Source organism: Papio anubis, chromosome 1 (genome assembly GCF_008728515.1).
Source record: "Papio anubis isolate 15944 chromosome 1, Panubis1.0, whole genome shotgun sequence".
NCBI lineage: Eukaryota > Metazoa > Chordata > Mammalia > Primates > Cercopithecidae > Papio > Papio anubis.
Window position 1 is genome coordinate 78,427,361 of NC_044976.1, and position 72,089 is coordinate 78,499,449.

General features: G+C 34.3%; 1 long non-coding RNA gene and 1 pseudogene across 3 annotated transcripts; both read right to left on the reverse strand.

Annotated features, from left to right (window-relative positions):
• Nucleotides 1-949: 949 nt before the first annotated feature.
• On the reverse strand, nucleotides 950-27,747 carry LOC103886252. Of its 3 annotated transcripts, XR_002524318.2 has the most exons (7): nucleotides 27,704-27,747; nucleotides 21,655-21,709; nucleotides 16,551-16,652; nucleotides 10,243-10,409; nucleotides 2,931-3,017; nucleotides 2,492-2,597; nucleotides 950-2,073 (listed from the first exon to the last, which is right to left on the reverse strand). It is a non-coding gene; the product is annotated as an uncharacterized LOC103886252 (long non-coding RNA). The 3 variants fall into 3 exon arrangements; XR_002524317.2 differs by lacking the exon at nucleotides 10,243-10,409 and having other exon boundaries at nucleotides 953-2,073; nucleotides 27,704-27,742; XR_002524320.2 differs by lacking the exons at nucleotides 2,492-2,597; nucleotides 10,243-10,409 and having other exon boundaries at nucleotides 952-2,073; nucleotides 27,704-27,741.
• A 38,335-nt stretch (nucleotides 27,748-66,082) lies between these two features.
• Nucleotides 66,083-70,387, reverse strand: LOC110744126 (annotated as a pseudogene).
• Between the last annotated feature and the right edge of the window lie 1,702 nt (nucleotides 70,388-72,089).

Sequence of the window (72,089 nt, forward strand, 5' to 3'; positions counted from 1 at the left end):
AGCTGTGTAAGTGTATGACAGGTACATGAAATGCAAAGTTTTGAAAAGAAAATGTGTAAGTCCCCCAAAACAGATTGTTCTCTAGATAGGAAGCAAAGCTGTCCATTAGGGGAGCAATGCTGCTTTATGATGTTAAGTACAGTGTTAGGTTTCAAAGAAGTTAACATTTTCATGATTTAAAAAACGATAGATCTAATAATATAACCCATATTTAATTTTTATGTTTTTCAAGGGTTACTTGACATAAGTAAAATTATTATGTGTTGGCAACTAAATTAGTTTAAGTTTACATTGATGAAACATGCCTTTCTCATTCATATGAAATTACCTTTATCATAAAAAGCAATATTTCAGTATTTATGTCTGTAGTAATAGGTCAACCTATTTATCATTGTTTTATTTGATTTGGCAAAGAAGTCAATGTCAGCAAAATAAGTTTAGAGTCTCAACAGGAGAAGGGATTATTGTGAACTTTTTGCTTTTACTTTTCATTTCAAATATCAACTCCAACCCTAATAAGTACCACATTCATTTCGAAGCAACCTGTGGAGAACTGGTAGACTGAAAAAGAGAAAAAAGTAAAGGGATCATATGTTTTCTTTAACAACTACCAGAATATCATAAAATTACACAAAGTAGAAGAACAGATACTACTGTTTGTTTCCACAAGTTTGCTTTTGACATTAAAGATGAATTCAAAAAAAAAAAGAAGATAAAATGCTTGTAAACATCATTTTTTAAAAAATGGCTCATGGAGATAAACTAATCACCCAATTAACTAATTGAAAATAAGGCTATAATTCTAGATATTGACAGTCTGGAGGCAAGAAAACTTCCTGGTCACTTATGCTCACTTTCAAATATTCTTTCCTTTAAATTTGAAATTTTTATTTTTGTATTTTGATTATATATATAGATATAAATCTGATGATAAACTGAGATACATTATGTATTATCTGGTCAAAATAAATAAATAAATGCTTTGTGATTGTATTTAAATTTAAAAATTGAGTTATAAATATTAAAGCATATTTAGCTATAAATTTATAAATACCATTCTAATCTATATTTGAGCTACAGGAAATTGGCAATTCATATGATTACCAGGTACTTTCCACTGAATTGTCACAAACTTGGGTCTATGTCTTGTCCATATTTTCATTTTAGCTAACAAAGTATCTAGGAAAAAATCAACATAGAATTTGATTTAAATATTATTCATTTACTGAGAACTAGGTTGTACTTTACTTGAAAATTTTACCTTCATATGCCTGCCATTCTTTCACTTTGCTGAAAATCTAGTTCATATCTGAATTGAAGGTTCTAATAAGCATTACAAATTCATCAGTATAACAATATTTTAAAGTATATATATAGAGAGAGTTTTGTGAGAAAATTTAACAAATTAATAATTGAGTAATATTTATAAGGAGTTTCTATACATTTTAATATATGCAATAAGTAACACTAACTGTTGTTAGAACTCAAGATATTGTTACTTTTGTTTTGACTATTTTAACAACAGAAAAAGGGAAAATTCAAAAGATAGTTCAGATGTAAAAAAATTAAATCCATGCACTTTGATGAATGTAGTATGAATTGTTTCTCTGTAAAATAACATAGTAATTATTTAAACTCTGAAACTGTACATACAGAAGCTCCTAGACTAAAAGATAAATTGTACTGCAGGACGACATAAGCAGATGATTATCAATATCTGTTATATTAAAGGTCTGTACCTCTTGAAACAGGCAAAAAAAGGATTGAAATGGAGAGGTTGACATGTAATTGAGTATGAAGAAAATGTAGTGAGCATATGCTTTTATTTTGAAGGTATGGTTCATCAGATTCCTTTGGTTTATTGGAAGACAGTCCTCCATAGTGATTCATGCAGAACAGGAGAGGAAGGCAGCCTGTAGAGCCTGCTCATGTAGGGTTCCCTTCTATCCCAGTTCACAAACTAAGCAGAGTATCACTCCCCAGAAGAACCAAGTTTTGATGGTAAAACCAGCCTTTGCTTTTCTGGTAAGGGTGCTGACAGTCAATTAATCTTTTCTTGCTCTGTTTCTTAATCTGTATTATGAGAGAAATAAACAGAATTTGCCTTCTTTCCTGAGGTTCTCCATAGAAATAATAACTAAAAACTACACAATATAGTAGAAATATACCTGGTAATGTAAAGACTGACTTTCTGGTGTTGAATTTGATCACTTTTTCTCTAATTATTATCTCTCTGCTCCACCTTTTTAATTTTTACTTTGTTAAACATACTTCAGTGCATATTACTTTAAGAAATTTTGTAGGTGAATGTTACATCAGGAATATTTCTTATAAATAATCAAATTCAAATCATTACCTTTACAATTGAAAGCCAAGATGTCAAATAATTGATATAAGGACACATATTGATTTAGAAGCAGCCTAAAAGAACAGAAATGTGGTATTTCCAACTTCTAATCTAATTTGTTTTCACTTATTTGTAGATACATACTTTAAAGACGAATGAATCTTTACTATATGGCATGTACTGTGTTCCAAGAATAAAGTAGCAAGCAATGTAGAGAGGTTTCTTTCTCTCATTGAGCACTCAGCCTACCCTAGATAAGGCAAAATACCATGTCAAATATTTGAAACTTATAAAGCATTGTACAATAAAATATGTTTTATCCTTTTACTCTGCCAAATATTTCTTCATAACAAGAGGTAAGCCCGATTTGAATTTAGAATTGTTACACTTCGGAGTTTCACCCCACAACACAGTGGGGCAAATTCTGTCAACTCCTGCCTCTAGCCCTCAGCAATCTGCCATACACGGTTTCCCACACCCCATCTCCTCACGATAACTCTTCTCTGTATCACACTCCAGTGTTTCTTGACTTCATATATATGGACATCCCAACCCACATTTCTGAACTCCAGTTACCCCTCACCTTGGCCATCCTTTGGCCTTCATGGTCCAGCTTCAGGAAAAGAAGACTTGTGGCCCTAGGAGCAGGGAATCCCAGATGAGCAGGTACCTGAAATGTGGACAGAAGATTAAAAAAAAAAAAAAAAAAAAGCCAACGATAGGCATTGCCCTTGACCCCACAGAATCCTCAACCTGTGAGAAGAAAACACATAAGAAGACCAAAGAGGAACCCTCTAACTCATGGGCCACTGCAGAGACCCTCTTACCTGATACTAGTGGTGTCACTGGGCACAGAAGACAGACACCAAATAAACCATTACCTAAAAGCAAAAACACACAAAACAAAACAAAAAACCTCCTTCACAGTGTGATTAACTAAGAAGTACGTGGTAGTATGAGGGTATAAAATGGTGACATTGAGAGTCAGAGTCTGACTTCAAATGGATGGTCTGGGAAGGCTTCCAGGGCAAAGTAGTATTTGAGAGACAAGTGAGAAGTTAACTAAGACAAGACACGGAAAAAAAGAAAAATTCTTCCAGACAGAAAAAGCAGCCTATCAAAAAGGAAATAAACACACAGTCTACGGAAAGGACTGGAGGGGAAATGAGCATGTCTATTTGAAGGAAGAAATTTGAAACTAAGCAAATTTGCTTTGATATACAAATAATTTCTGTGACCAAATACAAGTGGGATGAAAAGCAAAGAGACTCCGAAGTAAAATCCCCTTAAAAATAGGGGTAAATCTATTTAAAATCCCCTTAAAAATAGCTGGTAAATCCAAGTCAATATGATAGACCCAGTGCCTTAGGAGAAAACTAGTTGTGGCAATTCATGTGAAGAGAAGTGTAAATGGACCCTGACACTCTAGCATTCTGGTCAACTTCGAGAAAAGAATTGTTAAGAACTGTGATGTTGGAGCTCTAATAAAAGGCATAAACCCCATATAGCTGGCAGGGATCATGAACCAGCTATGTCTTCACTAAAACACCCATGGTTGCTGCTGCATTGTAAAGGACCAATTTCAAAATTATTCAGTACGTGTGATGCTTAAATTGTATGTGTCTACTTGGTCAACCTATAATTTCCACTTGTTTGGTGAAATACTAGTCTATATGTTGCTGTGAAGGTGTTTTGTAGATGTGATTGACATGCACAAACAGTTGACTTTAAGTAAAGGACCTTACTCTTGATAACATGAGTAAGCCCCATCTAATCAATGGAAGATGTTAACAGCAAAAACTTTGGTTTCCCAGAGAAGAAATGCTGCCTCAAAACTGTAACATCAGTTCTTGAATGAGCTTTCAACCTGCCAGCCTGCCTTACAAATTTTGAATTCAATGTTATATCAACTCTTGGTTTGAGTTTCTAGCCAGCCAGCCTTCCCTACTACTTCAGACATGCCAGCCCCAAAATTGTATGAACCAGTTCTCAGGAGAACCCTCACTGATAAAATCAGTGGAACCAATATGATTTTCAGGTGTCTCCTTTTCTAGTACAGTCATGCATCACTTAATAACAGGAATACACTCTGATAAATGCATCATTTGATGATTTCTTCATTGTGTGAACATTGTACAGTATACTTATACAAATCTAGGTAGTATAGCCTACTACATACCTAGGCTATATGATATAGTCTATTGCTCCTAAACTACAAATCTGTACAGCATGCCACTGTACTGAATAGAGTAAGAAAATAGTAATACAGTAATAAGTATTCGTGTGATAAAAATTTTTCAGCTCCATCAAAATCTTATGGGACTACCCTCATTTTTGTGGTCTACTATCGACTAAAACATTTTTATGCAGTGCATGATTGTACTTAGACTAAGATCCATGACCACTGTCATACTTCGTATGCCTCCAATCACCTTAAAAAATTCATAACGGAGATTCAAAAAGGAGGTGCTGGTCTTCTACTATTACTATTAGTTTGGTACAAAAGTAATTGTGGTTTTTGCCATAATTTCAATGGCAAATCCTGCAATGATTTTGAACCAACCTAATATAATGCGTTATCAACAAATTCCTCATCAAGCTAGAGATATGGCAATATTTGCTTTCAAAATTTGTATATCCGTTCATGGAGAAACACAGGGAAAAATCATCCTTTGTAACACCCATATTCAAAGTTAGAGTCAAAAGAAATTTTCTAGCCAATGAAACTTTATCTTCGGTTTTAAGACCTAGGCTTATTGAGTTTTTGTTGAGTTTTGAAATCTCAGATAGCTTTCACAGCAGTCTTTCAGAAATACAACTGAAATTTCTATAACTAAAAATTGTAGAACCAATGTAGAGGAAAATTATTGTTTATAAGAATAGGTATTATAGTATTTATTGTGTTCTATGAATCTATGAGAAAAAAAGGACATTTACAAATTATGTGAAATTTTAATGAAAATCTATTACTGCATGTAGCAATTTTATTATGTTTTAGTATGTAGGCTAGTACAGATACTTGTGTATACACACACGTACCTACACGCATACATACATACACATACATATAGATATGTTTTTAATCCAAATTCATTAAAATAATACATTTTACTTACTCAAAGACAGTTACAACCTTTATTGCTAGTAGAATACAATTAAGTAAACAGGAACTTTGAAAAGAGGAAAAAATTCAAATAAGCTAACTATTAGAATTAACATAGATATCGTAATTAGACTTGTGATAATCAAAATTTGACCCATATACCTGGGAGGCGGAGTTTGCAGTGAGCCGAGATCACACCACTGCACTCTAGCCTGGGCGACAGAGTCAGACACTGTCTCCAAAAAAAAAAAAAAAAAAAAAAAAAAAAAAAAAATTGGCCATAGAACTGATACGGAAGTGCTGGGAAGGGAAGAGTGTGATCCCTTTAAATGACACAGAATGGGGAAAGGGAAGTGCTGGGTAGAGGAGGGCGTAGTCCCTGGCTAGGGCTCCACCCCCATGGACATAGGTAAGGACAGGCATTTCCGGCCCGAATGTTGTATTTCCCAAGACCAGCCTGGCCTGCCATGCCCCCATCCTGTGTCTTGAGACCCTAACAGGCAGGCACAGACGGCTGGACTTCGAGAGGAGCACATCAGCAGGCACCCGCACGCCAGCAAGCCACCCACCTGCAGAAGCGGAATGATGCGGAGTTTGGCTGGGGCAGTCGGAGGAGAGCCCCGGCTGCCAAGCTGCCGGACTCCAGCGGAAAACCATCTCCCTTCTGGCTCCCCCATCTGTTGAGAGCTACTTCCATTCAACAAAACTCTGCACTCATTCTCGAAGCCCACGTGTGATCTGATTCTTCCACTACACCAAGGCAAGAACCCCGGGATGCAGAAAGCCCTCTGTCCTTGAGATAAGGCAGGGGTCTAATTGAGCTGACTAAAGCTAAACTAAAAGCACACTGTAACACACGCCCACTGAGGCTTCGGCTGGAAACATTCAGCCCTGGACACTGCTGTGGGGTCGGAGCCCCACAGCCTGCCCTTCTGTGTGCTCCCCTAGAGATCTGAGCAGAAGAACACTGAAGAAGTGAGTCACACCCCCCTTATATGCCCTGCGAGGGGAACAAGGGAACTGTTCCCATTTCAGTATCTCAGCATTAAAGACAAAATGTAGTATACAATGTCTTCGAGTTTTGGCTAAGCTTTGATGGAAGACTCCTTCTAAATATTCAGATTCAATAAAGGTTAATCTTAAATATACTTATTTTAATATGAAAACAATGCATATTGACTTAAAGAATATTAAGAAAATTTAAATAATTTACAATGACTTAAAAGAAGTACATAAATAATTTCGATGATCACCAAAATCACCATTAATAACTGTGGCAGTCTCTCTATGATGGCCCCAAATGATCTCCACATCTTGGGGTTCACTCTCTTGTATTACTTCCACCCTTCAGCGTGGGAAGGACGTATGACTTTCTTTTAACCCAACAGTATATGGCAAAGGTGATAAGATGTCATTTTGGTTATCAGGTTACCTAAGATTATAACATCCATCTTGCTAGGGACTCGCTCTACTGCCCTGTCAGAGTGCACAATTTGAAGAAGCAAGTTGTCATGTTGGAGAGACCCACATTGTAAGGAGTTGAGGGTAGCCTATGGAAACAACTGACAAGGAATTAAGGACCTCAATAAAATGGCTCGAGAAAAATTGATTACTATTTGATGGAGAATAAAATAAAATACAAAAGTTTGTCTTGCTTGAACAGTGCTTTAAATATATATATATGCATAGCATAATACAAGAACATTGAAAAAATAGAGTCACACAACACCAGCTCTTGTTACAACACTATATGATAGAAATCAAACATCTAGATACTTCATATTTTAAAGATCGGGTAATAGAAAGAAATAGCAATAAGAAATTAACAGATACCTAGGATGAGTATACTATGAGACTGTAGAAGCAGCTCTGGTGAATCAAGAGAGGAAACTTATGGAGAATCAAGGGATAAGGGAATGTTCATTTCATAAAAACATGTAAAAACACGCCAAGAGTTTCTTAAACATTGGACATATAACTTTTCCCTTTGGCAAGCCTACGAACAGCATAAATAAGTTATGGTAAGAAAATGTAATATCTCTTTATATATTCTGCCTGTTAGGTGTGCTGAACTAATCTACACTGACAAATCCCTGGGGGATAGATAACACAACTTATTCCCTTGGTATTCTCTCCATGTCAATTACCTAGCTGGAGATTTTAAGCTTTGTAAGAGTCTGATGCCTCAACTGATCTTTGAGCTTTAATATTGGCAAGATGAGTTTAGATGAAACTAAATAGGTGTAGAGAAAGGCTATGAATCTGAATTTATAGAATAAAACAACAGTTCTCAAAGTATGGTCCTCAGGTCTCTGGGGATTCCTAAGACTCAGGGCATCTGTAAGATCAGAAAGGCATTATTGACTTACTGCACTGTGTTGACATTTGCATGATGGTGCAAAAGCAATCATGGATTAAACTTTTGGTACCTTAGGACAAATTAAGTCAGGAGCAACAAATTTTACTAAAAGTAGATGTATTATTTACTGCTATGCCTTTACAATAAAGGTTTCAATTGACAATATCTTGATAAAACAGTAAAAAATATTAATTTTATTACATTTTGGTCCTTGGACACATCTTTCTAATATCATGTATGATGAAATATGATGTATCTAAAAAATCACTTTGTGGCATTCCAAAAAAATGATAATTTTTCACTTTGAAAAGCAGTTGTGTTGTTTTGTGATTGGTGAGCTGAAGTAGCCGCTTTTTTTATGTACCACCATTTTTTTCTTCCAACAATGACTAACACACAAACTATGGATAATCAAAATTTTGCACTTATCAAAAAATAAGTATCCTGTCAGTTTGAAGAGAAGAATAGATACCATTGATGTCATTAATAAGAGTCAAGTTTTCAAGCAAAAATTTGAATTTTGGAAGAGCTGTATCCACCACTGTGAGCTTGACAGCTTCCTGATATTCAAGTAAATATATCAGGCAAATATACTGTTATATTCTTCGCTTCTCATCATCCTTATTCCTAATAATCAAACTCAGATTTTGGTATGGGTATCTCAATATCTTTTTAGCAGGCTAAACTTACTTTGTGCCAGACACAGCCTCTGGAACTGAATATAACCTTGAAGAATTAAAATATATGTAAAAAAACAGAAATGTACAAGATATATTACATTAATATTTATAATGTCCAAAGTATTTCATAGTAGGAAGTTAGTTAATATTTGAATGCAGTAAATTCTTAATTTAATTCTCCTGCATGTCTTCATATTGTTAACATCAATACATATTTTAAATACTTGACCGCCCTTATGAAAACAAGATATTAGAAGAGGAAGCTACTTTAGCTCACACATGGGACAGAAAAGAGCCATTTCATAATTAATATTTACATATTTTGGTTATTAAAATTAGTTATATGACTTGAGAATCATCAGAAATAAAAGGACAATGGCTTTTAAATAGATTAAACAGTAAACTAATGCAAAGACACTTAGCATTAAATAGTGTGTAAAACTAGGTTGACAATGTCCACAACAGACAATATCCAATTGAAAAAGGTTGGTTTCTCAAAGCAAAAGTACAGTTCTTGAACAAGAAGGGGAAATAAATGCTGCACACCAAAAGTGACAAAAATCTTTTATAAATATTAGTCTGTCTATCTATTAAATTGTCTTGTTCCTTTGCTTTAATAGACTAATTGTGAAAGAGGAATAGTGATTCCCAGGTGGTGACTATGGTTTGGGATAAGATGAGGAGAAAATGTCATCTTACGTGAAGAAATCAGAGATAACATCATTCAGAAAATGTTATTTAAGGGAAATCAATGTTTTTCCCTGGGGAAAACCATTATTTTAAAGTGATCATGCTATGCAGAGGCTCTGAGGTAGGAATAAACTTTATCTATTGCAACTATAATAAAGAGGACCATGTTACAAAAGAGTGAGCAAAGGGAAGAATGATAGGAAGTGAAGAAACAAGGAGTGGGATCCTGTATTGCTGCAAAAACTTTGGCCTCTTTCCCTAAGATGAAAAACTAATGATTTTTTAGATATGTCATATTTCATCATGCATAATATTAAAAAGAAGTGCCCAAGGACCAAATGTAATAAATTAATATTTTTAAAATATTTAATTTTTTAAATGTAGCTTCTATTTCTTCCTGAGCTTCCTTCCATGGTTACTCGTTGTATCCATCATTTCCTTTAAATCATTGACCAGCTTTATAATGGCTCTTATGAAGCCCTTATTGATGTCAACATCTTAGGTCATCTCAAATTCTATCTTCAGTGTTATTTTAAAACTTATAATGGATCATATTTTCTTGATTCTTCACATGTAAAGTATCTCATGCTGTGGGTTATACTTTGTAGAATATCTACATTATGTTTTCTTATTTCAGAGTTTTGATTTTGTTCTGTTAAAAATCTTTTTGAGTGAGTCCTGTTTGGTTTTATTCTTTGCTTAAGTATGTCTATTTCTTTTCTTCCTTTTCATTTCTGAGTTACGTCTTTAATCAAGGTCAGGGTACTCACTTCAATGATACTGCTTTTTGGAATTTCACATGAATGCTGAGGCACCTAGCCGGGCCTAATTCTCATTAGCAAGGAAAGAGTTACATAATCCTTCAATATGTCTTGATCTCTTGCATTTCTGTTGCCATATTAGCCCCTAGCAGCTGCTGTCTAGTAGACCTCAGTGGAGACTTGGCCTATACTTGTACATCCCATTCTTCAGACCAAGAACCCCAGGGAGCCCCTCTGCATCCTTCTGTGGCTGCCTTCTACACTCCATCTTGTTCTCCAGTAACCTGTTTTACAAACTTTACCCAGCTCAGCAGCCCCCAACTCTGCCTTCTCAGCTTGCGAAGACTGTCGTGTCATTCGTCGATAATTCAGAAAATATCCTCAGGCAGAGAGTTTAGGTGAACGTAGGGCTCACAGTAGCTATCCTTTTCTTATGGATCACAGATCTGTGATGTCTTTTTTCCAATGCCTGAAAATAGATTCCACATGTTGTGTTCATTGGTGTAGAGTTTGTATCAGAAGAACAAGTCTTATAATAATTACTCTGCTTTCAAAAGCCAAAGTCTGTTCCTCCCATACATCTTGACATATAATGGGCATTTCAAATAATCCGAATTACTAATCATAACTAACAAATGTCGCCATGCTTTTTACAGTTAATAACAATATTTTTCTTCTAGTTGCTCAGAACAGAATCTTGGAGTCATTCTTGATTCTTCCCTTTCTTTCATATCCTGCATCAAATCCATCAGCAAATTCTGCTAGTTTTACCTTCAAAATATATTCATAATATTTTCTCCTTTGTGGCATGAAATTACTGCAATAGCTTCCAAACTGGGACTTTTTTCCCTCAAACTTTGACCTTCTAGAGGCTGCCGTTATCCTATGTAGCATTTTTTGGCATATTAGAAAAGGATGCCACCTGTAACCAAAACCTATATATATATATATATATATATATATATATATATATATATATATATATATAGTTCAGTAATGGACAGTATAGTGTGTGTGTATGTGTGTGCGTGTATGTGTGTGTGTATATGTGTATGTATATATGTATGTATAGACATACACACACACACACATAAACATGAAAGAATGAGCAGTTTAATGGAACTATACTGTCACTAGCTTCTTACATTTTATGTGAGGTTACAATACTAAATATAAGTAGGACAGGATAAATTAAGAATGCATTGTGAGATATCTAAAGAAACAAAATTAATATTTATATACAAAATATATACATATAAGCAAAAATATACATGTATATATTTATTTTTATATATATACACATTTATACACATATACACATATATGAAAGTATGACTAAAGTCCACAGAAAATCAAAAGGAATATTAAAAAAAAATTAATTGACCTAAACAAAGGCAAAAAAGAAAAGGTTCAGCCATATAAGTATTTTGTAAATTTGTAAACAGGTTAACTACTCCAATAAAATGATAGGGAATTAAATCCTCAGGTAATATAACTTGAGATATTAGATGATGAGGGAGAAGCTGGAAAAGTGGCCAAGAAAGAGAGATTGGTGAGATAGTAATAGTGTGGGCACCACTGCCAAATGAAGTACATGTTTTCAGAAGGAAGTTATCTATTTTGTCAAATCCTGCAAGATAAGTCAAGTCATATTAAGACTGAGAAATTACCAGTGCATTAATTAAACGGGAATTTACTGGCAACTTTAACAAAAGCAGTTTGAATAAAATGATGGGAGTGGAAGCTTGATTATAATAGTTTGAAGATATAATCATAAGAAAGGAATTGGGAAAATGATTACAGTTCACTAATTCAGAGCATTTTAAAGCATTTTAAGGGAGAATACTTTATCTTAAAATTCAAAAGTAACAGAATTAAGGAGGATGAAGTTGATAAAAAATATTCCATATCTGTCTCAAGCTCAGATTTCTTTTTTTTCCATTTTTTAAATTGTGTACACATAATACAAAATTTACCATCTTGACCATTTTTAAGTATACAGTTCAGTGATAATGAATACATTCATAATTTAGCCATAACCATTATTAATCTCCAAAATTTTTTCATCTTTCAAAACCTAAATCTGTACCCATTAAACAATAACTCCTGTTTACTCCCATCCAAAGCCTCTGGCAACCACCATTTTATGTTCTTTCTATCTGTCTGATTTTGGCTAACCTAAGTACCATATATTAGGGAAATGATACAGTATTTGTCTTTTGTGACTGGCTTATTTCACTTAGCATAATGTCTTTAAGGTTCATTCATGACACAACATATATCAGAGTTTTCTTCTTTTTTAAGGCTGAATAATATTCCATTGCATGTGTATACCCTACTTGTTTATCCATTCATCTCTTGATGGACATTTGGGTTGCTTCTACATTTTAGCTACTGTGACTATTGATGATATGGACATGGGTGTACAAATATATCTTTCAGATTTGGCTTTCAATTATTTGGGGTATATAACTAGAAGAGAAATTTTAAATTTTTGGAAGAACCACCATATTGTTTTCCACAGTGACTGTACTGTTTTACATTCCCACCAATAGCACTCAAGGGTTTTAATTTCTCCACATTCTAATTGCTAGTGATGCTGGGCATCTTTTCATATGCTTATTATTATATATCTTCTTTGGATAAATATCTATTCAAATTGTTTGCCTCTTTGTTTTTGTTGTTGTTGAGTTTTAGGAATACTCCATATATTTTGCATATTAATCCATTATCAGATATACAGTTTGCAAGTATCTCCTCTTATTCTGTACATTACTTCTTCACTCTGTTGATACTGTCTTTTGATGCAACATATTTTTTAATCTTCATGAAGTTCAATTCATCTATTTTTTTCTTTGTTTCTTTGGTGTCATATTCAAGAAATCATGGTTAAATGCAATGTTGTGAAGCTTTTGTCTTGTATTTTCTTCTAAGAGTTTTATAGTTACAGGTCTTACATTTAGTTCTTTGATCCATTTGAGTTAATTTTTGTACATGATATAAGGTGGGAGCCCAATTTCATTCTTTTACATGTGTATACAGTTTTCACAGCACCACTCATTGAAAAGACGGTCTTTTCTCCATTGAATGGTCTTGTCATCCTTGTTCAAAAATCATTAGACCATATTTTAAAGGGTTTATTTCTGGACCATTTTATTCCATTGGTCTGTATGTATGTCTTTATGCCAGTAGCACACTGTTTTGATTACTGCAGCATGGCAGTAAGTTTTGAAATCAGAAAGTGTGAGTGTTCTGGCTTTGTTGCTTTTCAATATTGTTTAGCCATTCAAGGTAACTTAAAATCCCATATGAATTTTTAAATAAGTTTCTCTATTTCTGCAAAAAGTATCCTTGGAAGTTTGATAGGTATTGCACTGAATTTTTAGATCTCTTTGGGTAGTATTGACATTAGCAGTATTAAGTCTTCCAATATATGAAAATAAGATGTTTTCCCATTTATTTATGTCTTCTTTAATTTCTTGCAGTCATATTTTGTAGTTTTCCTTGAACAAGTCTTTCACCTTCTTGGTTAATTCCTAAGCATTTTATTTTGGGGGTGCTTATTGTAAATGAAATTATTTTAATAATTTCTTTTGCAGATTGTTCATTGTTTGTGTGTAAGTGTGTTAATTTTCATAAATTTTTAGTTTATGAATTTCATTTTGTTATTGATTTTTGATTTCATTCTGTTGTGGGCAGAGAAGATAAATTGTATCCTATTTGTCTTTTAAAATCTAGTGATACTCAATTTGTGGTCAGGATGTTCTATGTGCACTTGTGAAAAATGTGTGTGCTAATGCTGTGGAGTAGTGTTTTGTATAAAATCTGTTAGATCAAGTTATTTTATTGTGTTGCGTAAGTCCTCTATTTCCTTACTTACCTTTTGTCTGGTAGTTATATTCGTTATTGAGAATATGGTGTTTAAGCCTTTAAGTATTATTGTAGAGCTATTTCTTACTCCAATCCTGCCAGTTTTTGCTTCATATATTTAATGGTTTGTTAGTAGGTGTGTAGATGTTTACAATTCTCATATCTTCTTCCCATGTTGAAACTTTTATTAATATGTAATGCTCTTTGCCACTTGTAAAGCTTTTTTGATTTAAAGTCTATTTTGTCTGACATTTTTGTAGCCACTACTCGCTTTTGGATACTATTTGCATAAAATATCTTTATTTTGAATAGAAAGGGTGTAAAATCTAGAAAATATGTTAAAATTTAAGCCAACCAAAGTTACTAAAGTAAAAAAAAAATAAGAAAAAATATCAAAAGCTCATGGCTTATTTGGCAAAATCATACTCTAAATATATATACACATATATGTGCCAGTTATATCTTAAAATCACATGCTATTTTAATGCAAATATGTTTAAAAAATGCCATGTGTACTTTGAAGTACCATTGACCTTTTTTAACATGTCATTTGTTATTTATCTATGTATAGTTGTAACACTTCTGTTTTTGTAAAATCTTTTTATGCTCAGAACAATTTGATACATAATGAATGCTGCCCCAGTTGCTCCTGTCAATATGAGGCTTGTGGCCTTAGAAGTAAGAAAGAAGCTGGGCAATGTGGATGTTACTGTTTTTCAATTGGCTAAGCTGCTAAACTGAACTTATCTCCCTGGGATTCAGTTATTTGCACCCATATAGATTGGGTAAGAGAATGTGGTTTTTTTTGGAATTTATCCACTGGAAATTATTTACTAAATCAAAGTGAAACTAAAATGAACAAGATATATTTTTTCAAATCTAGTGAGTCAGCCCCCTATTTCAATCCCCCCAATTCCATGACTATAATTTAAAGAATAAAAGTGTTGTCTACTGACTGTGCTTCTCTCACATGACTACTCTGTACGAGAAAGTACTACAGCCTGGGCTATTTATCACACATTGATGAATTTGATTCCTCTGCTCTGCTCCTGCTAAAGATTACAAACAGTTAGCTAGACAGTTTTTCTGCTTACAAAAGTTTATTTTTAACCTAGCTAGTTTCTTAAAGGATGACTTCTTGGAAAATGTTATATACTAAATCTTATTTGAACCTACACTGCAATAAAGCAATAATGCTTAAATAGATAAAATGTGCAATTTCCCTATAGTAGCATTTAACTAGACTGTTTTGCAATCTGTTCCTCCATCACTGATGAATTTCTTATCTGTAGAAAGTCCCCCACGGTGAAAAATTTGCTAAAGAACACCCAATAATCAAGTAAATGATTGCCAGCTAAACGGAAGAGCTGGTTTTCTCACAGCTTTGGAAAGGATTGGGCAAAGTTCACTGACTTAGGTGCTTTACCTATAAAACATAAATCTCACATTTCCGTTCTGTCCAGAAATCTCAGTGTGTATGTTTCTGCATGCTAATACAAGAGAAATTATCAGGCGTTCAGATGAAACACTCTAGAATAAAATACAACTGTATGACTTTTCATGAACAGTGAGGTAAATCTTATCATAATTAACACTATATAATTAGTAGTCTGCTTGATTGGACGTCTTACGTTATACTACTAATAAAATGTTTATTTACAATTTTTGTCTATTTCATGGTAACATTTTTCTATGAAGTTTTTCTTTTTAATCTATTGACAAGATTTACTCTGTTCTCTTGATTATTTTAATCTTTGTTTGAAGACTGTGCCATTTGCAATGTTTTCCTGTAGTGGATGGGAGATACTGGTAGCTTTCAAGAATTTAAAATTCAAAATCCATCCTGTGCTGCCACAGAGGCAGACTGCTTCCTTCACATATGGCACTCTATGTTTCCTTGTTTCTACCTCTAAACCAAATCAGGTCCAGGGGACATTTTTTCTTACAAATCTGCCCCCTCGACTGTTTTCTCAACGTTTAGGTTAACTATGGACACTGTTCCTGCCTTCCAAGTATTTTAGCTAGCATTTCCTGAAATTGGCCACTTACTTCAAGAGTGAATTTTGCTTAATTTTGGTTTTGGAAATATGCATTTTAATTATGTAGCTTTTCTCAGTCCCTTAGTTTTATTATGGCAGATTTTAAAATTCAGTTTATTTCCTTTAGTGGTTTGTTACAGGAAAGGAAGGGTAATTGTACTATAGCTCTGTTATATTTATCCAGTAGATCAGGATTTTTTTTTTTTTTAATTAAAACTTTAGGAAGACTATAAAAGAATGAGTGAGAAATGACTAAGCTACAGTTTTGGAAAATAACTTTACCTATTTAAGTGAATAGTCAATATAGCATAATTGCATGGTAAATTCATTTATATTTTCATTTCTCTTTCAAGTGATTTCTACCTACTTTTTACTGGGATATGGCTTCTTTTTCCAAAATGAAAGGCATACAAAATTTATAGTTGGAGAAAATGAAATTAAAATTTCAAACCACCCACATTCTACTTGGTTCAGTTTACACAAATTCATTTGTTGTTTTGTAACTCAAGTGAGAAAAATAATTCAGGACTCTCGGGGCTATTATGACATCTCTCTGTGGATTACCCAAATGTAAAAAAAAAGTGTATATATTATTATGATTAAAATTTCTGAAAAAATAACATTGGCAACTTTATTCATGTATTATGCTTTATGTCTTTGAATGTTGAATTAGGGAAAATTATTTTATTTAAGAATAATACCTTGTATTTAGAGATAGCTTAATCTTTCATGGAATGTTTCTATACACTTTATTTCATTTGTTCTTCACAACTGAGATGACAGTTATTTCCCCCATTTGTTTTCTAAAAGAAGAAAGGGAATAATCGAGAAATTAGTAGTTGCATATCTTTTCATCTCTGAATCTAATTATTTAAAAAATATTTATGGAACACTTAATGTTCTCCCTGGAGCACTAACAGTTCTCAATGCTACAATAATCTTTTGAAAAGCAGACTCAAATCTTTAACCTTTGGAGTTTGCAATATAGTGAGGAGACACAAAAAATAAATTAATAAATACAAGTTAATTATATATTACATAAGATGGATATATGAATAATGACATCGTGAGATATAATGCCTATTTTTGTATATTAAGTATTTTTACCTTTATTATCTTCATTTGGGGAAATATGATTTTGAACATAACCTTAAGCAGAATGCCAGCACATGTAACAGATAAGAGCAGGATTGCCTCGGCTAAAGTGAGAGCCAAGAATTGTAATGTCCAGTTTGCCCTTCATCAACCTGCAGCATTCTGTATATGTCTCTTTAGATTGCTAGAGACCTTTGTAATAATTTCTATACTGTATCAATAGCTTAAGTACAAAGGAGATTTAATAAACTTTATAAAAGTTAAAGTAATTTTAAATTTATTAAACTTGCACAGAAGTCTTTTATTGTTTCTTATGAAAGACCTTGGGAATAAATAGCTACTACATTTCAACTTTTCTCCTAGATGATTCTATGTTCTATGTAAATATGCATATCTTGGTAAAATATGTAAAAATTCTAGAATACTATTTGAGCAAGTGTATTTAGAAGGATACTATAATCAGATAAGATAACTAAATTTACCAATTTAATTATTTTACAAAAATTCATGAAACTAAGCCTCTAAAACCAAATATGTGCTAAGGAAAGAAATCTAAATATTTTAAGGGCATTTTAAAGTTATTTGCCATTGTTGTGGTCAGATTAGAGTGACAAGCCATATGTCTTAAATATTTATGTAATTTATGTCTTGTCTTGGTAATCTTCCTCTTCCACAGGAAAAGTTAATTAAGTACTATTTTAATTTAAAAATATATTTTTAATATTTCTGAGTAATCCTTGCTCAATGCACATTCACATAAACTTGTATAGACTTGAATGTTACATTGAGCTGAAATTAAATTTCCCTTATAAACATAATCAAAAAAAATCTTAAGCCTAATATACCATAACTATTTCACTTATAAAAATTTCACTTTGGAATGTCAAATGACCACATTAGGGAAGAAATAGAGGCTAGATAGTGTTGCTTCTCATTCTACCATTACAAAATACAAAATTATATGTGTACCTAGAGACTTACTTTTTATGTTTACTTGAAATTTTAAAAAAATTGTATTTCATATTTCTTAGTTACTGTTTCTCTCAGACTCTACTTTTTTCATAACTCTTGATGATTTAAAATTTACATGGGTAATTTTTTCCCTCAAAATTCTATTTTCTAAGTTTTCTTTTTAACTTCCTCCGCTCTTAGAGTCTCATCTTTCTTGCTTCCTTACTCCCATGGTATAACACTAGAACTTATCATTCCAATGTTAAATGCCAATGGTTTATATTTTATATTTTAAATTTTCTAACCATAAGCTCCTATTCTTTAATCTCACTGCCTGTCATACCTCAAATCTTGAGAGCATCCAATGCCATCAGAACTCAAAACCATGTTTTTAGTACCTTTTCACTGTTGATTACTTTGTTCATGTCCTCACATCTCACTTTACATAGATTAAATTCTATGTTCAATCATTACATTTATTCACCTGTGTATGTGCTAATTTCTCTTGCCCTGCTCTCATTTGATCTTATCCACTGGGCTAAACAATAATCCTAGTTAAACCCACCTTTCTAGCTTACATACCAATGTAGTTGAATATGGTTGAAAAACACAGATGAATACAGCCTCCCACACTGACACACACACACACACACGCGCGTACACACACACACATGCTGTCTGGTTCACTTTAATTTCTTGAACACTGAAATCAAATAAGCCAACATTCTTGCAATATTCTCCTGGTAAATTATTTTCTTATTCTCCTAAATGATTACTTTCTTATCTACTCTCTCCTTAAACCTCCAACACTTTTCTTGCCATCCTTCCTCTCTTCTCATTTAGTTGTGATTCTGATTTCACCTGGAAGATGAAAACAATCACTACAGAAATGTGAAAACTCACCACAGCAAGTATTCACTCTTTTGCATGTATCTGTGTCCATGTACTCTGATACGTTTTCCAGACACTATCAATGGCCTCCCCACGTTCCTACCAATGGCAAAACCCTCTTCATGTGTATTATTTCCCATCTTTTCTCATCTATTCAAGGAAATTGTTCTAGTAATATTTTTCTTTCAAATGCTATATCAATTTATTCTTCTCTAATGTGTCTTCTCCAACATCAGTAGGTGGAGGAAGAAATGGGGTCAATAAAGATAGTTTTAAGTAAACATTTTATTAAAATACAACATGTATACAGAATGGTACACTAATCAAAAGCATACAGTTTGATGATTTTTCACAAAATGAGCATAACAATATGACCAGCATTGAGTTCAAAGAACAGGACCAGCTTCTCAGAAGTCCTCCTCGTGTCCCTTTCAAGTCACTACCCAACAATGTGATAATCACCATTTTGATTTCTCAAACTTTTCTTTCCAATCTATATAAATGGAAAAGTACAATACATACTTTCCGTGTCTGCCTTCTTTTGCTCAACATTATGTATGTGATTCATCTACATTACTGAGGGTAGTTGTAGCTCATTGGTTCTCATTGCTCTATGATATTATATGGTATAAATATACCAGAATGTATTTACCTCTCAACTTGTGATGAACATGGAAGTTGCTTACAGTCCGGGATATTATAAGTGGTGTTGTTATGAACCATCCAGATTGTGTCTTTTTTGTCAAAAAGATGTAAAAGATATGTTTCAGCTGGTATATAATGAGGAGTGAAATGATACATAATGAAATATCAGCATGCTGGGGTGCAAGAGCAAAGATTTTAATTGTATGAGATGGTATGAAATATAGTGTACAAAATTAATGGATTCAAATACCATCAATATGCTTCAGTCTCACAAATATATTGATGTATTTCCTTTGCAGCTGGGACTTTCTAAAGGACTCCAGACTCCCATGTCTAAAACCCAATTTGACTTCTCCATTTCACAGTCTGATGAATATCTTCAAATGTTTCACACTTTAGTCCTTTGCCTAAACTTGTTCCTCCTCCAGTCTATTTTATCTAATATAATAGCAATTCTGTACTTCAATTTGCTTTATTCAGAGACCTGGGAATCATCTTCAACTCTTTCATATTCTGCTTCTACCATTTAGCAGATCCCTTTTAGCTCTACCTTTGCATAGCCAGAATTTGAGTAGTTCTCAACAGCTTCATTGCTAATTAGACAAACTAATGTAAGTCTGTCAGTTATTCTGATCCAAGCTACTATCATCTCTCTGCTCAATCTGGCCATTGTCTTCTGGCTTACTCCCTGATCCTGCTCTTCTCTTTCCATTTGACTCTTATCATAAGTGTCAGTGCAAATCCATGAACTCATAAAATCTCTAAACACTCTCCATTGTCTTCCAATCTCACTTCAAGTAAAAGCCAAAAATGTAATGACCTACAAGGCTCATCAGGATTTTTCTCTACCAAACTTTCATTATGCTTTTTTTTTCCTGACGATTCTCTCCTTCTTTTATTCTGTTTTCTCACTCAATGGACACTAGTCCTGCTTCAATGTAGACTATTTGCATTTATTATTTCAATTTTTGAAAGATCCTTTCTCTCAAATGTTTGCATGTCTTTCTCTATCACTTCCTACAGGTCTTTATTAAAATGTTCTGTTTACTGAAAGGCTTTTCCTGGCTACCCCTTTAACATTGCATCCATGAGCTAAATCCCCCTTTCCCATGTTTTGTTTCTTTTTAGCTATTTTGTGTTTTTTTAATGATTTTTTTTTTTAGTAGAAAGTGAACTCCACACATGCCAATAATTTTGCCTGCTTAGTTCACTTTATACTAAACTAGGACAGTTTACTTTTGTACTAAACTAGAAATTAGGAAAGTGTTTGCCACATACTATTTACCTAACATATGTATTTTTTGATTGATTGATTGTTTTTTTAGAGACGTAGTCTTGCTCTGTCACCCATGCTTCAGTGCAGTGGTGTGATAATAGCTCACTGCAATCTCGAACTCCTGGGCTCAAGAGATTCTCCTTCCTCATCTTCCGAAGTAGCTGGGATTACAGGCACACACTACCACATCTAGCTCATTTTTTCGTATATTTTTTGGAAAGACGGGGGTCTCACTTTTTTCCCCAGGCTGTTCATGAACTCCTCGCCTCAAGAGAGCCTCCTGCCTTGGTTTCCTAAAGTGCAGAGACTACAGGTATGAGCCACCATGTCCAGCCCTAACATATATTATTAAATGAAGCAAATAATTAAGTAGATTTATTACTCAAGATGTATTACTTATTAGTTGAACGTATTCCTATTTTTTGTAGCCCCGAATCTTACCCTTTCTTTTCTGTCAAGTCAAAAACTCAGCAAGAAACATTTGATAACTGCACACAAGTTAATTGAACAGGATCAGTATGAAGCCGTTTTGATTTTCTTTGAAAAACTTATGAAGAAACCATACATAAACATTCTATTAAGGCAAGTCCCCTAAGCAGTATTAACCATGTGATACTAATGGATATTGTAAGTAAATGAATCAAAGTTAATCACACACTTTGGTTTCTTATTACATTCTGTTCAAAAAACTAAATAAAAACTAAATAAGTTGCTTACAAGGGCTGTATCACAGCCTTACTTTATTCCAAACATTTGTAAATTTAGTGGGTAAATGAATCTATATTTTTCCACTTCAAAAACCTAGGAAGTAACTCACTGGATATCTAAAGGTGTATAATTTTTAATGAGTTTGCAAATATACTGGTGATAGGGGTCAGTCATTTACTCCAACAGAATGGACTTTAGGATTTGATTGTGAGAAAAATCAGCCTAAAAACAACATTTACCAGATTTGTGAAATTGGGTCATCAATTTGATGTTTACGATCAGCAATTTCCTCACCTAGAAAATCATGATAAGACATATTTATTTCATTTAATAAGTTTTAAATGAGCATCTACTACACAGCAAGCACTGTGCTTACTGAGGATGTGGAATCTACACCTACGATATGAATAGTATAATTAAACAGTTTATATAAATTAAATAACAAGTAAAAGAGAATTGCAAATTCTAAAACAAAATAAATGTGGTAGCTACTTTTTTGATTTTTATTTAGAAGTTGGAATATTTTCCTTACTGAAGGAGAACATTTCCAAATCATATTAAAAACTGAAGTTAAAGTCAAATGTTTACATCATTAACTGGATATACCCAAAGGAGCTTTAATATTAATAGCAGGAATAGCCTGTAAAAACAGAAGAAGAAAACTAGATAAGACTTTTGACCATATATTAACACTAGGTTACCATTTATTCATTTATGTACTCATTCATTCAATTAATGCTTATTACAAGCTATGGAAAGCCAACACGCTAGTAACTGTGGAACACTGAAACAAGAGTAAGATTAAATTATATAGTGGTGGCTACATTTTACTAGTAAGTTACTAGTAGTTTACATCAGACAAGTGATAAGTGCTTTAAACGTGTTGTCTCATGTAATCCTCTGAACCAGCCAGTAAGATTGACTTTAATTGTATCACAGTGGGTATGGATTTTGGAATGAGAAATTCCTAGAATCCCAGCCCTAGTTATTTATGTAAGTTTTTAGCTATGCAACCTTAGGCATGCTAATTAACATCTGTAAGCCTCATCAGTAAATGGGGGAAAATGCATCCCATCTCATACAAATGAGATAAAAGATGTATGATTTGTATACTTACTTTCTTTTACACAGTGATAAATGTTATGAGAATTAAGACTCAACATATGATATCTATTTCGATAAGGCTTTATTATCCCCATTTTACAGATGAATAACTGTGTCCCAGAGAATGTAAATAATATAGCAAATGTCCTCCAGCTGGCAAATAACAGAACTGGAATTTGAACCATAGCACAGCTGGCCCCAATGTCTGTACTTCAAACTACCATTCCGTATTGCCTTAGTTTCGGACTTTAAGAAGTTTTTCGTGTATTTGGTGAAAAATACGTATGTTTGTAATCAGATATTAAAATGAGAGTATTTCTCTCGTGAACTTTGAAGAAACATCAAGAAGGTTACCACAAACAAGGCAAGGAGACGGACTACTTGTACAGTATATGCCGAGACACTATAAAAATAATTCAGCCAACATCAACGCTTCACCTACCTTGAAGTTTTAAAATAATTGAAATTGAAACAACTGGTGTCATTTGGAGAGTGTTGCCAACAGGCTACATGTTATCTCATAAAGAATGGGAGGGACACGCCTTCCACAATGAAAGTTAAGTTTGGGGGGCCTCCCACAGGAACACTTAGATAACTTGGCATGAGTCTGAAGTTTGAGGGTCACAAAGGTAATGCCTAACTTCATGGAGAAAATTCTAAGGGTAAAAGCCCAGACTAGATGGATTTGGGATGGCATAGGTATAGAGGGCTTTGTTGAGAGGGCTGACTATGTTAGAACCAAATGGCCTGATATCTTTCAAAGAGTAATCCCACGTAGGACCACCTAGAAGGGCAAAAATACCACCCAGAGGCTTTGCAGATGGTGAGGAATCAGCAATGGGTACAGCCAAAGAAGTGATGCTATCCACACCAAATGATTTCTGTTGATATTTCCCAGTGGAAGCTTCTGTGAGGAATGTAGATAAATACCCTATAAGATAATGAGCCTGAAATTGCACATCTATCATCAGAAGACACCTGAGTCACATTACAATTATACCAGTCAAGTAAAATCTCTTCTATCCCTTTCGTCATATTTCCTAGATCCAACATGGAGAGGCCAGAAATTACAGCTAGTTTAGTGAATTGAGAAGGGCATGGATTGGAACTAGTGAACATTTTGACCCTGTGGCCCCCTAGCCACCACATCACCACTTGAGGTATCCGCCATGGCAGGAGAACTTTCCAAATGCTAAAAGCTTGAAGTTGTGATATTCACATTAGAACTTAATTACTAAAATGGGTCTGTAATCAAAATACAACATATGGGACCTGTCACAAATACCATCACCTAAAAAACAATTTACAACACATCAGAGAAGATATCGAAATGCATAAATGCAGATAGTGGCTTGGGAAAGGGAAGGTAATCAAAGCCTTTCAGAGCCATATGAGTTAGAATTTATAAGAACAATTAACTAATGATACAGAAGATAAGAAGAAGAAAGTGTCTAGAAAATGTTCAAATTTTGAGTCAAGTGATATCAATTATATAATGATCCATATTAATGAAGAAAAAAATAACAGGAAAAATCCTAAATCATGACTCCATTCAATATTAGATAATTCATTATACAGTTCAGATATTGCACATGAATTGTCTCTCCTGGTCAAGAGAATACGGGTTAAAAAACTCTTCTGTACCCAGTTATATGGAAGAACAGTTCTAGCCCATCAAGCTAGGATAGTAATTTTTCTCCATCCTGAATTTTAGAACAGAGAGGATTTTATTTATATCTACAAATTGGTGTTTAATTTCTTCTCACGAGAACTCTGTCAGAATTTCCTTGGTGTCTTATATCCTCATCTCACTGTACCCAAAGCAGGTAGTATGCCATTCCTTATGTATTGTGTCACACTCATTTCAGACTTAGGGGCTACTTTTAAACTCAGGAGGATTAAGGAACTTTATCCTGACATTTTAAAATTCACAGAAGTTACTAATCTAGCAAGATGTTGTATATCCTATTCCTATTAAAGAAGCTTTTGCCTCAGTCTGAACCTAGCGCTTTGCTCTGAAGTTTGGGAAATAGTGCCTGCTTCTCTCCCCTTGGAGCTGAGGCATAGTGCTGCCTCTCCCTCTTCCACCTCACTGGAGTTGTCAGTTTTGCTGTTATCACTTCTTTTGTGTGCTATGACAATAACGTCCTAACACATGTGTGTAGTAGTTTCCCACATCGAGTACCATGTTGCCAGAATGACTCATACAACCTGGAGTGATAGTAAAAATCTTCAACATTGTGGAGGGCATAGATATTAATTACTCAGTTCTTTTGCTGTATGGAGCTCTGGAACAAATTTGTGGGGTTTTCCTTCTTGCTAAGCATGATGTTAACGTTTTGGTCATTGACTTATGGCCAAGTAGGAAGTCCCAGGGGAGAAAATGGCAGAGGAATTATAATATGATACTCAAAGGCTTAAGGTGGTGACAATTTATATTTCATTGTGTTTGTCAATTGGTCCAGCCATTTTTATACCTATGAGCTGCATTCATGATCAAACCGATAATTACATGCATTTTATGGAATGCATTCCATAAAATCAGTGTTAGACAAATGTTCTTATTTCACTCTCACATCTAATTGCAAGAGTAATATTTCAGATCCATGAAATTGATGTATAACTTAAATCCATAGTACTGACATTTAATACTATAAACAGAAATTCAAAATATATGTACTTTTTCACTGCAATTCCCTACCTTTTCTATTTTCTAAAAATACTTTTATGAGTGCCTGTGTTGTTAATATTGCATTATGACCGAAAAAAGATTAATAAAGGTTTTTGTCTCACATTTTACAGAGTTAGACATGTGATTCAATAATTACAGGACTATATGATGAGTGTTGATAGTATTATGTACCAAGTTCCCTGGGACTAGATTTAAGAGTGATTCACCAAGCCTAGCAGACCAGCAGAAACAATGGAGTCAGGAAAAACCTTTCTAAGGTGATGACATCTGAGGTTAGTCTGTATGAATGAGTAGGAGTTGAGCTTCACTGATTTTTGCAGAAAAGGAGAAAGTAGCAGGGCAGGTCAGACAGTATGCATAAAGATACTGCAACAGGAAAAGTAATGTCTTTTTTTGGCAAAGAACACACAGCAGGGGAAATGTGAATAGAAGATGAGGGAACTGATCATAAATGACAATTACAATATGCTATGGAGTTTTAAATTTATCTAGAAAGAGTTGAGTGGTCATGTTCCACGATTATATTTACACCATTATAAACATCCTCAACTGCTCCCACTGTCTTTAAAACTAAGTAGAATACTAAAATTTGAATTGAAGAAAGTGTATTTTAAAACTGATATGGGTTGAGGCTTTGTCATTACTGGATTATCTGTCTCTGTCTCCCATATACATGTATATATTTTTTTAAAAGAAGGGAGTGTGGCATGTGTATATTATAGGTCCTAGAATCTAGTCATTGCTCAATAAATATTTTGAAAAAGTGAATGATGTCTTTAAACCAAACAAAGGAGCCACCAAAACAGGAATCTTTGTCTCTTGTTTTTCTATTCTATGGCCTTACGCATTTTATGAGAAATGTAAATATCATGTTATAATAAATTATTCCTGGATTCAATGACACATGTAATTTAAATATTTTAGGAAATAGAATGACTTCAAAGTGTTAACCTTGCCATAAGTTCCTGTACTTGACCAATTTTATTAACTATTTTAGGAGAAGAGTTATTGTAGCAACATCTTACTACTTGAATGAAATCCAATCACACTTAATCCAAGAAAGCATTTTCTCTAGACACTTATTCTACACTTGTAGTGACTATTTTTTGTACTATTTGTCAAGTCCTGACTCTAGGACGAGATGTATGTGTCACTATGAAAGTCTATAGCATCTGTGTAAATCCCGCCTGAGTTTCAAAACATATTTGTGGGGTGATACAAAAAGATAGCTCTATGGGACAAACCCAAAGAGATTTATTATAATTCCTCTCCCTGGCAAGGTAGAGTCACTGGTGACGAAGCTGGGAATTAATTGGTCATTTGTGGACCACATCACTGATTGGGAGTGTCTGCCCTGCCTCCCAACTCTCCTGCCCTACCCTGGACTCTGCTTCAAAATTATTTGACCCTACCCTGGCAGGTCTTCTAGCAAGTCTGTTAGCTTATAATTTATCAAGCATAGCATGTAGGACCTGAGGGACTCTCAGGAAATCCAAGTAAATCATTTCCTTTTCTGATCATGCCACTGTAACCTTTTAACTAGGTTTGCATATATTGCATGGGAAATGTTATTTTTCACAGTAGAATCTTTCCCGTAGTCCAAATAGGGGTGCAGATAAAATATCCCAGTAATTATCTAAAATTATTTAACAATCTCTGCCAGGGTGAAAGCCCAGAAAGGAGAAATCATAACAAAGTTCTGGTTACTTGTCTCTACTCTTCCCTTTTCCTCCTACATTGTATCCCCTTGCTACCATAGGCATCATTTAGTAAAAGATGGGCATACGTATTATCTTTCCTATATTACAGAAAAAGCTGTGCACAGATTACTCCAGGATTGACCCTTGACATACTCAAAGAGGATTTTTTAAAAATTATGCTTCCTTTCTTGTTACAATAGCCTGACTTTCAGGGTTATTTTCTTGCTGTAAAAATAATATGATTTTCAGGCTCCACAAGCTGAATGTTTTCTTGATAATGCTCTTTGATTTATATATAAATTATATTATATAGTATTACCACATACTGTCATTACCACCACCATCCCCATCCCCCTAGTGAGATACATGTCTTGGTTGGAGAAGAGAAAATGTCTTGGGCCCAGAAAAACAAAAGGGAAAATAACATTAATATTTAAAAGGTAACATTACATGAATATGAAACTAAAAACTGTTCCATGAGTAAATGCATATGTGAAAAGCTCAAAGAAGCAAACTTAAACACATTCTTAACTTAGGACTTCATAGAACATTCAAAATAATAATGTAAAATGTGTATTATAATATATATAAAGGCAATATAAAAAATATCATTTTTTGGAGTGTGTTTTACCAGAAGTGGAACTACTGTTCTAAGTTAATAGAATGAATGTAAAATTAAATGGTTTATGAGATTTCTTCTAGGCCTTAATGCTAATTATTCTATCACTAAACATAAATTTAGCTTAGGTTGTCTGAAAAACAACTACATTATTGTAAGAAAAATGGAGGTACCGTGGTCAAGAATAGGCCAAGGCAGACATCCAGTCCAGCATGACTCAGCGAGTTTAGAGCAAGGGCGCACAACTCCGCTTATTACGTAACCACACCATGTGAGGCTCATTAGATGATCACCCACGTGAGTTCGTGTTTGGCTCAGAGCTACTATTGTCTGTAAAGGTATAATTACCCTGCTAACGCTCTACATACCGCTCGCGCCCAGGCTCGCGTGTGCCCAAAGAGAGTAAAGCCATATTGAAGCCGTCTACGATTTCTTCAGTGTTTTTCCAGCTACCCACCTCCCACCTCAGGTAGAACCTGACAACTGGCATCACGAATAGGATCCCGGAGTGGGTGAGTCTTCGGTCCCCCCTGATTCCGGGTTGGCCATGTGGCTCTAACATGGGTTGTGGTACCCAGTGGCAGCTGTGCTGCTTGGATAGGCTCTGGTGGAAACTTAGGTGGCAGTAGATGGGTGCCGCGCGAGCATGGAGAAGGCGTTGAAACAGCTGGAAGCAGAGAGCACTGAGAAGGAACAAGCCTTTACTGGCAGAGTTGGATGGGCATTTTGACTGCGCTGCGAGAAGTACACACGTGGTCCCTGAGGGGTGCAGCAGAAGTAAGGACCCTCAGGCACAGGTGGGGTGCCCCGAGACCCGTACAGCTCAGAAAAAAAGTTAGAAGTTGCCGTGAATGGGGACCTCCAGGTGTTGGTAGGGCCGGCTACCAAGCTTGGAAAAGGAATTAGAGGCAGGCTTGGAGGTCGTTGGCTGGACTGAGTGGGACTGAGTGGGACTGAGGGGTTCATGCCATAAAGAAGGTGAATATGCCCCGCTTGCAGGGTGTCCCCCCGCCGTGGGAGAAAAGGGGACCCCAACGAGTGACATGTTCACAGTTGTGCATAGATTTGATTTTGGTCTGGATTGACTGGGAGAAAATAGCCTTCTTTATGGGAACCCAGATAAGTTTTCTGGCAAACCTGCTTACATAGATTATGAAGACCGGTCAGTGAAAGTGAAACCTGTATCTTTAACTTCAGCATCAGCTACTTGGCTCCCCGCTTATGCACTGTGTATGTCTCTCCCACACTTGAATACCTTCTGAGGGTGGACGTTTTACATGGCTTGACAGCTATGCCATCTGTCACGGACTTGACGGACCACTTGACTACAGAATTAGGACAGTACCGCGATGTGGTGGACTTGACCAATGCATTCTCAATTAACATTGCTCTAGAGAGCCAGGAATAGTTTGGCTTTATGGGAAGGCAACAGTGGACTTTCACAGTGTTGTCGCAGGGCTATATGCATAGTTCCTCCATATGTCATGACCTTGCTGATGATATCATGTTTACCTTTGATTCTGTGGCAGATTTAGAAGGGGCAATGCTCTTATGGCCTAGAATTTAAATAGTAAGGCTGAGACCACCTTCCTGGCAGTCAAACAGGCTTTTCAGCAGGCACAAGCCCTACGGGTAGTTGACCAGGGACAACCATTTGAGCTAGATGTGCATATGACCACAGATGGCTTTGGCTGGGGCCTGTGGCAGCGCATGGAGCGCTTGAGAACGCCAGTGGGCTTTTAGTCCCACCTATGAAAGGGAGCTGAGCTCCACTATTCCTTGATAGGGAAATAGCTAGCAGCTGTATATACTGCCCTGCAGGCTTGTGAGAGTGTGACAGGACCGGCTGTAGTGGTTGTGCGGACAACTTACCCTATAGCAGGATGAATGCATTCATGGGTAATGACCCCCCGCACTGGGACGGAACAGACATCCACTTAGCAATGGAGTAGGCTGAATACAAAGCCCTTAGCAGCAGAGTTGCAAGAGGTCTTGGGACCTGTAGTCCTAATGCAAGATAAGGCCATGGGCCCTGAGGCACCCCTAGACCCTAAGCCTTCCCCGTTTAAGGAAGGGCATGCCACCATTTCCAATGAGGCATGGTACACAGTTGGGTCTATACGAGGTGCTGCTGCTGCCTGGACTGTTGTCACAGTCCAGCCTAGTACTCACACCATATGGTTTGAAACCGGGTGTGAACAAAGTAGTCAATGGGCTGAAACCAGAGCAATGTGGATGGTGATCACCAAGGAGGGACACCTATGGTGATCTGCACCAGTAGCTGGGCACTTTTTTGAGGCTTAACCTTGTGGTTAACTACCTGGAAGTTACAGAAGTGGCTAGTCGCCAGCCCATGTGGGGCCAAGCCATGTGGCAAGACCTATAGGAAAAAGGATGACCTTCTCTGACCATGTATTCAGACAAATGGTAACCTGTTGTTGCCTGCCCCAATGCCCCTAAAGGTAGGGGAATAAAAACCTGGCTTAATGTATAAAGCAACATTGGGGTAACCTCACCATGGGGTGGTTACCTGCCATAACCTGGAGTTGTTGCTCCCTGCATTATTGCTGTGGCTTGTGTGTCCAAAGTCTATTTATAAAGCTTGTGTATCGGGCCTATCTGCCCAAAGCCTATGTGCCAGGCTCATATGTCAGACCTGTGCATCCAAAGCCTATGTTCCCCCTCCACCTAGGGAGTGGAGTGTAAGGAAAATGGATGTGCTGCAGTGGAGAATGGGAGGAGGCAGACATCTGGTCCAGTGTGACTCACAGAGTTTGGAGTGCAGAGACCCAACTCCACTCATTATGTAACCACGCCACCTGAGGAGCATTGGGTGATCACACACATGAGCTCATTCTTGGCTCGGAGCCAATATTATCTGTAAAAGATATAATTACACTGCTCAAAAGTTGTACATATGGTTCACACCCAGGCTCACTCACACCCGGAGAGAGTAAAACCATGTCGAAATTGTCTATGATTCCTCAAGTGCTTTTCCAGCTACCGGCCACTCGCCCATTGACTCCCCTTGGACCTCAGTTAGAGCCTGACAATTATTCTTGATTATTTTTATTGGTTTTAGTAAACATTTTTAACATAAATTAAAAAACTAAACCAGTATTACAATGAAAACTGCCTAATTTCTAAGATAGTTATATGAATACATTAATATTTTATTTTTGGCCATATTTGTTTGGCTCAGCCACAAGTTTGAAAATAATATCTTCAAAATATTTTAATTTTCTTTTTAAATTTTTGTGTAACCTGGTAATCTCCACTTGGTTCATAATATTTTTTAAAAGACAAAAACATATAAGTTATCTTTGGGTAAATTAAAATGCCAACAATGTCACAATTTAATTGCTGGTTTTTTAGCATAAAGCCATAAGTTATTTGTTACACATTAAATAAGCATGACTATCATATTTCAGCATTCTAAAGCAAAGTAACCTCTCAGTGTTGTACGTGAACACAGAATGGAAATTATCATAATCATTATTAAAAATTTGTGTAATCATTGACTAAGTCTGGCAGTGATTTTTAAATTCCTTATTGGATATTATGTGCTTTGAAGAGCCTTAGTATGCGAGGTAAACAAATACCATTTTAGAGAGGTAATTTTGAAGAATTATGGACTGAACGCCAAAGCCATTGATGAGCTAAGATAAAATATAATTATTTTAGTACATTTTATAAAATAAAATCCATATTTAATAAACACAGCTATTATATGATTGGCATGTACTTGAAAAGTAAATAAAAATTGATTACTTATGGGTAAGATATTAAGAAGTGCCATCAGCTGTTTCTAATTTGGAAAATGTTTTCAAATAATCTCTTGAGTTTACTTAAAATTTTTTACTGTAGAGAGTAAGAAGTTTTCCTGAAATAAGGCTATTAGCTACAATGAAAAGAGTATGTATTTATAGTATTTGTTTGATAATTTGATAAGGTGTAAAAAGCCTTTGAAATGCATTTATTTAGTGACAAAGATAAATTTAAAATAGTGTATAGTGAATGATTTAATAATGTGATCAAACAACATTTCATTAATGTTCAAATGTGTCTGAATCTGCATCCTTGGGCCATTAAAAATATTATACCTTCATTAGTTACAAAATATCCTATGATGGTGTTTTGCAGGAATAAACCATTTTCTCCCTTTACAAAAATGACAGTTTATATTGTTTTCACAACTTTCTTATTAACTTAGCCTTACTGAGTAGTTAGCAGAGAAAAGAAGATAGATTATCTAAAAAGGATATTCCTTTTGCAAACCAAACTAGATTTTTAAAAAATCACCAATAAAAAAGCATAAAATCAAAATTTGTTTAGAGGAATATTTAAAGAGTCCAATAAACACAGATAAAGTTAAGCAAGAATGGAACTTATTCTATATGTCACATTTATAAAATTATATAATAGCATCCGATTATTTTAAAATATTTCCAATTTTTATAAAAATACAACTGATGTAATTTTACAATTTTATGTTTTCAGTCAAAACAAATGTTTTGTTACACATTAAATAAGTATGACTATCATATTTCAGCATTCTAAAGCAAATTAACCTCAAAAATGACCATAAGTAATAGAAATGCGGTTCTTATATTGAATAAAAATAGTAAGTGTAACTTTATTTAATTTTCTGATGCCAAAATTGGTGTTAGCACTGACTTACAGTAATGAAATTCTTAAAAAAAGCAAAGTTTGACTAGGTATTGCAAAACACATGTGAGCCAAATTAAATTCATGTTTTTAAGTATCTAGGTAAATTAAAATTGTGTGTGTGTGTGTGCTTGTGATTTTTCAAATGATAACGTAGAAACTCAACAAACAAGCAACCTGTGGCTTCAGTCAGTAGGCAAAAGGTTGGGTGATACTCAGACACAAGTCTAAACATGAAGACAATAATAAAAGCTTCATTGACTCCTGGGGGTCAGAGACTTGGAACAAAGACATTCCAAGCTGGCCAGGCGCGGTGGCTCAAGCCTGTAATCCCAGCACTTTGGGAGGCAGAGGCGGGCGGATCACGAGGTCAGAAGATCGAGACCATTCCGGCTAACACGGTGAAACACCGTCTCTACTAAAAATACAAAAAATTAGCCAGACGTGGTGGCAGGTGACTGTAGTCCCAGCTACTCAGGAGGCTGAGGCAGGAGAATGGCATGAACCCGGGAGGCGGAGCTTGCAATGAGCTGAGATCTGGCCACTGCACTCCAGCCTGGGCGACAGAGCGAGACTCCGGCTCAAAAAAAAAAAAAAAAAAAAAAAAAGACATTCCAAGCTATCTTTTCTAGTATTGACCATTAAATATTTAATATGACTTTTCACAAGTGAGTAAATAGTTGTTATATATCAAGTGTGTTTTACAGGTATAATCTAAACATATTTAAACATATTGCTAATTTATGTATTCTTGCCCCAGTGAGATCTATAATTGATTTTCCAAGAATATTTTTATTTGAATTGAGTTCGTATCTTTGCAAAATTTTAAATGGAAAGATAAATTGAGTTAGTGAAAATTATTTTTTCAATGATTTTTCTTTATGGGTAAAAAAAAAGTTTCACATTTTTCCAGTAAAATAAATTTCAAAATGGATGATCTTAAATTATAATCTACCAGCAAAATATAAAAATAGAAACAATATTTTAATCCCATCTATTGATTAATATGTATTTGGTAATTAATTGTATTACTGAGTAAAATTTCCTAATGAAAGTAATTTTATAATATATCATTATCATATTCTTAATAATGAAGCAATTAAAATTTAAAATTTCTGGAGCATACTTCTTTTTCTCTGTCTCCTGTAAAATAGAAGAGACAAAAATGTTTCAAAACCACTGGAATATTAAATGACACGATCCAAATACTTCAATGAGAGTCACCTTAATTCTTATACACTTAACATACACATTCTGCAAATATCATGAAGATAGCAAAACCAGGATTACAGTATGGATAGAAATATTTTCTTTGTCAGGTTTGCCGACATTCCTATGTGAGAGCTACTCACACCCAAGTAAAAATTTATGTACTGGAAGTAAGAAATTCTCTTATACCAAAGTTACATTACCTTTTCTTTTCTAGAAAGTAGCTTGTTTCTTTCTTTCTTTCTTTCTTTCTTTCTTTCTTTTTTTTTAATGATACCAGGTAATAATAAAAGTGTGAAGAAGAAATTTAAAAATTTCCCAATCTTCCCACCCAGAAATAACTATTGTTTACTTTGTAATAGATAGCTCTGTAGATATATCCCCAAAATGTCATCATACTAAATATATTTTTATTTTCCTGTGAAACATAATATAGACGTAAAAAGTACATAAACACATATTTTACAAGTAATTATAAGGGAAATAATTGCGTAACCACTGTCTGGGTAAATAAAAAGAACATTGACAGTCACATAAGGGTGTCTCTCTGTACATCTCATTGATCACAAAATCATCCTTCTCCCTGGAAGGTATCTTTCCTGATGTTTTTCATAATTATTCTCTTACTTTTCTTTTTGGTTTAAACATTAGAGTTTAAGGCTTTTTTGAACTTTGTGTGTACGTATGTATATTGTTTCTTTGGTTCAACATTATATTTGTGAAATTCAGCCATGATATTGTATGGAGTTCATGTTCACGACTGTAAAATGCTCCATCATACAACTCTACCAAGAAGTACAAATTCCTTCTGCAGTATTTGGATTGACTGTTACATAAATTATTTGGGAGCCTTTTTATATGTGGACACTGATGCACGTGCGGATGAGTTCCTCTTTAAAGTAGGAATTTCTGTCATAGGTAAATTTATCTTCAACTTTACTAGATAAGGTTAACCTAGTTTTCACTGAATCTATTAATTTACTCTCCTAATGGTAGTGAGATTTTCTGTTTCCCCAATTGTCACCTATAATATTTTTAGATTTTACCATTTGATTGGTTTATAAGAGTGTGTCATTGTGGTTTAAATTTATACTTCCCTGATTAATAAATAATAAGATAGATGACTTTTTGACTTTTTGTTTTATTGATTGGTCATCTGGATTTTTCCTTTTGTCATATACTTGTATAGGCCTTTTGACCCATTCATCTGTTGGACTGTGTTGTTTTGCAGGAGTTTTTTTTTATAATGTATATGTTCCAAACCATTTCTCTTAATATTCAAAAGTTCTAAATTTTAATAAAGCAGACATGCAATATTTCCTTCAATGATTAGAGATTTTCTTGTCAGATTTCAGAAGTGTTTCCGTATGTAGTATTTATGAATTAATTTTTCTTTTACATCTAGACTTTTAACCCACTCAAGATTGATTTTGCTATACCTGGGATGTTAAAGATCAATTGCACCTTTTTTTTTTTTTTTTTTTTTTTTAACCTGATAGCTGATTTTTCAAAAGTCAATTATAAAAACATTTCTTTGTCTCCCACCTACCTAGGACACCCTTTGTCATATATCAAGTTTCTGCATACACACATATTTGTTTTACGATTCTGTATGATATAATGTTAGTTTATATATGTCTATATCATTCTGTTCCAAGGCAGCATTGTTTTATTACTTAGAGCTAAAAGAAGCGAGTCTTTCAAGCTTTTCTTTCTTGAAGGATTTTCTAACTATTCTTGGCATTTTGTATTTTTATTTAAATGTTATAATCTGTTTGTCAAGTGGCACCACACACACACACACACACACACACACACATATATACACATACAGTACTCTGCTCCCCACCCTGATATTTTAAAATCAGAATTGCAGATAATCTATACATCTATGAACACAGTATAATCTTTTAGTTTACTTAAACTTTCCTTAGGGTTGGAACATGGGATTTTATACTTTTGTTCATAGACAACTTGGACATAGTTTATTATATTCCTGTGTATCTTGCACTTGCACACTCATTCTATATCCAAACCAGAAGGAAGGGTTTGAATGATATCTTAAATTACATTTTATTTTCTTATTGGTTGTGCAAATATCCATTAATACAACAAATTTTTCTGTATTGACCTCTGTCTAGTGACCTTATCGAAGTCATTTCTTAATTCTATAAATTTCCCTATAGAAATATTGAAGTTTCTATATGTACAAAGTTATCTGTAATACAAATTTTGCTTTTTTCTTTCTAACTGCAAACTCTGATTTTTTTTTTTTTTTTTTTTTTTTTTTTATTGCCCTGAAAAGAGATCCAATCCAAGTCAAAAAAAAGTGGTGAAAGTGACCATTCTCATTCTTTACCCAAACCCAGAAAGAAGGTTAAAATATTTGGCCATTAAATATATAATTGCTTTAGGCATTTGTAGTCACTTTTAAATCATAACATTAAAGAAATCACTATTTCTAATTTGATTTTATTATTATAAACGGGTGACAAATTTAACAAACACCTTTTTTGCATCTGTTCTTATGATCATATAGGTTTTTTCCTTTATTTGGTTATATTTATATTCCCATATATAGTTGACCCTTGAACAAAGCAGGAGTTAGGGACACATTTCTGCCACCGCTCACAGGTGAAAACTTGCATATACCTTATGACTCCCCAAAACTTTACTACTAATAGCCTGCTGTTGACCAGATGACTTATGATAACATAATCAATTAGCATACATTTTGTATGTTATATGTACTATTTACTGTATTATATACTGTATATACAAGTTAGAGATAAGAAAATGTTACTAAGAAAACCATAAGGAAGATGTATTAGTTCATTCTCACACTGATATAAAGAACTGCCCTAGACTGGGTAATTTATAAAGGAAAGAGATTTGATTGATTAACAGTTCAGCATAGGTGGGGCAGCCTCAGGAAATTTACAATTGTGGCCAGAAGGGGAAGGAAACACATCCTTCTTCACGTGGTGGCAGCAAGGAGAAGTACAGAGTGAAGCAGGTGGGTGGGGAAAGCCCCTTATAAAATCATCATATCTCGTGAGAATTCACTCACTATCATGAGAACATCCTGGAGGTAGCTGCCTGCATGATTCAATTACCTTCCACCGGGTCCCTCATGTGATACATGGGGATTTGGGAAACTACAATTCAAGTTGAGCTTTGGGTGGGGACACAGCCAAACCATATCAGAAGATAAGTACATTTACATTTTAGTAAGTGGAAGTGAATCATCATAAAGCCAACCTCTCTGTCTTCATGTTGAGTAGTCTGAGCAGGAGGAAGAGAAAAAGGAGAGGTTGGTCTTACTGTCTCAGGGGTGGCAGAGGTAGAAGAAAATTTGTATGTACCTGGAATTGTGCAGTTCAAAGTCATATTCTTCAAGAGTCAGCTGTAAATACACACATATATGGCGTGTATACATATGGTACACTATACAGGCACAACTAATATGTTAGACATATATGTACACACAAATATATGTATATATATTTCTGTTACAAAAGTATTTCTCAATTCCTATCATATTCCGTATTATTTTTTAAATATAAAATGGGTGTTGGATTGTCTCAAGGCATTTTCAGCATCTATAGAAGTAATCATAGGTGTGTTTTTGTCTTTTTATCTGATGATATACTATGTATTGATGATTTTTGAATATAAGGCTATTACCGCATTACATAAATAAATAAATTTTTTCTAATATTTAGAACTTATTTTATTTGTTATTTTAAAAAACTATTGATATGAGTATTTCAGACTGTGCATTTCTCTGATTACTGATTTATATGTATTACTTTGATTCTATTATGTACTATCTTTAATCAATATTATATTTTTAGAGATTCTGCAATTTTCATTTATAGTTCTTCTTCTTCGTTTTTGAGATGGAGTCTTACTCTGTCAACCAGGCTGGAGTGCAGTGGCACTATCTCGGCTCACTGCAAGCTCCGCCCTCCGGGTTCACGCCATTCTCCTGCCTTAGCCTCCCGAGTAGCTGGGACTACAGGCGCCTGCCACCAGGCCTGGCTATTTTTTTTTGTATTTTTAGTAGGGACGGGGTTTCACCGTGTTAGGCAGGATGATCTAGATCTCCTGGCCTCGTGATCCGCCCGCCTTGGCCTCTCAAAGTGCTGGGATTACAGGCGTGAGCCGTTGCGCCTGGCCCATATTTCTTCTTTCACTGAGAAATTATTTAATGGAAAGAGATTTTTTTAAGCTTTCATGCGGAATGACATTTTTTGGTTTCCAGGATTATTATGTTTCAATATTTATTGCATTAGAATAAGAGAATGTTATTTATCTTATGCTTATTTTTAAAAAATTGAGATTTTTTTTTGTAATAAAACAGGTGATAAACTGTTCAAAATGATTCATTTAAACTTGAGAAAAACATGCATCCTCTAGTAATGGATGTAAAGTTTTGTGTATATTAACAAATCTACCTTATTGATTTTATTGTTTAAACATTTTATATCCTTACTTATTCTTGCCTACTTATCTTGAACTGATAACTCTCTCTCTCTCTCTATATATATATATATGAACACACACATAAAATATAACATTTTAATAAAACATTAGATAACACTATATATGTATCAAAAAACTTATTGTTATATTTCTATTTTGTTTCATTTTTGGTTTTTATGGGTTTCCAGTCAATTCTTTACTGTCTGTATGCCTAAAATTTTTGACTGACTGTCATATGTTTTGTTTAAAAAGGAAAACAACTATAAGGGAGGCTCTTCTTGTATAGAGAGAATTTACTTTTGCTTCCCACAGGCAGGTAAATTGGTAGCCATAAGCAAGAATGTATTGATTATAAGCTGGACTCCAGTCTTTGCAAGCACTAGTCTATTCATAATTCTCTCTTATTCCTAGAATATGGCCCTCGGGGTCTGAAGAGAAAGTCTGGATGATCACAGAATTCCCTCTATCCTGCATTCCCTGAACTCCCATTTTTGCCCCCAAACTCTCATTTTTTGTCCCCTCAGGCTTGAGAGACTGTAAGACTGCCCAGCTTCTCTGATTGTTTCACCTTTTGCTTGGACTCAGATTCTTAGTTTCTTAGATATTGCCTTTGAATTGGCAAGTGCCACAATAAAAAAAAAAAAGTTTCAAAAATTAGTTTCAGAATTCTGGTCTTCCTTTTTTTTTTTTTTCAGAATGGTGATTCCACAAGTCCTCAAATTCTTGGTAGTTTTCTGATTATTTAAAATAGATAATTTAAACTTTTGCCCAGCTTTTCTGGTTGTTATAAGCAGGACACCTTGTCTGAAGTAAGCTGGCCTGTGGTTGCCAGCTATACCTACTATTAAAATAAAATACTGGACTTTTGATTAAGAATTTCCTTGTTTATCTTTTTACTTAACTTTGGCAATAAATTATTCATTTACAATGTTTTATGTACCAGGATTTGGGGAAAGATTAATGCCTTGAAAATTCAAAATCTTTCCAAGACATCCTTAACTCTTAGGAAGAGACAGAGTTAGGTAGATTTTTCTTTTCCAAGAAAAGAGATGGTATAGCTGAAATAATAAGGAAGAAACAATAAATACGATAATAAGAATAAATTAGGAGGATGATTAATTGGTTATAACTTTATGTAGCTTGTAATAGTAAAGGTAAAACTACTATTAAATAGCAAAGAAAATCTGTGTCATAGGCAGGGTGATCATATCCGAAGAATAAGTTCTGATTTAAGATAATGAGCATAGTTTTAATTCAACACAAAATTTTTATGGGCTTGAAAAATTACCTATTTCTCAGTTCAGGTGGGAGAAAGAATTGGGTGCTTATGAAATCATTAATAATGGTGATATAAAATTAGAACAATTATAACAAAGAAAACATTTATCCAGGTCCTAGGCTTATGACAACTACATTTTTAGATACTTCATTATAGAATTCTATATAATACATAAAGGTTTAATATATTGCACAGGAACTTCATTATCAGCTAAGTGCCTGTTATGCATATGGGGAGAACATTACTCTTCAAACCTGACTTAAAATTTACCTATATTTATTTATACTTTGCAGGAAAAATTTTTTAAAATATACCCTTGAATATGAAGCTAGATTCTCAGTTCAAAAGAGGCATAAATTGTCATGGACAAAATATGACACATAATTAAAATAAAATATTAAATCCATCATATTCTATGTATTCTGCTTCATTTCCATGTAAATTTTCATCCTGAATATTAAGAGAGGTCTAGCTGTACTTGAATATTAATATGAAATGAAAAAGATGTCAACCAGTTAGTCCTTTCGCAGTGTTGCCAACAACTTTAATAAAAAAAATAAAAAAATGTTGGCTAACCAACATTTTAAAACTTGATCAGTAATTTAAATATTTAACTCAGTTAACCATAAATATTTTTAACCTCAATTTGATTTATTTTTATTTTAATTAAAATATTTTAGAATGTATAAGGCACAGCCTAAAGAATGCATACACACATATATACACACACACATACACACACACACACACACACACACTCCTTTCAGCATTTTTTATTTGGAAATTAGTATCCGTAAGTAATTTGCATAAGAGTAAGATAATAATGGTTAAGAACTCATGCACATCTGAGTTGTTATAGGTAAAATTAATATGTAATGTATTTGCATGCAAGTGTAGGAATCATTTTATCTATGTTATTACCTTTTGGGATATATACTTTCAAACCTCCTCATTCTGGAAATTACTCATCTCACTAAGTGAAGATGGTTTAAAATTCCCATCCACCCATTGCCTTAGTATAAGCAACAGTCATTTCATACACTAGGCACATGGCCAAAACATCGAGAAACACAGAGAAGACAAAGCAGAAAGTGTGTCTGCAGAAAGGGACACAAACTTGGCAACATGTGAGCCAAGGAAATTATTACATGCTATGTACTTTCTAAAGTAGATTGAACCATAAAGAATTAAAATTACAGTGCTATTTAAAGAAATATTTTTTAAGAAGAAATTGTGTGAAAATATTAATAAGGGCCTTAATGCAAAACAAAACAAAACAAAACAAAAAACACGTAGAAAGGCAAGCAATAAAAATGATTTAGCCACATAGAAAAGTATCATGGGACTTGAATAGCATGATCAAGAACAGCAATACAGGCCTAACTAGAGGAAAGAAGAAATTTGAAATCAAAATTAGAAACAAATCATCACTGCTAGTTCGATTTACATATCTATAAATGTCTATATCTGTCTATTATCTCTCTCTCTGTTTATCTGGACAAACTTAAAAATGCTGAATCTTTTTAGTCATTTAAGAAATAATCAATGCCATATCTCAAGGTACACAAGGCTCAGAAGCAGTCTGAGTGAGCATGGGTGTGGGAGACTGCTTGGCCCTGTTGTGGGCACCATTGCCGTTGTCCTTAGCCCATCAAAGACAGGCACTCCTATTTCCTGTCAGAGGCTCTGCTTCATTAGTGATCACAAGGCAAATGATGATGACACAATCAGAAGTGTCAGATGACAGGCACTTATGCAGCCACTCTTCCACAAATGATTCCTTATTTTCTTCTTGTTGCCTTATCTCCTACTGGATAAAGTGTAACTTCCTGGCTCCTCATACATTCCAAATACCATCACAGGTAATTACTTTGACTTCAATGGCCATAAGTGAGAATGACCCTTGATGTCAGGCACTTTGTTAAACATTAGAGATAAAAAAGGTACTATCTCTGACCTCAGGAATCTTTAAGGATCATTGAGAGATGCATAAAAGCAGGGTAGCACAAGTGAGTGGGAATCACTGGAGTGAGTGAGAGTGAGTCAGACAACCTGTGTTTGAATGCTAGCTCTATTACTTTTCAGCTGCATGACTTTGGGGAAGTTACCCCTTTCCAAGCTTTGTTTTCCACACCTGTGAAATGGAAATATTAATAGTTCAGATGTTTGAAGGTTTATTTAAAGCAGTAAATGGGAAACTCATATAAAATATTCAAAAGAATCTTGGCATATTGTAATAAATCAGTGTACGACATTATTTTAATTATTATTAGTGGGAGTAGGTATAAGTGATATGTGATATATTAAAAAGGCATTGGACTCAGATGATAGGCATGGTTTCTGGGGGAAGTGACTAGTTGAAGGAAAAAGTAAGTTCATGAAGTAGAGGAGTAAGAGAGGGGATGGAACACACAATAAGGCAGAAACTAAAGAGAAAGAGAGTCAGGATGTTCAAACGTGTGAAAAATCTTACAGAAGCACAAAGCATTAGGAACCTGAAAGCTGTTCAATATGACTGGAGTTTAGACTTTAAAAATCCAACAATGGAACTACTTAAAATAAAGATTTTTGAAATGTACCCAGGATCTACATTATTTATTTCTGTAAGCCTAATTAAGGAAACCATAGTTAATTATAAGCAGTTCTTATTCTGCATTGTGTATTTAACAACTTCATAGTAATTATTTTGTTGTTTTAAGGTTATGAGATTATTAATGAAAGAAGCTTCTGTGTTTGACATGTTTACTACCCTTTATATACACAAAAGATTATGCATAGACTATATCAGGCTTGAGAAAAATTACAAAAAAATCAGTTATCATGTAATTCTGTCACAAATGTTTATGTGTTATAAATATTTACCATTTTTACATATAAATGTACACACATAGATACAGTCCAAGGAAGGAATTTTCGAATGATTGTGATTCTAATTTTATAAGCAAAGAAGCTGGAATTCAAAGAAGTTAAATAATTTGCCCAGGGTAATTTAGCTTGCAAATGATAGACTCAGCATTTTAATCCAATATTCTTTCTGTAACACAGTTCAAAATGCCAGTTGAAAGTTATCTACAAAATTCTAGTTGAAGGGTATCTATACTTCTCCCGTTTATTTTATTTTTCTTCAACTTAGTTAATTTTTGAATAAGTAATGTGTAAAATGAATTTCAAAATACTACAGGCTCTATTTACATTCTGAAATATATCTGCCTCGTAACCTTGCAGTTCCCCTTCCTTCAGACAAACCCACGTTCTGTAGAGACTACTCCTTGTGCAATTTCTCTCTTGAACTCTTTTATCTTAATTAAAATGACTAGAGAAAAATATAAATAGTAGGCTTCTAGTTTTATGGCAACTGCTTTTTCTCATTCAAAACTTCATGTTTCCTTTCTGGTTGCCTCATCTCTCATATTTTCTCCCACTGCAGTTTGTCTGTTACACAATTATTCACAAAGGCTGTGTAGGAAATCTGTTTACTAGCCTTGTTTACCAAGTAGTTGTGTGAGTTTGGGCAAGTACTTCACCTTTTTTGTTTTATAAATTGTCTGCTGGTTGGAATAGCATATTTTACATTCCTTCTTGCCTGTGGTCTGGAGTTCTTTGAAAGCTTCATCATCATAAATCAATTTCATTGTATCATTTCCCTCTCCAAACTCAAACTGCTCTTTGTTAGTGTCTCAAAAAGATCTTACCTGTACAGTTTTTATTGCCTTGTTTCTCATTAATCCCTCTAATATCCTTTCCACTTAAGCCAGACGAGTTGGGTTCTAATCTAGGGCCATCTTTCCTGCTTATGCTGCCAGGTTCCCGGAACTAAACCACTTTTTATTTGCCAATACATGCCTTCTACTTATGTTAACATCTAATAGCGATTTACCTTTTCACAGAAAATAATTTTACTGATTTCTCTCTCAGCCCTTACTTTAGTGCTTTCCTCATTAAAAACAACAACAAACAACAAGCAAAAACAACTCAGCAGCATTTTTCCTGTCAATAAATCACTATTACTTTATTTTGTGTACACTTCTGACATTCTAAGCATATACAAAAAAATGTGTAAACCAAAATGAAGGCTCCATGAGAGTAGAAATTGTCTTGTTTGCTTATTTATCCCAAGTTCATAGAGCAGAGTCTGAGATGGAACACATTCCGTAAATATTTGATTAATGAATAAAACATTTTTTCTTTCATTTCTTTATTATTTTATTTTATTTTTACTAAATAAGAGAAAAATGCACACTCTATTTTGTAGATAGCATTTTTTTTCACTAAGGAAAATTGTTGTGATCTGTCCATACAGGCTAATTCAGTATTGTAGAACCAATATTGCAGAAATAATATTGTATTCCACTGCTGTTATCTGGCATATAATCAGATAAATTTTACACAAAATGCCATTGCAAGCAATGCTAATGTCCTACATGAGTGAATAAATTCATAAAGTGTATTCCTGCAAATGGAGTCTACAGGACCAAGTACACAAAAATTCTAATTGGTTTGTATTCGAATACACAGTAAAGGGTATCTCAGGTCACCCCTTGACCAGAAGTGTATGTGAGTTCTTGTTTCTAAACTCCCTCATCATCCGTTCTGTTATCAAGCTTTTTTTTTTTTTTTATATATTTGCCAATCAGAGTAATTTTAAAAAATGATTTTCAAAATGAAGTTTTAGGCTTTATTTTTTATTCTATGGTTGAAGCTGCTATGTGTCACCTAAGGCTGTTTTTAGCTCCTCTTATGTTCTCTCCCTGTTCATTCCATATGTCCATTTATCTAATGGGAGTTTTGATGTTTTGTTATTGATTTTAGTGCCTTCTTTATATATAGTTAAAGCCTTCTTTTTTTGTTGTTTTTTCTTTTTTTTTTTTTTTTCCTGAGATGGACCTTCTCTCTGTCATCCAGACCGGAGTGCAGTGGCACAATCTCGGATCACTGCAACTTCCTCTTCCCGAGTTCAAGCAATTCTCCTGCCTCAGCTTCCTGAGTAGCTGGGATTATAGGCACCCACCACCATGTCCAGCTAATTTTTGTATTATTAGTAGAGATGGGGTTTCACCATGTTGATCAGTCTGGTCTCAAACTCCTGACCTCATGATCTGCCCGCCTCGGCCTCCCAAAGTGCTAAGATTACAGGCATGAGCCACCACTCCCGGCCAAGCATTAGTTCTTACTCTGTGATTTCAATTGCTAATTAATTATTTTTTCTTAGTTTGTCATTTATATTTTGATTTCTTTTCCACTGTTGCTTTTTTAAATACAGTTCATATATCAATATTGATGTAATTACCCATTTCTACATTATTAAAAACGTATTCTGTGTGTTCTCTTTGTACTTGTATAGTTCTTTTTAAATTTGAAGTCTGTTTTTTTCATTATTCTTGTTGTGTAAGTTGCATCATTCAAGTTATTTTTCATTTCTCATAGAGTTGATTCAACTGTATCAGTATCATTAGCCAATACTGATTCAGAGGCCACCTTTATCATGCACTAATTTTTAATATTTATTTTGGACTCTTAATTGACTTTTCACTTATCTGTATATATATTCAGGCTTCAAATCACGGTGCTTTATTGATGATGTTGTATAATATCTTTGAATACGGGAGCAGAGGATTTAGTTTATCAAATTAATCTCCTTTTTTTTCTTTTTATTTATTTGCTTTCTTGAGGCAAGGTCTCCTTCTTTTGCCCAGGCTGGAGTGCAGTGGCAAGAACACAACTCACTGTAGCCTACATTGTTCTCTTTTAATTTAGACTTTTCTTGACTATACTTCCTTGCCATTTTTCCTTCCGAAAGAATTTTAGAACAGTTCTGTGCTTTGTTTTTTAAAAGAAACTGTTTGTATTTTTATTAAAACCAAGCTACAATCAGAGGTTAATTTGGGATAATTCATATTTTTATAACGTTGAGTCTTTTAATCCAAAAATGTGGTAAACATTTTGTTTATTCCTATTTTGGGTTTTTGTTGCTGTTGTTACTATTTTTCTTTTTTGTGCCTGATGACATTCCATAGCTATTTTCACATAGCTTTTACATGTTTATTGTTAAAGTGATACCTAGGTATTACATTATTTTTGTTGCTATAAATGGAGTCTCTTTTAATCATATCTCCTACTACTAAGTGTTTCCGTGCATCATTCCTTGTATAATTGTGTATTTTTTACTTACTAAAATTAATGATGTTATTTGGAGTACAGATTTTTTTAATGTCATAGTGCAACACAACTTTTATCAATGAAAGTGTTTTCTTTATGTCATTGAATGTTTTTCACCAGAAATTTGATCTTCTCTAACAATAAGTTTGAAGTTTTTGATTTCCTTTTGTTGGAAAATCTGAAAGTCTTTCTCTTTTATTTTAATGTTATGAGTTTCATGGTTTGTTATTTGGCTTAGGTGGCACAAATATAATTTATTTTGTGATAAAAACTATAACCTTTTATTCTCATAGTTGACTTTAGCTCTTTTATACTCATTGACATGATGAGACAGTCATCAATAAAACCATCAGTAGCGGAATCATCCTATATTCATAGTTGCAAGTAAAGTTCCCTTAGATTTTTCCCAACCCATTCCTGCCCCTCACCTTGGAGAATGGTGCCCTGTATTCTTTTTGTTATTCATCGTTTTGTCAATCTTAGTTTTGGTGATTCGGCATTTAGGAATCTCCTTTCTAGTTTCCTTATGGATGAAGATTATGTATGTTCTTCCCATTTTTCTCTTTGTTTCTAAGTAATCTTTAAGCAGCAAGAAAATGAGGTATTCTTCTGTCATTTAAAACCTGGAATTTCAAAGTTAACTCTTACCTTTCTTGTAACTCCAATAAAGAATTATTAAAGAGATACTTTGAAATATAGTAATTTGGATAAATTAGTACATTACCATATTTAAATCTAAATAAGGACTAGGTCAATTATTTGTTTTTCTGATTTGAGATTATGTTAAATCTGTGCAATAATAGATTAATGGATGACAAAGTAAATTTCTTAAAATAAAAAGGCAATCAAGGATAATTTACAGCTTATTATTGGGGGAAGCTATATGTGAATGTTGTAAAAAAATCTATTCTTCATAGTTAAAAAACTTTTATGAAATGTCAAATAAAATAAAATATAATAAAAATAGCATAAAATATGAAGAATATTAGTCAGGGCTTTGGAATTACTTTTTAATTTTCTCAACTTTGCATAAATAAAAAATTCAAAACAAATTTTTGACATGAAATATATAAGAATTTTAACTTATATGGAGTACATGATAATAAAGTTAAAATTAAGAGGATACAATAAAATAGGGAAACACTAAGTTTTAAATATCTGTAATTATCAAAACCTGATATAAAATTCACATAAAAAGAAGCAATTTTAAAATATAAATATATAAGCAGTTAATAATATAAGAATTCAATATTAGAGAATACAAACCTAAACAACTTTAATATGTCACATTTTACCTGTTGTATTGACAAAGACATTAAAAATTATAACATAGTTTATGTATATCATGGTAAATTCATTCTTGGTAATTCATTCTTCGGTGAAATAATCTAACATCACAATATCTGTATCCTTACATGTAAGTATCTTTTTTTTTTTTTTTTTGAGATGGAGTCTGGCTCTGTTGCCCAGGCTAGAGTACAGTGGAGCGATCTTGGCTCACTGCAATCTCTGCCTCCAGATTCAAGCGATCCTCCTTCCTCAGTCTCCTGAGTAGCTGGGATTACAGCCACCTGCCACCATGTCCAGCTAATTTTTTGTACTTTTTAGTAGAGATGCGTTGTCACCATGTTGGCCAGGCTGGTGTTGAACTCCTGACCTCAGGTGATTCACCTGCCTTGGCCTCCCAAAATGGTGGGATTACAGGCATGAGCCACCATTCCCAGCCAACACACAAGTATCTTATTTCTGAAATCTATTCCAAAGATAGTCTGAATATATTTTAAATATTATATAACTATTTTAAGGAAACATTTGTTAAGCATATTTCATTCCCAAGGGTAGGAGATAAAAAGGATACTTAAGACATGTTTCCTGCTAACAAAAAATACAAACTCAAATTTGCAGAAAAATGTATTAAATAATTTCACATTGCCAGATAACAAATATAAAGTTACGTAATGGGAACACACACACTATGGACATCTAATTAAAATTGAACTCATAGAGAAACAGATGTCATCAAATATTGTCTCTTGATTTTATCCCTAAAGTTAAAAAAAGATTAGCTCTGAACAGAATAAGGAAATGAGGCTGAGCACATTCCAGGATCAAAGAATATTATACTGTTAGTCAAGGAAATTAGGTAACAGCTCATTTAAGGAAAATTCAAGAATTAAATATAACCAAAGTAAACAGTGATATATGAATGTAGAGAAAGATGAATCTGGAAATATTGTCAAAGTCCAGAGTATAAAAGATTTTGTTCATCTTGGAAAAAATTTGAGAATTTATTTTGAAGATGATGGAAATTCTTTTGTTGGTTTTTAAGTATGGGGGTATCATAATGAGATTTGGACTTTTGAAAAGTTTGTTTAGCACAATGCTCTAAACAAGAGGATGTGGTTACTCAATGAAAAATAACTAAAAAGAGCCCTAAGGGACCCAAATAGTAGTACATACACACATTTTTGTCTGGGAGCTTCTTATATTGTGAGAAATATATTTCCCCATACCATATATGTTCATGGTTGTAGAACCAGATGTTAGCTTGGTAAGCATGTAACCCGTAATGCATACCAAATGCATTATGGTATGCAACTCAAGTGAATAAACTTCTGCTTCTCTTTGTGCTGCACCTTAAGAGAATCCTGCCTCATAAGCTTGGAAACTTTTAGTGATGATTATTTCTCACAGTCTCAAATACAGCCTGGAATACTATCAAATCTATTTACTTATATGAGGATGCAATTAAGTAAAGCTAAAAAGAAACATAGAGCGTTCTTAAAACATGATACATTGAACTAACATGGACCGCAAATACAGAGACATCTTGAAGAAATTATATCATCTTGTAAATAAATAAGATTTAACACAAACATGATTATACAACTTTTTTTTCTAAAGGCAGAAATTGTTTAAAAATATTCTTTAGGAAAGCAATCACACAAAGCCTTTTGATTACAGCAGCATGTTCAGAAAACTTTTATGCAGAAGCCATGCATAATATAGGGCAACAGAATGGTAAACCAAGGACCACCATAGAGAGGTTATTATTACCCATAGGAGGGAAAAACTCTCAGTCAGGAAAATACAAATCTCTTAACCAGCAGACAGTGTTTTCTAAAAGAAACAAATAACCTACCAAACAAAAAAACATATATCACTTTAGTAATGAACATTGTCACCCAAATGAAAGAAGAGAAACAAAGATACAAAGCCATAAGTAGCCACTAGTAAACACCCCAGAACTGAGAAGAAAATGCAATGTATCCTTATGGAAGTGAGCAACAAAATGAACACTAAGAGGGCAAAATTAAAAAAAAAATGGATTAATAGCTTTAGATTCAGGAAGAAACGTGGTACTTTAAAAGAAGGAAAAACAGAGTCAGTAGACAAATTAAATGGACAATTAAAGTTTTTGTTCTAAGATATCTGTAATGATTTGGTTAATATTTGCCAACTAAACAAATTGCCAAAATTGACTGATAAATTTTTGCTTTATTGGATTGACTGAGAGTTAACTCTTTTAAATACATTTAATGGACTATATTTACATTATTAAAATGATCAAAATCAAGACAGCCTATCATCATCTTTTAAGGATGGATCAAATATAGTGAGTGATATATTAGAATTTTAAACATAAATTTAGGATCAAAAATGTGTACTCAAATTCTAGAAGCATTATTTCACAGCTTAAATGAAGCTGCAAAATGTGCCATCTGCTCAGTCTGCATTACATGTTTAAATGCATCATGTAAGTGATCTGTGAAAATACAATGTATGCCATAAACCCATGCCTGTTTGAGAGAAGGAAGAAGGGCAATTACAGTAACAATGATGCAATAAAATAATTTACATAAAATTATCATGAAATATGAATATAAACCAGATTTTTTTTTCTAACAACACTGAAAAAAATGGCATGCAAATATTGTTCAAAATCTCTGCATCCCAAGAGCTGGTGTTAAATTTGCTCTTGGCATTTAAAAATATACATACTATCCTCAGGATAGAAGGTTGTCAGCGCTCAAATTAGAGCTAGGCAGTCCATATTTTCAAGCTCCAATAAACATGTACCAGATTTAGCTGTACTTGAAAATCTAGTTTCAAATTTTGAAATCATTTTTTATATTTTATTTTATTAATTTTTATCTAAAAAATAGTACACTCTATGTAATTAGAATAACACTAATTTTCCCCCAATTTTATTCTTGGCAAAAAAAATAAATAAAAGAAGGCCTCTGAGTGTACACAAAACAAATTTTTTCACTCATTCAATGAATATTAATTGAGCATCTAAAATGTACCAGACACTCTGAGACAAAGGAAATAAAGCACGATTGTACAGTATTTGCTGTTATGGAATTTACTTTGCAGGAAAGAAAAAAAACTTAGCAAACATGTCATACACCAGGTAGTTCATCTGTACTGTGAAGTAAAATCAAACAAGATAAGGAGACAGAGGGTGACGCGGTAGGAAGTTCTATGATGAAAAAAGTTCAGGGCAGAGAGAAATTCCACAAGTAATTGTTGATTTCCAACTTAGTGTAATACCCGATTGACTGCGGTATCATGGAAATAGTGTTTGTAATCTAGTTTTAAGGACAAGATATACACACAAAAAGATTTTTTTTTTTTTTTTCTTGATACAGAGTCTCGCTCTGTCGCCCAGGTTGGAGTGCAGTGGCCGGATCTCAGCTCACTGCAAGCTCCGCCTCCCGGGTTCACGCCATTCTCCTGCCTCAACCTCCCAAGTAGCTGGGACTACAGGCGTCCGCCACCTCGCCCGGCTAGTTTTTTGTATTTTTTTGGTAGAGACGGGGTTTCACCGTGTTAGCCAGGATGGTCTCGATCTCCTGACCTCGTGATCCACCCGTCTCGGCCTCCCAAAGTGCTGGGATTACAGGCTTGAGCCACCGCGTCTGGACAAAAAAAGATATTTGTTTTAACAAGTGGCTGAGTAAACTCAGTGATAAAATTTCACAGATGAGGCCAGGAACAGTGGCTCATGCATATGACCCCAGGATTTTGGGAGGCTGAGGCTGGGGGATTGCTTGAGCCCAGGAGTTAAGACCAGCCTGGGCAACATGGCCAAACCCTATCTCTAAGAAAAATACTGAAGTTAGCCAGGTATGGTGGCATGCACCTATGGTCCCAGCTACTCAGAAGGCTGAGGTGGGAGGGTCACTGAGCCCAGAAGATCAAGGCCGCAGTGAGCTGAAATTGAGCCACTGCACTCCAGCCTGGGTGACAGAACAATACTTGACCTCCAAAAAGATTTCACAGACTGTGAGAGCTACAGCATTTCTATAGAATAGAGAACTTTCTTCCATCTTAGGTGTTTCAGGAGAACTTCTGAATCTTTGAGGAGTCACTCTCAGAAGACATGACCTATGTCTTCTTTACCATCAAAGCTCAAGACAAGCACTTATCACTTACAAGGTACTCAAAGGAATTTTGTTGAATGAATGAATAAATGAGTAAGAGAAGTGGGAGCATGTCTTTAAGGCTGCATTGTGTTAGGTCAAAAGGAAGTAGTAAATTACACCTGGTAGGGGAACAACATAAAAGTGGTGGAGGGCATATAGTGGATAAAATGGATGTTATATATGTGGAAAGCAGTTAGATAAATTAAGTAAAGACTTACTGTGCTATTCAACAACATCTATGATCTGATTTTTAAGTGTTATTAGTAAATTGATAAATACAAAGAAGGTCAAAATAAATCTATGTGGTTTGAATTTTATCTAGTATTTTTATGGACATAAGAATGCAGTAACACTTGGATGAAAATATTTTAAATTAAATAGTTCAGTACCTTTTTCTTAGTTTTGAAATAAATATATAATACAACCTTAAATGTTTGTTAAGTTCTATAAATCTGATATGCTCCCTGTATATCATTTTAAGTTGATTAAAATTTAGTAACAGAAGTGAAGAATCAAACAAATCACACTCCTTGCATTATCTTGGACTACTTTCTCTTTACTCCTGACAAAAACACATTTTTAAAAGATGTATTTTTTACTTATAATAAAGCAGAAATATTACTTATAATTTATAAATTACATTTATGAGCATAAGTCTTTCTCATTTAAAATTAATCTTTCATTGAATTTATATTATCTTTATGTTTTAGCTTGTATTGTGTAATTGAGCCATTACAAAATATATTTATTTAAATTAACCAAGCATCATGATATATACTTGTAATAAAAATTAGTAAAAGCAAACTATAGTATTTTAGTATTGACTTTACTAAATCAGTTTTATTTAAAGGAAAATCTTCTAAAATAATTCAAATATATTTGATGACAGTCATAATGTTTGAAATTAGATGTTCTTAATATATTGGCAAAATAACAATGATGAAAATGTGCATATGTGTTCAGAGTCTGAAAATTTTACCAGCTGTCACTCAAAATATATTCAATAAGCCTATTGTGGCTACAATATTTTAAATTAGGTTTCTTAAACACTAGACCAGAATAATTTTAAAATGAAACATTAGTCAGAATGGTTCTTCATTTAGAGATGAGAAGGCTTCACTGTCCAAACTTTACATAATAACTTAGCAGATTTGGCTTAAAGAACACAATGGGTGAGTCTACATTTGTGAAATTCTCTGGTGCCTGTTGTGTAACTAAGTAGTGGAGTATTCTAGCTGACTTTAGTTCTGCCTTGCAAACAAGTGCACAACTGGGAATTACAGTATATCTGGTACTTTGGGGAAATTTCAAGGAAAACTCTTCTCTGTATTCTAACTGACAATGAAAAATAAAGACTGTCATCGGAATGTCATGCTAGATTGGAAGTATCTATTGTTCCAGGCACAGACAAGACAAGCTAGTGGTGGTGTTAAAGACACTTAATCTCTGCAGGAGACTGTGTTCTTTCTCTTCATGCTATAAGCTATTTTACATTTTCTATAAATCCTGGCATTCATGAGCTCTAAAATGAACATCTTCAAGACTACACTATTTTCAGCTAAGACAATCATCAGAGCTTAAGAAGGTTGAATAAATGAATGTAATTTCATGCAATTTTTGAAAATTGTGCTTTTTAATGTGAAATATTTATTTATAAGTGATTTTTGACAGGGACATTTTTTAAAGTAAGAAATGTTAACTGGGTCTTAAAGAAAATGTCTTAGAATATGGTAGTCAAATAATATATATTAATCTATTTGTCATCAATAGCATTAAGGAATAACAATCTAGCTAGCCAATGCCCCAAATAGAAACAAATAAAAAAAGCAAATTAAATGACATGGTGCAATCACTGCATTGAAATACAACATGCTACTTATTTATGTCCAATATAACATATAAGAACACAGATTATTTTTTATGAGGAATAAAATAAATTATACCTGTTGCAATTATACCTGTTTCAAAAATTATACCTGTTTCAAAACATTTATAATCGTAAAATGACAGTAGATAGGTCAAAATACTAACTTATTGCAGAGCTAAAACTCTAAGTTAGAATAATTTTTTTAAAAAACACTATTCAGTACATAAAATTCTTACACATTTTTCATTAAAATACAACTATGGACAAAGAAAAGTTGTTTACTAAACCCAGAAGAACAACAGCCCTTAAATTAATTTGCCCTATATAATTTTATTAGATTATAATACTAATTTAATTTGCCTTATCATGCAAAAAAAAATTGGTTTTAATCATTTGAAATACAAAATGTGCAAGAGCTTTCTGCACTGATAAAATTAGAATTTTAAAATGTACCTGAAGATTTCATATTTTATTTGAATAAAATGACATTGCCAAAAATAATAGCCAGAATCTGAATATAATTGAAACAAGGTATTATTTTTTGAAGGTATTGAATTTTGCCATTATGTCTTTTACTGAGTATAAAAAAAGAATGATTGAGAATAATATGTAAATGCTTGTAATCATTGATAAGATGTCAAAATGTCATAGGTACTGAGAAGGTAATGACAGAGAGTAGGAAAAAAATGGATCAAATCTCAGGTTTGCTGCTTTACTGAAAGATTAAAATCCTGAAAGTTTTTGTTGAACATGAATCTGCCTCTTACAGTTTTGAAAGCATTTGACATTTTCTGTGACTTGAAGTGCATCAACAATTTAAAATTATTGCTCCCCAAAGAAATTACATATATGATTTTCGTACGTGAAACAGTATCTATGACCAAAACATATTGCTACATAAACTTAATACTTTCGATATACAAAAGTAAACTCCAGAATGAAGAAAATGAGGAGAATTCGTATTCAAAGTCTACTCTTAAAATTTCTAAGAATGCTAAAAATTTTATTCTTTTAATACAGAAAGGAGTTCTCTGAATTTTTTAATTAAAACTCAGTGACCCAAAGTCCAGGGACATTATGTTAGATGCTAAAGGTTAATTAAGAGATTATATCATGAACAGCAGGGGGTTATTTATTTTGAAAAACGTATATTTGTATTCACATATCTAATTTTTAGTAGTAATTTCTAATGTCAACTAAAAAACCAAAACCAAAACAAAAAACCTTCTTTACATCTTTACTAAATACTCTTTTAGGTAACTACTCAGTCTTACAGATTTGAATTAATCAAGTCATTTTTATGTTTGAGATTTGAAAGTTTTTTTTTCTGTACAATGTTTTGAACAAAATTCCATAAAATCGTAACAACCCTAGAAGAAAACCTAGGCAATACCATTCAGGACGTAGGCATGGGCAAAGACTTCATGACTAAAACACCAAAAACAATGGCAACAAAAGCCAAAATTGATAGATTGGATCTAAAAGAGCTTCTGCACAGCAAAATAAACTATCATCAGAGTGAATAGGCAACCTACAGATTGGGAGAAAATGTTTGCAATCTATCCATTTGACAAAGGACTAATATCCGGAATCTACAAAGAACTTATACAAATTTGCAAGAAAAAAACCAACAACCGCATCAAAAAGTGGGTGAACATTATGAACAGACACTTCTCAAAAGAAGACATTTATGTGGCCAAAAAACATATGAAAAAAAGCTCATCATCGCTGGTCATTAGAGAAATGCGTATCAAAACCACAATGTGATACCATCTCAAACCAGTTAGAATGGCAATCATTAAAAAGTCAGGAAACAACAGATGCTGGAGAGGATATGGAGATGTAGGAATGCTTTTACACTGTTGGTGGGAGTGTAAATTAGTTCAACCACTGTGGAAGACAGTGTGGTGATTCCTCAAGGATCTAGAACCAAAATGCCATTTGACCCAGCAATCCCATTACTGGGTATATACCCAAAGATTTATAAATCATTTCACTATAAAGACACATGCACACGTATGTTTATTGCAGCACTGTTCACAATAGCGAAGAGTTGGAACCAACCCAAATGCCCATCAGCAGTAGACTGGATAAAGAAAATGTGGCACATATACACCATGGAATACTATGCAGCCATAAAAAAGGATGAATTCATGTCCTTTGTAGGGACAGGTATGAAACTGGAAACCATCATTCTCAGCAAACTAACACAGGAACAGAAAACCAAACACTGCATGTTCTTACTCCTAAGTGGGAGTTGAACAACGAGAACACATGGACACATTGAGGGGAACATCACACGCTGGGACTTGTTGGGCAGTGGGGGGCTACGGGAGGGATAGCATTAGGAGAAATTCCTAATGTAGATGATGGGTAATTGGGTGCAGCAAACCACCATGGCATGAGTATACCTATGTGCAAGTTCTGCACATGTATCCCAGAACTTAAAGTATAATAAAAATAACTTTATAAAACATTTAAGAGATAATGTTTTAATATGTGAATAGAGGTACACAGACCTACATCTTTAAATTTTTGACCTTTAGATTAATGTGAATTTTTTGTTACTTTAAATCTTCATTTTGTATAAGATTTAGTTTTGTACCAACTAATCTCCTGGTATATGGACCAGAGAAGTAAAAGTGCTATCCGTGTATTTAGAAGAATACACAGAGAAGACAAATACTTGCGTGTTGATTCATTCATTTATTCATCAGTCAAAACGTATTTTATAAGCTTCTAGTCTGTATATCAGACATTGTCCTGTCTTCAACAAAAGAAAAATAAATAAGTCAAGGTGTTTATCCAGAAAAGCTGTGGTGTAGAAGTGGAAAATTTAGGTATAAAAACAAGTTACAATAATACTGTGTAAGTGTAAATAAGCCATGTGAATATAGATACAATCAATTCATAGCATTGAGATTGTTCTTGACTGCCAACAAAATAACTCAGCTTTAGTCAGTGGAATAATTCTACCAAAATGGAGATGACCAGCATAAGGAAAATTTATTGTAGATGTTACACAGTAATACCAGCAATAAGATTGACCATACTTTACCAAGTGTTCTCTATGTGTTAAATTATCTTCTAGGCACTTTAAATGTATCCTCATAACTCCATGAGTTAGCTACTCTTACTAAACTCTTTTTCCTGTTACAGAAACAGTAGTACAGAAAAATTTTGTATCTTCTCCTTGGTAATACAGATAGGTAAAGGTAGAGTTGAGATTGGAACCCAAGCGCTCTGGCTACAGAGCCCATGTGTTTAACTAACACACAATACGGAGGAATTGTGTCCATTTTACATAGAAACAGAAAACAAATGAAAATTTTCTTTTGACATCTCATGGTTAGAAGAACCAGATAATTTTTTTATAAGGAAATTAATGTTTAAGCTAATAGTCTTAGTAAAGATACCTACCACATACTCTCTCAGAGACAAACTCCATTCAATCAACATATATTTACTGAGCACTTAGTGTGTTCCAGGGATTGTTCTAGGCTCCTGGGATACATCACAAAGTAACAGACAGACATTCTTGCCTTTGTAAAACTTAAATTATATAATGCTTACATTTTAGTTAGTTTATATTACAAAATATATTACAAAAGAACATGGCTGACCATGTTCAAAATGACACAATTTTTCAATTATATAAACATTTGAAAATTGTCTCAGGGGTTTGGAACAGCAAAAGAAATCACAGGCTGGTGCAGAATCTTTCTGAGTAACAATCACTTATATTTACTTATAGTTTCCCACAACCTTGAAATAACTGTTTAATCGCATAAATTCAATTGCCACTTCAGTAATTTCAGACAGATAAAAGGCATCTTAAAGCTCTGAAGCCACAAGTCTCTAAGCTTTATCCCACAAATGCTTGCCCCACGACTCTTTAAAACCATCTTTTATTTATCCCCATTAACTAATCAATCAAGTGTGGTAGTTTCCATGTCTCCACATTTGTAACTTATCTCCTTGTTTCTACTTAGCAGTTGTGCCATGACCATAAGACCTGAAGAGCTCTCTATCCTAAGTGGATATATCTGGCATGATTACACTGTGCGGCACATTATGTAAAAAGATTTATGTCCTTATAGAGCTCAGTAGGTGACAAAATTTTGACAATTGAACATTAATATGGTTCATGTACTACAGATTAAAATGAAACTACTGTTCTTATAAATATTTGTGTTATAATAATAACTATTTTTTTTTTTTTTTTGCACTTTAAAAATCAGAAGAACTTATATGAGTTTGTTTGACCCTGGGCTTTCTCTCAGGCAACAAGGTATGCAAACTTCAGGTTGTCCTCCAATAGCAGTGTTTAAAACTACCCAACCTTAATTCATGCTACTCTTTAGAGCCCTAAGGTGACAATTATTTCTGAATTCCTTAATAATTGGAAGTCTGGTATGATGACAAAACCAGAAGAGCTGTGTGCATGTTTTTCCTGGCTGCCTGAAGAATCCCTCATGGCAGATAATAATATGTCACCCTTAATCGTATTTCCTATTTCTAAAATGTATTTTCATTAACCCTTATTTTATACTGTACCGTTCATTCTGACATAAGATTTGCTCTGTTTCCACAACAATTTTGAGATACTTTATGGGAGGCTACAGTGTTAGAATGGATTATGCTCTCAGTGCACAAAAATCAATATATCTCATTCTACATCATTTGAGGGGAAAAAAATTCAACTGACTTGAAGGGAACTTTTCCCCAAATTTTCAAATATACCAGTAAATCACGGAGGATGAAAAACCATGATGTCATTTGATGCATGAGTAATTTCTCCTAACATATAGGAAAACAGACAAAAGACTCATCCAGAGGTTACTCTCTCTATATAGCATCTCAGATTGAGTTTTAGGGAAAAAAAGAAAAACTTTATAAGCTAATATATATATTCCTTTAACAGCTAAAGGAAACGTAAAGTCCAGAAGCAATTATTTAATGGTATGCATGTGCAAGAAAGTGTTGTCAGCAGAAGCATCTAGCACAGAAAGAATGTTCTGTCAGGGAGGTATATGCCAAACAAGTCAATTGAAATTCAGCCAGTCAGCAAACAGGAATATCTGTCAGTTTGCAAGAGGATATTTTGCTTTCCTTGGACAAACAATGCTCTTCTTCTGTTATAAATGACATTACTTAGCTTGACATAACAAAGTGCTTTAAACAAAGGACTCACTTAGAGGAAGAAACATATATTTGATTAACTTGAAGAGACTGAAACAAGGTAAGATTGATATAAAGAGGCAAAAACAATCCTACTTAGAATAGCTCATTGGTATGAGCAGCAGACTGACATACACAGAAAACATTGCGATAGACAAAGGGGAGAAATGCAGCCTGTGGCTCTCTTAATAATCCAGTTTGACCAACCGCAGGGCCAAATGTAACCAATTGTGGAGAAATCTCATTCTTGGTGGTAAACAAATAAAAATTGGGATAAAGTAAAACTTGCTTATTTAATAGTCCTATAAAATTATCAGCTGTGCCTGGTGGCTCACGCCTGTAATCCCAGCACTTTGGGAGGCTGAGGTGGGTGGATCGTGAGGTCAAGAGATGAAGACTATCCTGGCCAACATGGTGAAACCCCGTCTCTACTAAAAATACAAAAAAATTAGCTGGGCATGGTGGTGCGCACCTGTTGTCCCAGCTACTTGGGAGGCTGAAGTAGGAGAATCGCTTGAAACAAGGAGGCGGGGGTTGCAGTGAGCCGAGATTGCACCACTGCAGTCCAGCCTGGCAACAGGGTGGGACTCCATCTCAAAAAAAAAAAAAAAAAAGTCTCTAAAATCAGCACAGATATTTTAAAAAACAGAGGTTTCATAGATTTCATCTACTTCAAGTTTATTCTTTATTGCTGTCAGTAATATTAGTAATTAGCATTTATCAAGTATTTACTATGTCCTGACATCATGCTTAATGTTTTTATGTATAATTCTTACAAACTCCTCTAATTTAGGGACTGCACTTATTCTCATTTCAGAGCTAAGAAATCTGTTAACAGAGGTGGTCAATCGCCAGTGTCATACAGCTAGCAACTTATACAACCTGGAAGCCTATGTCTAGACTTCTCACTTTTAATCATCTTATTTGTGAACATACTTTCAAACTGTTGGAAAAATTATTTTATCATGGTCATCACAAAACTAATAAACAAAATTTTAATCATCTTTTTCTTGGAAACTTAATCTTTTAGCTTGATGGACGCTTTCTCTTCAAGTTTTCTTCTATTTCGGTAAACACTTCATTATCATGAACTAAAGGACAGCTATTTAGATTTGAGAGGCAGCTACAAAAGCCTTTACTTTCTATGAGAGAAGTTTACAGTGATATTTCACAATTATTGGGCATTATTTACTGATAAATTACAATGGAATTCCAATAGCATAACATATTTTATTCACATTAAAGTCAAATGAGCTCACTGTGATTAATGTAACTACAGTGAATGCCAAAGAAATTAATAGCAATTATCTACTCATTGTAAGGGTGGCTGATAATTAGTGCTATTACACAAAAAAGGTACATTTTAAGCAATTATCATCATACATGCGTTTGATACCATTACAACAGTGATCAAGATGAGTTCATTTGACAATCACGCAGCCAGAACGTGTAAGTCCACCAAGAGTCGGTTTCAGGTTTGAGGAAAAAGCAATTTTATTAAGGTCTTCCAATTCTGCTTAAATACACATGAAACATAATCATCTTTCCTGAATATATTATTTTAGTAATGTTTGATCATAAATAGTATACTTTGGTCTTTTTTAGTGTAAGACATTTTTATGCTTACAAGGCAACATTCATACATTAAGACGTTCAAACTAAGCTTAAACTCTAAAATATGTAAAGATTTTATTATTGATCATGATGCACATTCGTTCATAATTCTGCATAATTTTGGACAATAGTTTACACTTTAATGACGTGAGAAAATTTCAGAAAACATGAATGTATGTGACATGTCTAATAATGGGCACTGCCTTAAAAAAAGAGTTTAAGGTCAGGTGTGGTGGCTCATGCCTGTAATCCCAGCACTTCGGGAGGCCAAGACAGGCAGATCATGAGGTTAGGAGGTCAAGACTAGTCTGGCCAACATTATGAAACCCCATCTCTACTAAAAATACAAAAAATTAGCCAGGTGTGGTGGTGTGCACCTGTAATCCCAGCTACTCAGGAGGCTGAGGCAGGACAATCATGTTAACCTGGGAGGCAGAGGTTGCAATGAGTCAAGATCACGCTATTGCACTCCAGCCAGGGCGACAGTGCGAGACTCCATCTAAAAAAAAAAAAAAAACAGAGTATAAGGGAATGGGGTTATAATTTTTGGAAGAAGTTCTTGCTCTCTCTCTCTCTCCCTTTTAACCTTGACCAAGATTTTGTGTTGCATACTTAATCTATCTCTCTGTTACTATGATCCTTCTGCTTCAGATGATGATTCTTATCCAACAACAAAAGTGATCAGTAAGTGGATCATTGTCATTCCCTCAGAAATAAAATTTTTTAAAAAAATTGTTAGGCCATAAATACGGTTAACATCTCTTTGTAATTAGGTACTTTTTTTTATTGTGGCAAAAAACACATAACATAAAACCTCCATAAAAGTAGATTAAAAATATTGTTGACTATATACAAGTTGTTGCATAATAGATCTCTAGAAGTTAACTAGGTAACTTTAATTTTACAAAGGTTTTACATGTTCTTTGTTGCATAATTTATCGTCTTTTCTTAGTGGAATGTTTATGTTAGAAAACCAGCTAGACTGCAGATTTTAATTAATTCAGCCACCCATGAATCCAGAAAGGCAAGAAGTGAAGTATGGACATCATTTAAAAGTCCTAAGGTTTATGCGGTTTAGCATCCATCACAAAGTTCACTTTCATGAGTTCCCATTACAAGTAAAATGCAGCTGTTCCATTTTGCTTTCCTCAAGTCATTATTGACAAAGGAAACTACTCAGTGACACCAAACAGACCTGTATTTGCTAAGTAACCTGACTCTTCCGGCACAATATTATTTGTGAATATGACATGATCTTCCCTACCTCAATTTGAAAACTTCTGATGTCTTTTAAGCAAGGAATATTCCTAGGAGAATACTGTACTCACTGAAATGCTCTATTTGCTCTCATTTTAAATAATGAATTTGTTGGCTGTCGAGCAGAAAAAAAGAAGGTTAATAGTTGTATTACTCATTTCCTTGAAAACTTCTTTTGATTAAAAAAAGTGAAATAAAATATCCCACAGGAAGATTAAATTTTATTTATTGATGTATTGTAATAGCTGCTGGAGAACGCATTCAGAGTTAACACGTCGAATATTTTTCAAGGAATGGGGAGGGTGGGGGTAGACACTTTAAAAAATTAAATTTCTGTGACTGACAATGTACAAATCAACATATTTTAAAGTTTCTATTTGAAGTAATCGAAGGCAGCTAATTAGTGCTACATTTTACCAGTTTTAAATTCCTTCACTCTAAAAAATACTTAATGACATGTACATAGTGAAGTTCTTCAGAACCCTGGTTTGAACACAGGCCCTGGAGTCAGGCTACCCAGGTCCGGAAGCCAATTCTGCCTCTTTCTGAGGGACCTCAGCCAAAGCGAATTAATTTATCTATGACTCAGTTTCCTCGCCTGTGAAATGAGAAAAGGTATAATAGTTGTTCCTACCTCAGAGGATTTTTCTATGCTGAAATATAAACTTGGATCAGTTGCAAGCACATACCACTCATAAAACATTGTTATTCTTATTACTTGTTGGTTATCTAAACCAGGGGACAATACATTGTAGCCCCAGGGCTGGATGTAGCTTAATGTCTGTGTTTTTTGTTTTTTGATTTTTTGTAAATAAATTTTATTGAAACACAGCCACACCCATGTTGACAATGTCTGCTTTTACTCAATGACTGAGGTGAGTAGATCCAAGGGGATATTATGGCCTAAAAAAAATACTATTTGACATTTACAAAAAAGTTTGCCAATCCTGGAACTCTGTGGTGGCTGACATTGGGTCCCTCTTAATGAAACTTCAGAGATACTGTCATCAGTCCAAACAGTCAGAAGGGGATGCTAGAACAGAAGAAACCTAAATGAATGCAAAGTGATTAAGATCAGAGTACTCTGAAGAATGTATTAACATAAAGTATTAAAGGTATAATTTTTATAGTCCCTATTACTCAATGACTTTCAGTTTCATCTAAGAACCTCCTTGCATTCAATCAAGGGTATAACACTCTGGGAAATCTCTTGGATAATACACATTTTGCCCTTAGCCATGTGAATTTCTTCATGGGCTTCTTTCTAAATGATCTTCTCACTTACCCACATGTTGCATAGTCAACAGGCACAAGAACCAGGATTAAAATTCACAAAACTCTTTTACTTGTTAAAGTGTGCCCTGAGCTGACAGACAGAATGAATTATCCATGGCTAACTGAGGTGCTCAAAATGAAAACAGAACCAGGTGGCCATGGCTGGATGAGGGAGCATTTACATACTCTTCATTATCAGGAAGATGTAGAAGTAGAAGTGTCACAGGACCTCCCCGTCTACAACCAAGCCAAAGCAGTTTCTATTGTCAATGCCAAGATTAACTGTGTCCCGGACCATATCCCTCCCTCCCACCACTGTCTGTTTGAAAGAAACATCTGACAGAGACTTCTGATATGGGGCATAGAGACTACTCAATTAGGGCTCAACTATTTTAACCAATCAGAACTGAACAAGTTTGAAATTTTCATTTGCATAAACAGATCTGCTTGAGAAACTAAGTGAGAACTTCCCCTGTTTAAGCCAGCTCCTTCCTTTGTTCTTCAGAGCACAATTTACTTGTATTGAAGGCTGTGCCTCCCTAATCTGGAGACTATTGTCTTATAGAAAAAAAAGGCTCTTATCCCGGCCCGCGGGATCGTCACTGCAGGCCCTGGAAGAGGGGGTGGGAATTTGGGGAACAAGAGATACGAGAAATGGAGACAAGACAGTGCTCTGATTAAGTCTCTTTTAATGGCGGTAATGCAGTGCCTTATATACACTTGGAGGGGAAGGGGTTGGGCCAAGGCGAAAATGATCTCATCGCGGAGGGTGTGGCCAGATAGGTATTGGTTTCTCTGGTCGAAGGTCATGTGGCGCCTGCGCTGTCAGGTAGCAATTTTCCCGGGCGCGGGAAAAATGGGTGAAGAAGAAGCAGGAAGAGCGCCATCTTTTATGAGGTATTAATACAGGGGAAAAGGCAAAGATAGGGAGGAGGTGTAAGGTGGAAATGAATAAAGCTCAGGCGTTTTTAATCGCCAATTATTATTCGCTATGGCCGGGGCGTGCAGCTCCGGACAGGCTCTCCCTTTTTTCCTCTGTAAATCTCATGGTCTTGGTGATGAGGATGGAATCTGAAGTGGCCCCTGTGCTTCTTCCTAACACTATCTGGCCCAAGGCATTAGTGCTCACAAGAGCCCTTTGAGCTCAGTTATATTCCTGGCCGTGCTGGGAAGGACTTTGGTATAAAATAAAAATACAAACCCAAGGCCTCAAATCAAGCGAATAGCCTCTCTCTCGACCGTGGAGACCTCAGATAAACTTTAAAAGCTGAGTTTCCAGCCATGACAGAATAGGAGCTCAGGCATGCCTCATTATCCTCCCTCCCTTTTGCAGTTTAGATGTAACAACCGACCAGAATTAATGTTAAAATAGAGCTCCTAAGACTGACAGAATGGACTCTTTAAGGCAATGAAATACCAAGCTATAAAGAAGACCCAAGGTCATGCCAGGCAAGGGTTAAGTCACACACCCTGACACATAAAGAATAAACTACGCTCTCATTGCCACAAGATTTTTCTTTTTTCCCAGCAACTAAACGAGGACTGGTCCTGGGATAAACAATGGCAAAACAGTTGTAGCTCACCAACTATTAAATGCTGACTAACAGATGCTCCCCTTCCCTGTTCCATCAGCCGTAACGACAGTTTTGGTTGGACAAGAGACTGATTTCAGTAACTCTCTCCTGATAAGAAGACCACTCACTATGGGCTGGTTCAGGCCAGTTTATAGAGGCTGAGCACTTGAGTGCATTCATGTCCTGAAATGACATTTTTACATGTATTTTTATGTATAGGGCCTAATTGTAATACATTTAAATGTTAAACCCCTGCCCCCATATGGACATAGGTCATATGTCATATGCATGTTTGTTCAATACTCACGTGTCAGGACATATCTCGTCCTATAATCAGTTGAGTATGTATACTTGGCCAGCCCATTTAGCCTAAATCCTTTCCCTAACCCTTGTTTTACAAAGTGCCTATTTCCAGGGCTCTGCTGGAAGCTGCACTTCCTAGACTGTCAGGCTAGCCACACTGCAAGCTGTAACTCTTTACAAGAAATAAAGTCTCCTTTTCTAAGTTTATAATTCTTGTGATTTTTAAGTTAACATGGGTAAGCCCTTTTAGATCCAAGATCGCTCATTTTTAGGATAGTGTCTCAGATGCTATTTCCTTCAGGAAGCCTGCCCATCTGGCTCCATGGAGTACCCATTTGTGGAGTATGCTCGCACTTTATGATGTATGCTTGCACTTTGCAGGGTACTCTCATGCTTCATGGGATACGCTTACACTTCAGTTTTGCAAGAACGCTCACACTTTAGTTGCACTTAAAGGAATGCCTTCCTAAAGTGAGTAATATAGGTAACCTAGGTCCTAAGGGAATGGCCTCTGACCAGCCACCTTCAGATATTCCAGTAGCTTGGTCTCTAGCCAACCAACATCTGATACTCCAGGGGTATTTCAAATTTAAAATGTAAAGATTAAGGCTAGATAAAAATGATCCAAGAGATGCGTCTAAATTGAACTATCTATACATGCGATTAGAGCAAAGAGGAGTCTGGATTTCTCAAAGATAGTAAGAGGCTTTCCTTTAATTAGGACTTTTAAAAATATATATTTTTTTATTATTATGGGCTCATAATAATTATAAATATATATGAGGTACATGTGATATTTTGATACAGTCTTACAATGTGTAATGATCAAATCAGGGTAATTGGGAAATCCATTACCTTAAACATTTATCATTCCTTTGGGTTACGAACACTCCAATTCTATTTAGTTGTTTTAAAATATAACAAGTGATTAACTATGGCCACCCTATCATGCTACTGAATACTAGATCTTATTCTATCTAACTGTATTTTTATACCCATTAACCATCCTTACTTTATTCTCCCCTCCCCACTAACCCTTCTCAGCCTCTGGTAAACATCATTCTACTCACTAGCTCTTTCAGTTCAATTTTTAGTTTTGTTTTAGCTCCCATGTATGAGTGAGAACAGGCGATAATTGTCTTTCTGTGCCTGGCTTATTTCACTTAACATAATGTCCTCCAGTTCTATCCATATTGTTGCAAATGACAGAATTTCATTTGTTTGGTTTTTTTTAATAGCTGAATAATATTCCTTTGTGTGTAAGTGCACATTTTTTTCCCATTCATCCTTTGATGGACACTTAGGTTGACTGCATAGCTGGCTATTGTGAAAAATGCTGTAATGAACATGGGAGTGCATATATCCTTTTGATATACTGATTTTTTTTCTTGAGGATATATATGCAGCAGTGGAATTCCTGGATCATATGGTAGTTATATTTTCAGGTTTTTCTGAGGAACCCCCATACTGTCCCACAGTGATTGTACTAATTTACATTCCCACCAACAGTGTACAAGGGTTCCCCTTTCTCCACATTCTCACCAGTATTCATTATTGCTGTCTTTTAGGCAAAAGCCATTTTATCTGGGATCAGATAACAACCCTGTAGTTTTGTTTTGTTTTTTGGTTTTTTTTTTTTTTTTTTTTTTTTTTGCATCTCTCTGATGATTAGGGATAGTGAACATTATTTTGTATACCTGTTGGCCACTTCTTTTGGGAAATGTCTATTCATATTATTGCTCATTTTTAATTATATTATTATTGTTTTTCCTATAGAGTTGTTTGAATTCCTTATATATTCTGGTCATTAATCCTTTGTTAGTGGGTAGTTTGCAAATATTTTCTCCAATTCTGTGAATTGGCTTTTCATTTTGTTTATTGTTTACCGGACAGAAGATTTTTAGCTTTATGTGATCTCATTTGTCCATTTTTGCTTTGGCTACCTGAGCTTTTGAGGATTTATTCTGAAAATCTTTGCCCAGAACAATGTCCTAGTGTGTTTTATCAGTGTTTTCTTCTAGTAGCTTCATAGCTTCAGATATTAGATTAAGTTTTAAAGACATTTTTATTTGATTATGTAAATGGTCAGGGGATCGGGTTCTAATTTTATCCTTCTGCATATGGATATCCAGTTTTCCTAGTAACATTTCTTGAAGAGACTGTCCTTTCCTCAATGTTTGTTCTTGGTCACTTTGTCAAAAATGAGTTGACGATAAATGCATGGATTTATTTCTGGGTGATTTATTCTGTTCTTTTTGTCTGTGTGTTTTTATGCCAGCACCATGCTGTTTTGGTTATTATAGCTTTATAGTATTATTTGAAGTAATGTGATTCTTCCAGTTTTGTTGTTTATGCTCAGCATGTCTTTCAGTATTCTGGCTCTTTTGTGGTTTCATATAAATTTTAGAATTGTGTTTTCTATTTCTCTGAAGGATGTCATTGGTATTTTGAGAGAGATTGCATTGAATCTACAGATTACTTTGAGTAGTATGGACATTTTAATAATTATTATTCTACCAGTCTATGAATATTGAATATCTTTCCATTTGTGTCCTTTTTTTAACTTGTGAACTGTTTTTAATAGCAGGTATTTTCTATAGTATGTTGCTGGAAATCAAGAGGTTTATTAGCATGATACATGTTCAGAAATGAGTTAGATACTTAAAAAGTCTAAACTCACTGATTTAGGAATACATATGTTGCAATCTCAAGAGAGCTTAATAGGCCATATGGACTAAATTAATGCTTGCCTCTGGGTGGCAGGTATGCTTGTATTATAAAATTGTATTAGACATTAGCACCAGTGCAGAACATGCTCAGCATCATAAGATCCAAAACGCCAGCACAAGTTTATCCATAATTAAAAAACAATTACCTCCTTCCTAAAATGTCAGAATAGTAGGTAATAGATAAATAATTTCAATCCAAATGAATAACTCTTGTACATACAATTTCTCTTTTAGAAATATATGTGAGGACCAATTGACTAAATAGACATATTTAACATTGAAGATCTCCAATATTTTTTAAACTGAACATTGCCAGTTTACTGGAAGATTACTGAAAATGAAGAGATAAAAGATTCTTAAAACTTATTTAAAAATTCCTTCCCCGTTTATCAATAAATATGGCAAAAGAATAAAAGAAAATCCTAGAAAACCTCTTTTATTCATCATTCTCTCTATGTGTGTTTTAATAAGTGGTGATGCTCCCATTGAAGGAATCCATTATTAACTTAATTTTCTAATAGAGGAACAAGGAAAAGATAATTATCACTTTCTGTGGAATAAATACTCATCAACTTTAAATAATAGCAATCTAGGAAATACAGAAAGAGCAAAGATTTTTGGTTTATATTTTTGGTTTATATTTCATGGATGGTACTGCTGTTCCAACCTTATAAAGATGTCGGCTTTCCAAATTCCAGAAATTAAAATACTACCCCATCTCGCCATACTAACCAGTGCCCATTGGGTCTTTTTAGAACAAGGAAGGGTTACAGAGTTGTCAGTTATGCATGTACTATTTTGATTTCAGGTCCTTTCACACACAGAAATCATACCAAATGGCAAGACACTGATTTTACATAACAGTTTATTACACTTTAGCCAAATCAACTTATTTCACCGTGTGAGGGTGCAAAAAACCATAACTGTAAAACTACTTGACTTGACGGGATGTGTTTATCAATAAGTAGCTTAAACAACTTTCACCAATAAGGTCTCTAACTTGGTTTTTAAAATGGGAGAAAAGTAAACTATTGAAATTGTAAATCAGTTATAATTTGAACCTAATGAACCATGCAAGCAGCAAGGGTTAATAAACCAATGTGCTTTACATTTGTTCAAGTACTGATATTTCTGTATATAAAGATTTATCATATATATATACTACAGCTATCATGGGAAGTGAAAAAAGATTTTTCCCAAAATGAAAATACTAAAACTAAATTAAAATATACATAGTTTTTCACACAAGATAAAATTTGACAAGTGAAAGTTTAATATCTCCCAGTTGACCATGTGTGAAAATGCAAAGCAGGTATTAAAACCGATATGTCCAAGATTTAAAACCAGTTTGTAACTGGGGGGAACATCTAAATCCTTAATTAAAAAACATAAATGAAGTGAAAGCCTTAAACTGATACACACTGTTCACATCTATATTTCAAATTTAGAAATGCATATTTGCAAGCAGCAATAAAAAAGTATTCATGAAGAATGCATCATCTCTGAAAATTATGAAAACATCCCTGCTACCAATATATTTCTAAATACAAAATTGCCTGCCATATTTGTTTCTTCTGTGTAGCAAGAGAAGTTCATTTTAACAACTGATATTCTGTCTTTAGGTGTGAATAGTATGAATGACAGTCTTTTAAAAAAATTTTCTTAGTCATTTGGAATCCTTAAGCATGCAAAAGCTTTGAACATAAAGGTTCACAGAGAAACCGGGGTTGTCTTGTGGTATCCAGTTAAGCCAGAGCTGGAAATGTCTCTGGGTCATCCAGGAGCAGAACCACTTCACTTGTCGGTCCTGCTGCCACAGTTTAGACGTCTGCCACACTCATGTCTACCTCATCCTCCCTCACCATCAGGTTCTGGGCAGCCAAGTTATCCAAAATTAACCTTCAACTGAGACATTACATCATTTGCTGGCTTCTGGAAAAGATGGTCCATAACAGAATCTGCAGCATGAGCCTCTTCACTCTTTGATTTATGAAAAACAACTTTCCTCTTCCACTGCCCTTCAGCAGCTTCATTTGGTTTTCAGATATTAAATTCCACTTTGACCACTCCTTATTTTGAATAGTCTTCCACTCATCGAGAATCATCTCTTTAGGACCCTCTTTCTTTACCTCTTCAACTTCACTCTCCTTATTTTCAGTGTCTGCCACTGGATGGTCTTCTCCTACAGATGTTTCCTCAGTCACATTTGATCAATCCAAATCAGTTAATTCATCTTTCACAGTTCCCCAGTAGTGAGGTCTACTGCCTCCACGTTTGTCCTCGTGTTTCAGGACAGATCTATCACTTCAGTTATGCCTATAAAATTCACATTTGCCATGGGAATCAAATCCATCTCCTCAGCCCATTCCATGTCCGCAGCGCCCTCGACCTCTTCCAAGACCACCATGGCGTCGACAGTCAATAATCTGTCTATCAACTGAAAATTTGCGTCCACCCTTTTCTTCAAGTGACTTTTCAAATCTTTATTCTAGAGGTGATTGTCTTTCTGTTCTTCTATTAATTACTTTTCCTTCAACCTGAAGTTGTTGATCAGGTCTTCTTCCAACTCATCCTTCTTTCTTAAGCACGATGAGCACCTGTGTCTCTTTCTTGTCAACCACGCCAACGCTGGGGCGCAGTGGTTTCTTGCAGTCTTTCTAGGACTCTTTACACAGCTGTTTGCCTGCCATGTTGGAGGGCCTGAGCTGTGCTCTTGGCTCCAGGGCCCCCATTGTCACTCCTGTTGCCATTTATTTTTTATCTCCCCTGACTTCAGCACCTCAAAGAGGTCCACTTCTGGTGGACCACAACTGGTCACACAACTGGTCAAAGTGGTTGGTGACCATGCAGCCACAGCCTGCCTGTAAGTGCCCAGGCATCATGGTGGCTCAGTGACATATTCCTCCATGGGTTGCAACAGGCTATGCCAAGCCAAGAGCTCCTGCCTCAGCTTTTCCTACACTATCCAGTTATGTTCTCACCAATTTTTTAAATCAATGTTTTATTTTTATTATAAAGATCTTTCACTTCTTCAATTGAAGGTTTATTTCTATGTGTTTCACATTATTTATAGCTATTATATATGAGATTACTTTCTTTTTCTTCTAGATTGTTTGCTGTTGGCATATATAAATGCTACAGATTTTTGTAAGTTAATTTTGTATCTTGCAACTTTATTGAATTTGCAGTTCTAATAGTATTTTGGTGGGTTCCTCAAATTTTTCCAAATATAAGATTATAACCACTGCAAATGAAGATAATTTCACTTCTTTCTTTCCAATTTTGATGCCTTTCATTTCTTTCTCTTGTTTAATTCCTCTGGCTAGAATTTCCACTACTGTGTTGGATAAAAGTGGGCATCCTGGTTTTGTTCCAGATTTTAGAGAAAAGGCTCTCAGCTTTTCCCTATTCAATATACTATCTGTGGGTTTTTATTGTGTCGAGGTATGTTTCTTCTATATCCAGTTTTATAAGAATTTTTATCAGGGAAGGATGTTGAACTGTATCAAATGAACTTTTTGGCATTAACTAAAATCATCATATATTAATAGATTTGTACTTCATTCTGTTGATGTGATGTCTCATATTAATTTATTAGTATATGGTGAACCATTCTTGCATTCCTGGGATGAATCTCACTTGATCATTATAGATAAACTTTCTAATGTGTTGTTGAATTTGGTTTGCTAATATTTAATTAAGGATATTTGCGTCTATGTTCATGAATGATATTGGCTTGTAGTTTTCTTTTCTTTTGACATGTTTTTGTCTGGATTTAGTATCAGGGTAATACTGGTCTCATAGAATGAATTTGAAAGTATTCCCTCCTTGATTTTTTGGAATAGTTTTAGCAGAATTGGTAGTTATTCTCTAAATGTTTGATAGAATTAAACAGTGAAGCCTCAGATCCTAGGATAGTCTTTGATAGGAGACTTTTTGTTACTGCTTCTGTCTAATTACTTGTTATTTGCCTTTTCAGGTTTTGAATTTCTTCATGACTAAATCTTGGAAGGTTGTATATGTTTAGGAATTTGCCCATTTCTTGTAGGTTCTTATTTATCAACATATAATTGCTCATAATGTTCTCTGGTGATCATTTGAATTACTTTGGTATCAGTTATAATGTCTCATTTTTCATCTCTAATTTTATTCATTTAGGTCTTCTCTTTTTATTTGTTAGTCTGGCTAAAGGTTTGACATTTTTTTTCTATCTTTTCAAAAAACCAACTTTTCATTTCCTTGATCTTTTATTATTTTTTTTTTTAGTGTTGATTTTATTTATTTGTGCTCTGATGTGTATTATTTATCCTACTAATTTTGGGTTTGGTTTGCTCTTACTTTTCTACTTCTTAAAGATGCATTATTCTGTTACTAATTTGATGTGTTTCTACTTTTTTGGTGTAGGTATTTGTTGTTATAAACTTCTCTCTTAGTATTGCTTTTGATGTATTCTACGAATTTTGGTATGTTTTATTTCCAATTTCATTTGTTTCAAGATATTTTGTAAATTTTCTTCTTAATTTCTTTATTAACCAAATGATTATTGAGGAGCATATTGTTTAATATCATGTGTTTATATAGCTCCAAAATTCCTCCTATTATTGATTTCTAGTTCTATTCTATTGTGGTTAAAATAATACTTGATATGGTTTTATTCTTTTTGAATGTTTTGTGGTCTAACATGTGACCTGTTCTTGAGAATGTGTATGTGCTGAGGAGAAGAATTTATTTTTCACTTTTTGGAAAAATATTCTGTAAATATCTGTTGGGTCCCTTTGATGTATAGAGCAGATTAAGTGTAATGTTTATTTGTTGATTTTCTGTCTGTATGACTTTTTCAATGCTGAAAGTGGGGTGAACTCCCAAGGTATTGTTATATTGGGGTCTCTCTTTTTCTTTAGCTCAAATAATATTTGGTTTATACATCTGGGTGCTCCAGTGTTGGGTGTATACACAGTTTACAATTGTTATACTCTCCTGCAAAATTGACCTCTTTGTCATTATATAATGACCTTTTTACCTCTTTTTTATCAGCTTTTTTCTTGAACTCTATTTTATTTGATATAATTATAAGCACTTCTAGAGCTCCTTTTTGCTTTACATTGGCATGGAATATCTTTTTTGATACCTTTTTTATTTTAGTCTATATGTCTTTATGGGTGAAGTGAGTTTTTTATAGACAACACATGATAGGGTCTTGCTTTTATATCCATTCAGCCACTCTATGTCTTTTGATTTAATTTAGTCCATGTATATGCAATGTTATTATTGATTAAAAAGCATTTAATACTGCTATTTTGTTATTTGTCTTCCAGTTGTTTTGTTGGTCCTCTTTTTCTTTTTTTCTTCTTTCCTTTCTGTGTTCCTTTCTGTAAGAGTGATTTTGCCTGATAGTGTATTTATTAGTCTGTTCTCACACTGCTGTAATGATACTACCTGAGACTAGGTGATTTATGAGCAAAGGAAGTTTATTAGATTCAAAGTTCTGCATGGCTGGGGAGGCGTCAGGAAACTTACAATTATGGTA